Raw genomic sequence first — 60948 nt, 5'->3', positions numbered from 1 at the left:
GGAGCGTTGTGGGATTAGTCGGGTGTAGACCCGAATATCCACAGTGATGACCAAAAAAAAAAAAAAAACTCCTCGGTCTACCAATAGTTCTCCACGTTCCTGATCAACAATAGCAGCATATACCTCTGGAACTTGAATCTATGAAACTTCCTCCAAAGAAATTTCAATTTCAATTGGAATGTGCCCTCTCAAAATAACAAGCTCACCGGCGGAAAAAGCAACCTTCAATTGCCAAAAATGGTTGACAGCCCAAATACAATCGAGCTGATGTGGTCCAATTTGGATCATCGAATTTGAAATTTCCAAAAACAAAATAATAATAATAATAAAATAATATTTGCACTTAGGGCCCCCAATCTGGACATGTACCGCTCTGGCCAATTGCATACCTTGCCAAGCCCCTGATACCTAAATTTCTACTTGAACCACTTATTTCCTAGAAAGTCCCTATCATATTACCCTTGCACTCGGGCATTGAAAAACCTCTCCAGCAAGGTACACAGCAAATTGCACAAGTAGTATACAGTTCATTCTGCACCAGGCTGTCCCCAAGTAGGATCAGAACAAACACATGTTAAAGTATTGCTACCACTAAAAAGTAAACGATGTTGTTGATTCCCCAACTTGTTTGGCCCAACAGACACAGAAAACACGTTAACCAAGACGTGAGGGGAAAGGGGAATTAATTGGGCAGCAGAAGAGTTGAATGCTTGAGCTAAAGACGATGACAAAAATGCTTTAGATATGCAAGGAAAAGGAGACGTGCGTTTTAGGTTTTCCTGAAGCCACAGCCAAACAGATGAGAATCAAATCACCCTTCTCCTGCAGTTTCATGAGTAATTCCAATTTTGCTATGACAAGATATCCTCAGAATTAGATGAAGTCAGCAGACAACAATTTTCCTTCTCGAATTTCATCTTACATACAGCTTTTAGGAATTAAATTCAGGTAAACAGGGGCTTATTACAAACAGATGTTACTTCAGTAGCTATGTACAAAGATGTCTTGTGCTAGTATATGTCATCTGACAATCTAATTCAGAAAAGAAAAAAAAAAAAAAACAGTGCCTTATCTGACGCTGCTAGCACAGCTTGGCACCAAGTATGCCTCTCTGGATTCTATATTCTAATGGACAAACATGATATATCAGGAAGAAATGAATATGTTTGAATCTTCAAGTACCTACCTTGAGAAGATTTATAACCTAAGCAGACTCGGAGAGGTAGGATGAGTACAAAGAAACCAATGAAACAGATGTCAAAGAGTGATGATACCCGAGACGCATGGTCCCTCTCCAATAAATGCAAACCACGTAAAACTATATCTAAGAGAAGCTGACACCTGATTCCGGAGAAACAACGTCAATCTTTGCATACTGTACACAGATCATGATCCATCTTTTGGATCATGAAAAGCATATAGAAGTTCAGTGGTGAAGCAAAGGGGCAAGTTTCCTCCATCCAACTTCATCAATCAAAGAGAACTCCCTTCCCTGAGATAAAATCATGAAGCTTGTCATTGCATGGGGGAAACTGTGTGGAATGATCCATTTCCATGAATTTTAAACCAATTTTCTTTTTCCAATTTAACATTGATCATGTCTTTCCCTGTGCTTATGATTAAAAACTTTACTCTCAGTAGCTTCTAGTTGGAGTCATCGGGTCATAATCATAAGCATCACCAGCTTTGACAAAGCGTCCCTTCACGCGCCTTCTAACATCAGCTCTTGCCTTGCGAGAAGCATACCTTACTTTCTTCTCAAATCTATAATAGTTTTAAAATCAGGAGAGTCAAAGACCAGTGCAACAAATAGCAAATGCTAATACAAGAATTGAACTCCTATGAGCTGATAGGACCGGTATAAAAGCAAAATATGGAGCATTAGTGTCTGTGATACCACCCAAGTGAACATATTTCTAATAAATCAGGATGGGAGAACATTCTTGACTAAATGCTAAATGATCCTGAATCAAGAGACTCACAGACCAGAGCAACAAATAGAAAATGTTAATGCTAGAATGGAACTCTTACGAGGTCAAAGGAATGGCATTAAAGCAAAGTATGGAGCATTAGCGTCGTAATACCAGCCAAGTGAACAAATTTCTAATGAATCAGGACAGAAGAACATTCTTAACTAAATGCTAGATGATCCTGAAAATCAACTACTTAAGTGTATGTCTATAAGGCAGCTAAAAAAAAGCTTAATAGCGTCTACAGCTAACTCAAGCAAAAACAAATTGAAAGGGAGACAGAAAGTAAGTCTTACTTGCGTGTCTTTTTCTTTTCTTTATAACGCAATACAGCATTGCTCCGGCTACTTGCAGGATTTGAACTCTCAGGGCATGGAGGACACCACGGTGGCTCACCCATAAGAAGAAATGAAGAGGCCCCACAGTCCTGATAATCACCAGCACTACTCTCTCCAGTTAGACCAGAAAATGAGAGGCTCGAGTGAGCTTGCCGAGCAAAACATATATTAGGTTCTGTCTTACAGCTCATCATGGAATCTGCAGAAGCTGCAGTGCTGCATGCTGGCTGTATGCCATTAATACGCCCCATTGATGACCCCTGACAAACATCGTACAAAGCCAAGCACATTAAACAGAAGCAAGATGAGAAAAGATTGAACAGTTTACCAAAATGAGCCTAGAAGATGCCAAAGGAAGTTGGGAAGAAGCTTAAACAAGACTGTCATAATAGATGACACTCAATTTGCACCATTCCAATGCAGTTCTACACAAATTCTCTCTCTCTCTCTCTGGATGAGAGAAGATGTTTCCCATGTCACTAGAAAAGACTTAGAGACAGAGTTTGTCCATATGGAAACATCTTTGCTACAGACTAATAACACAAAATGTATACACGTTTAAACTGTACATACTTTCAGTACAAGCACTGTAGCAATACCAATATCAGAGCAAGAAACATATAACCAAACAAATCAGTGCAGTCATACTAACAAATTAACAATAAAAAGAATAACAACAATATTTATATAATGATAATAATAAAAGAAAGAGAAAAATGGAAAAGCTATGGATGCACATCAAATATATTAAGCAACAACAAACTGAACAAGAAGAAAAAGAAAAGGCACACAAATTCTTTGACAGATAAGCAAAAACTCAAGGACAAATTGAATATGCAAAAGAGAATGATAAAGCAATTTAAACTTATTGGATGGAAGGGGGGCTATGACAGAAAAAGTACTGTAATACTTGTTAAAATAAGTGGGTAGCCTGTATAGATTGATTGGTAAAACTGGCCAACCTCATTGACAGCACCTTTACTGGTGGCATGATAAAATAGTAGTAGCTATAACTCCATATTCTCACAGAACATATCCCCCGAAACATTTCCAATATTATCCAGGAGTTAATTCCTCAAACAAACACACTCTAAAAGAATAAAATTGCAGGAAAAATTAAAAGAGAAAAGTTCCTTATAGTCAATATCAGAACCTTAGAAAGCAATGGTAGTAATTACAATGCATGCTATGAGATACACTTGTAAATCCATGTTTTTTGTACAATTGATTAACAGTGTCAGTTTGTTAGCATCTGAAAAAACAGGTGTTTAATTGCACTCAAATATGTCAAACCAATTGACCACAATAAAAACCTGTAACTTCCAGTTTCATGCAAACTTATAGGTAAAGCCATTTCCTGACCTTAAGACTTTGCCTCCTTTTCTTTTTTTTTTTTTTTTTTTTTTTTGGGGAAGCAGTGTAGACTCACCAGAGAACCTCCCTTTTGTTAGCTCTCCAATAACCTTGAACAGCTTCTGTTTAGATAATAGGTAATTATAATATTAAGTTGCCAGAAAAAATCTGCAACTCAATCAATTCGTCTAATTTCAGATACATAAAATAATACGCATTTCCTCTTTAATAGATGACAATATGACATGTGCTGGAAGAAAGATTCGAACTAAGGCCAGGAGTCTCTAGGATACTTTTAACTACTAGGTCGTATCATCTTACCTAACCTGGTCATCTTGTTACTTGAAAAAGTTTCTTAACACGGAAAAGTTATGCTAGTTCAGCATTTCAGTTTTAATCTTCTTCTGCACAAGCTATTGAGGACTGAACATGTAATGCAAGGATCACAGAATAAGTTAAAAATAGAAGACAAAGCAGAAACATCAGAGTATGCCAGAAAAGCATGTTCAGCTCAAATGTAGTCATTATTAAGAGCAAAGAGACATCCAGGACAGAGTCATAATAGATAAAAGTAACAATTAGAAAATCAAAATTGGGGTTGCATGCAACACCAGTGAGGAAAATTTTCCCATATAACTGGAATAAAACGAAAGAAGGCTACAGAAAACCAGATTACTACAGAAAAGAAAAAGCTTATGATGATGATAGATATAACCTCCATGAGATGTGCATCCTGGCAGTTGGAATCGGCACCAGATATCTCCATCCCGAAAAGACCATCAATATCATCATTTTCGAAAAGCTTTTCCGGATTATCAAGAGCTGCTCCAAAAAGTTCATCATAATTCTCAATACTCAAGTCAACTTCATCCATATTGAAATTCTCATAGAAGCTATCATCTTCACAAACTGTTTGTCCTTTTGCTCCAAAACAGGAAAGCTACACATCACAAATGAAATTTGAGTAGCTTTTAAGGAACAGATGAGAATGAATATCATACAGCTCAAAGCAAGACATACTATCTTATACAGACGAGTTGGCTTTCCTTCTGTCTCATTTTTTTCCCACTTCTTATAGTAGGTTACGAAATTTTAGTACATGGTCACATTAATATTTGAGATCCCCCGCCGAAATGGCCAAAACACTGTACTCCTACTGCTGGAACTGGGCATTTGAAATTGTAAAACTTAATTATTGGATAAAGTGATCTAAGATCAGGATCACGTTATGCACACTATTCTGCTCCAAGAGAACAAAATAAGACAAAAGCAGACTTGTGGCCAAATCTTTTATTAAGAAGGAAAGAGGAATTGTGGCATGGGAATGGCCATCAATGTCACAAATCTCCTCAATATCATAAACAATAGTCTACTAGATGAACACAAATTTCAAAAGAATCTAGTTAACTTTTCATCAGTGAGCTTCATGTCAGTAGGATTTATAAGAAAATTTATACGAATGCAATTAATTGTGCTGTATAAAATTCTACAGTCATAAAGGCAATTGTCAGGTTTAACTAATTAAGATTAGGTGTGCTTCTCTCTCTTAGCCACCCCCCCCCTTCTCGGTTGTACAATTGAGAGCAGTATAACAAGCAAACAGGTTGTTTTTAATCTACATTACACATCACCTAATGTACAAGGTTAACAATTCCAAAAAAAAAGGTGCCAACTATTGTATCCAATTTCAGAATTAACAATTAAAACTGCGAATATGATAAAATTGTGGAGGAAACCAAAGACCAAGGGCTAATGCCAACATTCAGGGGAAGTACTTTAAGAAATTCACAAGCATAGAATCCTGAGGGTAGATTACAATTATGACATCTACAAAATAACCTAAATTATGATCTCATACAAATCTTTTTTGAGAAAATAAGTACAAAATATACGTTTCTGGGGTAATTAAATTATTTATGATTTCCTTAATAAGGATAGTAAGCAGACACCTTGAGGGCTACATATGATATCGGTCTCTAGGGACCAAGGGCATCAAACAAGCCAATTACGATGTCTTGGATTTGGAAGTTCAGATTCTTAGAATATTAACAAGTTTCAGTTGTTGAAGACAGACCAGAAGCGCATGCAACCTCCACCAACCAAAAAGAAGACACTCAGACTCCTGGAGCCAACCACTTTACACCAAAAGAACACAAGAATTATCTAACCAAACAAATTTTCGTTCCTTCCAGCAGCTACTGCCACTTACCTTGGGTGAACCAGCACATGTAGATGCAGCAGGCAATTCAATATTCTGTAGCTTTGCGTCATACGGAAGCATTGATGACCCTGTCCAAGCAGTTGATTTATCCACATTTTGAATGTTGGTAACTCCAACTGCCACAGATGCATCTTGAATGTTCTTTTTTCCTTGAGCCCCTTGGCTATCTCTTGAAACTTCATTGATGCTCATTGACCCCATAATCTGCTCACATTTGGAATCACCAACCAAAGGGAAATCTAGGAAGAATGGCCAAATTGTTGAGAGTTCTGCAGCCGAAGGGCAACCAGAATAACAACTAACAGCTTGCCTCTTATGTGTGGAACCTGTATTGGAACCACCATGACCCAACCAATCACAATTTGGACAAAGAGATATCTTCTCCTCAATACATCTAACAAATGCAGGCTGCAAGTTGCATCTTTCACAGACAAGTGTTCTGGAATGTCGGCGTGAAAGGGCATTTGCAGAATGGACATTACAGTCACAGGACAAACATAATGAAGCTGCATCAGACCGACAATACACAATAGACCTTTGCTCGCCACAAAAATCACACATATAACCCATGACTAAATCTTCCTGTAGATTATGTCTAGTATAATCTTACAATTCCAAGCCGTCAAACAATTACTTATAGCCAATAAGTACTGTTTCTTAAAGGACCAATAACTGTGTTGCAAACAGAGCTAGGCCAGAAACACAATCCTGCACTATCTTCAAGATAAGCTCAAATAATCTGCAACAAATAATACAGATGGAAATTTATTCAGCCAAAGTGGTTGCTTTGCCAATGGACTACAGGTGCATCCATTAATTGCAAAGAAATGCTCAGATACTTCATGTAAGTGACAGGGGAAGATGGGCCAATGCTTCAAGAGAATCAAGTTCTGAACCAGTAGCTAAATGAACTTTAGCAACAAAAATTAACAAATAAAAAAGTAGATCTTGACCGAAAGACAAAATTCAACATCATAGTCCTAAGTCTAAACTGCAGTAAATTTGAGAAGAAAGCAAGTCAAAAAAAAATTAAGAAGAAAGCAATAGGAAAATAAGAAAGAAAAGAATAAAAGATGCCAAAGGAATAACACTAGAACCATATCTCAAGGGGAAAAGTTGGGGGCAAGGTGCTCTAATAGATTGGGAATCAAGAATCAGAACTAAAGTAAAAATTTCAGACAACTTCCCCTAATCTGTCTCCAATCATTTGAATATGCAAAAGTAAGAACTTTTATTGGGGAAAAAATGTTAAACATAAGTTGAAAGTAGCAACCCAATCTTATCAACTAGAAATTAAATTCATAGAAAACATGAAGACAAACATCCATTTATCAATAGAAGATATAATTCAGAAAATTCAATATACAAAAATCAACAAGTACAAATTGAAAATCAGCCAAAAACAGCAACATAAAAGCAAGATAACAGATGTATGTCTGATAAAAAATTCAACTTAAGCAGCAAAAATTCAACAAGATTTGTAATTGAACAATAAAAAAAAAAGAGAAAAATACCAACTAACTCATTAGACAAAAATAAAACAACCCCACAACAGGAGAAACTAAGGAAGACAAAGAAATCCCATTTCAGGGAAACAATAAAAAAGAAAAGAACAATTCCAAGATAACTGCTTTACCTGATTTAACAGTAAAGGTAGGCAATTTACAGAGTACAAGAAAGGTAAGTATGCAACAGAAGAAGCCTTTCCCTTCCCTTTTGCAGCTTTCTTTCTTACATCAGAAGCAGTACAAGTATATCTACAACAGAACCCTATGGCTTTCCTAACATACACAAAAGATCGACCTTTCCAGAATCTGTGTGCTTATGTGTGTGTGAGTTTGGAGTTGAAAGTGTGTTTTTGCTTTGTTTCTGTGTTGGGAAGTCTTGAGAGCTCTGACAATTGGATTATAATAATAATAAAACTGATAAAAAGTGCAAGAGAGAGAATTGGAGGGTGGGGCCCTGTCCCTTTCATGAAAAGGAAAAGTTGGGCACCACCTTTTTCCTCTTAGTCTTGGGACCCACTTTGCTAAAAGGGCCTTTGATCCGAATACGATATTGTATTTTTTATGCTACATGTGTGCATAATATCTTTGAGAAAAATCTTATATTAAGGCACGTATGAACAACTAAATAAAGTAAAAAATAGGGAATTTTAAGGATTATTATATTTGTGTCTACCGTTTAATAATATCATGATTTTTAGTCATTTTTTATCGATAATTTCATATTTTTAAATAAATATTATAATCCCTTTTGAATACATCATCTTAAATTAAAATTTACCATTTGATGATAAAATAATTATTTTTAATCTTTAACTCTATAATAATTTCAATAATTTAAAATGTAGACCACTCTAATGATGTGTTATTAGTCATTTGACATAAATTGCGGGAATTATTCTTTACATAATTACATCACATAGCTTAATATATTTTTCACATATATTAAATATTTACAGTGTATATTTGTAAAAAAAAAAAAAACCTCCCAAAAACTCCGATCCTAATAGGTTAGTATTTTATATTTTTATATTAGCAAAAGCTGATATTAAATAATAATAATAAAAAAAAAAAAAGCTCCGCTAAGGTTTCTGAGAATTGCGCTTGGTGCCCTTAAACTTTGAAAAATCTCACTTGTCTTCACTACTTCAAACTTTTTGTAACATTTGAAATTCATTTCAAAATATAATATTAAAAACTCATTTTGAGAGAGAAAATACAGTTTCATTTCAAAATTTCCCTTTTCTTATTATTTCTTAATTGTCATAGCACACCAAATTTATTTCTTAATTTTTATAAATTGATCAACATAGTTCTTTAATGAAAATTTAAAAGTTGATAATAAGATTGAAAAACTCTTTAATAGTTTTTGTGTCATTAGTTCAGACAAGAATGCTAAATTATTTAAAATTATGAATGATTTTCAACACTCTTAAAAATAAATTGCAATAATTTATAACCATTATAACATCTTTTTACACCAGTTTAAAAACAATATAAACAAGTTTATATACAACTGTCAGCATGTTGTATCTTTTTAATTTTCAAACCATCAATTAGGACAAAAAAATTAAAAATTTAAAAAAATGTAAACAATTTATAAAATTTCTTAGACTAACTCAAAATATTTTATGTAAAGAAAATATCATCTTTGTAACTTGCAAGAATTTCAAATAAACTTTTGGACATTAGCTCTTGGAATTTAAAAATTAACACACTATATGTTGTCCAGTCAAAATAAACCTTCATACTTTATATTTTTATTTTTTGTTATTAATATACTTACGTTTTTGAAATAAAAAGTAAGACAATAAAAGGGCAAATTTAAAATGAGATTATATTTGCTCTCCGAAAATGAATTTTTTAATATTATATTCTAAAATGGGTTGTAAAGGGATAATTTCAAAATTCTCCCTTGAGATTTCTAATAATTTTACTTAGAACCCTTGATTTTTAAAAATTACACATATCTCTCTTGCTTATTTAAAATGACAATACTAACCTTAAAATTATAGTAAAATTCCCTTGTTTGCCATGCTTATACAAAAGAAGGATTTTATAATTTTTTTCCTTTTTCCTTCTTATCCATTTCTTTGTGTATTTCATCAAAAAAATCAGAAAAATTAGCAATGCTGTCCCTAGCCTTTTCCTAATCAAATGTCAAACTAGTACAATTTTTTTTTATAACTTTAATAGCATCCAATTTTTGGGTAGCTCTTTTTTTCCTTTGGTATCATAATCAAGAATAAATCAACAATAATCTAGAAACAAATGGCCCAAAATACTATAGTAGTTATATCACTGAACTAGTCCACAATCTTTAAAAATATCTAGACAACATTTTCTTCTCTATTTTAAAAAGAATCTAATTTCCCAATAAAGCATTATGAAAAGTTGCCTATTGTAGCGATAGATTTATTATTATAGTTGATTATCAAATAATAAATATTAAAACGAAAAACTTGGCACTCATTCCTTTTATAATTATGCCAAATTGCTTTATAATTGTTTAGAAGAATAGATCAAACTTTATAAGATAGGGGCATTTTAGGATATTCATTAAAATTTTGATCGTATTTTAAGATCTAGTTAGCAAAAGTGTCAAATTAAGGGAGGTAAGTGTAATTTTTAAAACTTTAAGGGAGCTAGGTGAAATAGTTAGAAATTTTGGGAGATGTTTCTAAAATTATCCTAGCTGTAAGTGATACAAAAAATTTAAAGGGAGGCAACTAAAATTTTTAAAATTTAAGGGTGTCAAGTGAAGCTGTAGGAAACCTTGGGAGAGGTTTCTGAAATTATTCTTTAAATATAATAGTATATGTAATGTGAGTTTATACGGGAACATATCGCAACAAATACCAGCTCCAATTGGAACTGCACAAAACACAGCCTTTACTGACCCATGGATGATGCAAAAGGTGGTACCCACTTTTGGGCATTCCTTGCGGAGTATTTGTTGTCGATAGCATGGTGGATCATCATAGGCCTAGCATCATAAATGCTGCATTGTTGGCACTTTCCTTGATATTTAATGCCAACCCAAGTACGTGGACTTCTTTTTTTTTCTTTTTCCTTTTTTGCGATAGAGTAAATTAGTATTTTTCCTTGTGAGAGTGCTTCCTGCTAGATGCAGAAATTCAGTTATAGAAATTAGATTTTTTTTTCTTTAAAAAAAAATAGCGAAGAAAGGATGAGTTTTAAAAAGTAAAAAGAATGATGGAAATGGTCGAATTTAGATTTCTCAATTGAATATTTCTACTTTAAATGTTACTGCCCATGAAAAGATATGCATATATATATATATATATATATATATATATATATATATGTATATATGTATGAATATGTATATATATTTTTGGCAAAACCTGCATGCAGGAATACTTTTTTACCCTGTTATATTGACAGAGCTTGAAATTGTTCAGAATAAAAACTACATATTATGATATTAAGTAACATATATTTGAAGCTTACTTTTAAAGTTCTAAGTGTATTTTAGAATGTTAATTCGATTAAAGTACATTTACTCTTGGGCAAGTTTATATTACAAATTCAGAGCTTTAAGTGTAGTTTAGGATGCACAAGGATATTCCCAACAAATATTTTAGTGTTTGGATAAATAATTGAACTCTTGACCTATCAAAACTCAGTTTGTTATAATATCGCGCATTCATGTATTTGATCTTTTTTAAGCCAATACTGACATGTCGTGACATATATAATTAGAATTAGTCCTTCCTATATTGACCGTGTATAATTTGAATTACAAGTTTTGCTCGTGTAACATACATCTAGATTCGCAATATATACGTTATCAGTGTAGTAAAGATTTATTCAATAAATTATGGTTGGCATTTTTTTCAATTGAGCGGCCATTCATATTAATTGTCTTCCTTATATTTAAACACTTTTTTTAATTCAGTTTCACTTTTTAAATATATTAAAACTTGAGACCTCACTTGATACATGACTATTTAACACACCGCTGACTACATTTTAGATAAATCCAGTAGTCAACTATGCTAATTAATGTTCATAATGAGCTACATATATATATATATATATATCTCTCTTAATAGTAAAATAAGCAAACCAGGCAACTTACCACATAACGATTAAATAAACTAGGAAAAGTCATGGTCATTTGGTAATGCTGAAGGGCAGGGGTTCTATCCCTGCCTTCCTCAGATATTGCCACAATATGTGGCTGGTTTTAGTTGACCATTTCCCCTTACCCCTTCCCCCTAGATTAGGTTAGATTAGGTTATAGGACATCTACAGTTGCCGATAAAAAAAAAGATTAAATAAACTAGGAAGACACAAAGGAGAATTTTGTATTTAAAGCGGTTTGTGATAGTTCCATGTCATGAGCCTAAAGTTATGCATCTTTATTTGTTTTAGTTTTGATGAATCTGTACTTCCGTTATTCAAGTGACATAAATTTATTGTGCAAAATTGTTAACATGGACACAATGACCATAGAATTTTCTTTGCTATTGCTAGAAATCAAAGACAAGAAGCTCTACGAAGTCTTTTTGAGCATAATCAATTGCTAAATTGGTCCAGCCCTTCAAGCCTTGTATGAAATTGAATAGTAATGTCAATGAATGGGGTCTAAATTGGATTCACTGTATTTAAATTCGAACCCATTAAATTTATTGTCATTTCAAGCCTTGTATGAATGCTACATCGATTGCATTTTATTGATGTTTCTATTGTCATTTCCAATGATTTTGTAAATGGTTTACTGAAAACGACAAATCTTTGAGGAAACAATTTAGCCATCCAAAAATTTTAGATGATTGTTTTAAAATACTAGCAAGGTAGATGATTATTTAGCAAGATCAAATGAATTGCCGGTTGAATAGGATGATTTATTAGACGTTTATATCAATAGGTCATGTAATTTGGTACTACAGAAATGATCCTTTTTTTTCTTTCTACCAAAATCGGCAAACTCAACATTTAACCTAATCCCACGAGAGAACCCCAAAATGCGCTAACTTTTGAAGCCTTCTATAGAACTTAAATCCTAAACTCACACAACCCAGAATAACGATGTGGGACTCGGGACGGGGAAACAGGGAGATTGCTGCTAAACCCACTAATGGAACCCACCACACTCTGATTTTCAACCCTCGCCACTGGTCAATTTTCTTTTTACCAAAATCGACAAACTCAACATTTAAGCTAACCCCACAAGAGAACCCCAAAATATGCTAACTTTTGAAGCCTCCTATAAAACTTAAATCCTAAACTCACACAATCCAGAATAACGGTGTGGGACTCGGGACGGAGAAACAGTACTACAGAAATGATCATCTAGCCAAAAGGCAATGTTTTCAAACCCGGATCGGACCGGCCGGTTTGACCGGTTCGACCGTGAACCGGCCATGTGTCCGGTCCGGTCCATAGCTTATATTGACTTGGATAAAAAACCGGTCAAACTCGTAAAAAATCGTTCAAACCTTCAAAACTGTTTTGATCGGACCGTGAACCGTGGTTTTCCAATTTTTGAGTCAAAATTGACAAAATTTTCAATTTTGACCAGACCCTAATCTTCACTTCACTTTAGACTTCCTCTTCGCCGCAGTTCGCACTTCGCTTCGCGGCTTCAGTCGTCCTGGGTTCCTCTCTGGCTCTCTCTGCAATTGCCGAAAATTGCCTTGCCTGCCGTTTCTATTTCCTTCTCCAAACTCCAATTTGATCCATAGCAATCAGCAAAAAGGAAGCATCGAGGTCCGAAGCTTGCAGTTTATATTGCAGTATCAGCAATATGCAGTATCAGCAGTATGACGATGAGGAGGACTGGGTGTTGTTTGGCTGCGGCTGAGAATCCAGTCGGTGGCCTTGACGATGTCGCCGCCGGCGGCCTTTAGAGCTTTAGGCTTCAGCAGCCAGAGAGTTGGGGAACCCCATGCTCACCAGTTGCTTCATCCTTACGTGCATCTTTTCTCCCTTCCTCTGGCGCCAACTCTCATCAAGGAATTGGAATTTGGCACTTTCCGGAAAGCTGAAATATCAATAGCCGACCCCACTTTTTAACTTTCCCATCTTGCTTCATCTTACGTTGGTCACATTCAAAAAAGTTGCCCTTCTTCTTCATGTTATTACACTAGTCACCCATAGTCACCATAAGGGTTAATTCTAATTAAACCCCCCACCCCCTCAAAAAATGTTTCTTTTTCACATGAATGTCTAATTGAATCAATTCACCTCTTGTGCTATTATAAAGTTTTCAATCAGGTACAATTGGTTGGATAGCCCAATTTCAGCTTGAGTTTGGCATGTGCATTACATATATACTAATACATTTATACTGAATTACCAATTACACTTTTACTAATTATACATTTATTCTATTTAGCCCAAGTAGGCACCGACGAGGGGGGAATGTTTGGGCAACGGGATGAGGGACTCCACCCCCCCCGGTTGCCATTCCTAGTGGTGATGGAGATGGGGTTTTTTTTATTTTTTTCTCAATACACCAAATTTTCCCTGTTGCAATTGCAGTAAATTCTAAAACAATTACAGTATTGTGGTTCAGTATTTATATCTTATTCTATGCATAGGTGTGTGTGTCTATATATATATATATATATTTATTTATTTATTTATTGAACCCCGATTGAACCGGTCCGACCAGTTGAATCTCGACCCTTTCACCTCACCGGTTCGATTGACGGTCCGGATTTGAAAACATTGCCAAAAGGACAACATTCAAATTACGTGGACAATATAGGCCTTACCAATTCATGGACAATCATACATGGACTTGTTTTGGTCAAGGCTCGTAGACAAAACGCAACTGAATCTTTTGTGTAGTGTAGCCACACTAGAAGAATGGTCAGACACCTATTAAAAATATCTAATGTTTTTAATCATAGTTGCACTCTCTCAAATTTGAAAAGTACGACTTTCCCCTTTTACATTGCCTCCTTATATTATGAGAAATTCTCATTCCCCTCACATTTATCTTCTTAAATAACCAATTTTTGAAACATCTCTCCTATATGATACAAACCTTTTAAAGCTATTAAAATACATAATTGTTTACTACTTGAATAAGAAACAAATTCAATACTTTCACAACACAAAAAATCTCATGATAAAAACATCATCTTTAATTAAAATTTTCTTTACATAATAACGGCATCATTTTAGGTGTATAATATTGCACCCACGGGCTATAGGTCCTGACTCCGCCACAGTGTATAAAACCTACTACAGTTTGTATTCACAAACCTAGTAAAGTACAACATGTATCACTCACTTGTGTTTAAAGTGAAGATTATACAATAAGAGAAATTACGTATTATTTACTATATAACTTTTTATGATGTAATATATGTAAAATAATAAAAATAAATTAAAAACACGCGTAAAAAATTCTGTGTGATATTATGTATAAGCAACATCGTGGTTAGTTAAAAAGAAGAAAACTGTACTTAAATATCTTGAATATACATGGGTTTGAGGACATGCAACCCGAACTGCAAATGAACATCTATTGCTAGAACGAAATCATATTAAATTATTTCTCTTGACCTTTATTGGAATTTTCTTGGATTTTTAGAACATCAATTTTTCTTTGTTTACTTTACGACAAGGAAAAAAAAGGGAAAAAAAAAAAGAAAAGAAGAGAAAGGACGGAAATGTTGTATAGAAATCAACATAAAATACATAATAATCGAAAAAGGTCCTGAGTGCCTGCTTTTCTAAAGTGTCTTCATTTCAACTTTTGACACACTTTTTTCTTGAGGCAAGGAACAACACCACACATAGTTAGATTAATCACTCAGCGAGAATCGAAAGAACGGTCCAAATAGATAATCTAAGGGGGACTTACAAAGCAATTAGATTCACCCAATTGATAACTGAATCGATTATCTGTAGACTTTAAATTCAGAGACTAATGCCCCATGATCTCTCGACGTGGGACGGACGACTTTTGACACACTTACTACAGACAGTCAAATACACATTAGACAGACGGGAGATACGTGGACGCATCCCTGTCCTTTCTGGATTGGATTGATGGTAAATGATGGCATGGATAGTCAATAAATTTGGAACTTTTGAGTAGTGATTTTCATTATGGTATGATGAAATGCCATCCACTAGAACAGTAGAAAACACCAACCATCATCTAATTTGATTGTACAAGTTTAACTTTCCACGTATCATATGGCTCTTAAACTTGGGTATATTCATTCTTTTGGCTATTTCAAGAAGATTGCTTCATATAAAGTGAAATATTTAAGTTCAATCAAATTAAACTTATCCTTCCGGCGTTTGAAGTTTGTATTACCGAATATAGGCGTTGAACATTTCGTGTTGATTTTCCTAATTAGATGAATGGAGTGAAGATTCTAAATCGTCCCAGAATCATTTAAAATCAACCTTAGTGAAAAGGAGAAATTTTAGAGATCCCCCATAAACAGTAATAAAAATCCAAAAGAGACAGCAAAACATTGCATGATCACTATCTATATTTGGTAAAAAGAGGAATAACATTTTGTAATTAAAGTCTTAAGGAATCCAAATTCTATTTCTCTAAAAATGAATAGTAGAAATTCAGTGTCAAGGTCAAAGAAAAACGAACAAAAAGCTAACGATTTTCCATAAATCATTATTTATTTATTTACTACTCGAGCAAAGTTTTTTTTTAATTTTTTTTTTGTGTAAGTAGAAGGTCTTGAATCCGAGATCTCTCACTTACATTCCCTCTGCTCTATCACTCAGCCCATCATTCCCTCCCTCTCAAGTGCCAATATAAGCAAAGATTTTTATGTTCGCAGGCCTAATTAATCATTTTGTTGAGAATTGGCTTTAATTTAAACTTTAATGGAACAATTCTCTAAGTATGGTCCAAACTGCATGTGGTATCTCCTTGTTCAAGGATTTTCCTATTTGACTAAAAAATGTTGCAAGGAATGCAAATAGTTAACATTCAATCAGCACAAACCCTAAAAAAGTAAATAAAAAATAAAAATATCCTAACCTACATCATAACGGATACTTAGAGAAAATATATGCCTTGCTTTGTTTCTCTTTTATTTGTGGATATTTGCCTTGCTATAGTAATGGGGTTATATCAAACTGTTTATGCATGCACATAATGATGTCATCGTGACAATGCAACCTAGTATTGAAATTGAATATGGCAACTATGCCAAATCAAACAATTTATTCCTTTCAACTCTTGCACGGTTAGGACTTAAGACTTCGAAATCTACTTGGTCAATTCTATCCATAGAATAAATGTGGAATTTAATTCCGCAACGGATCTTCTGTTCCACATTCTGTGCCACTCTCTGTCTCACGTTTTATTATATTATTATTTCTCCTTCACAAACATCATGTTTTAATTCTTTTTTATTTCCTTAAGATCCAATAACTATTAATTGAGTAATACACAAAACTTAACAAACTCAAAAAATCAAAATGCATAAAAAATGAGATTTTTGATGAATTTTCTATTATATATTAGTTTTTTGAAGCTGTTGTATTTATTTTTTACTCAATTAATTTTCTATTATGAATTTTCTGCTGTTGTTTCAATTTTAGAGACCAAAGTGTGCAATTTTGAAATTTAGAAACCCAGATGGGAGTACCAATTAACACTTTAACAATCACAACTTGCGAAATTTTTATCCTTAAAGATTCAAATATCAGTTAACACTTTACCTGTAATATGAATTTTTTGGTCACAAACTCAAACCAATTAAATAAGTAAAAAAATAGATTCTGGTAATTTTACGCAAACCCAGGCACCCAAAATTTAGTAGACAGCCCAATTTATGCTTCTCTTCCCTTTCCAACCCTACCACCCTTTGCAGCCCCCACAACGCATGTCAATTTCCTTTCTCTAAGTTCTCCTTTGTACCTCTGTTTTCCCTCTCTGCATGCCATTTGAGGGATGTTTAACATGGTCTTATTAAATGTCAATACACTACGCGTAATCCCATTATATGGTTATTATAGTCTTTTCATTCAAATACAAACCAAGCAAATAAGGTCCATTTCACTTCGCACTCTTCAATTATACCTGACTCCTCACTTTGGTTTCTAACACATTAAAGCGTAGGTATTTAGTTTTTAAAGTACAAAATATGTTCTATTTTAGTTTCTGAAGTATAGAATTTGTCCCGTTTTAAAGTATAAAATCTGTTCTACTTTAGTCGTTAAAATATCAAATCTGTCCTATTTAACTCTGAAATCCGTCTCGCTTTCATTAAAGATTTTAACTTAAGTGGGACAAGTTTTACATTTTAGGGACCAAAATGTTCCAATTTAAAGTTTAGAAACTGCAGTGAGAATCTAAGTATAGTTAAAAAGTGTGCAAAGTGGGATTAACCCAAGCAAATAATGCGATATATGTAATATCAACAGGCTAATAGCGTAACGAGAAAAAAAAAATAGAGTAAACTGCAAAAGGATAGAGGGCAAATCGGAAAGCAATTGTCAATTAAGGGTCCCATTTCATAATTAAGCTCTTTTTTCCTTTTTTAAGTCTTCATTCTATATAAATTTATTTTTTTTTTGGGAAATGAAACTTCAAATTATTTATTGTGATGCCATTTCATTTGGGACCTCTAATCTTCCTTTTCATATTTGCATGACAAGTCAACTTACGACCATTGTTTTCAAACTCAATAAATTTGGTCTTACTTATTTGGACCGGTAACTCTTGTCCTCAATTTCATTTCTTTGCATCTGCACTTGACTATGTCAAAGTGTTGCGCGTCCAAAAGTGTCCTAAAGTTCACCCACACTACACCCCATTTCGCCGTGGAATGATACCCATAATCCCATATGCACAAAAATACGTAGCAGCTTCACATTTTAGTCCTTTGATGTAAACCAATTTGCACTGTAAGTTCACATGTCTTTATGTTGTGTGCGGCTTCGTTTGGATTAACTATTTTTTAGGGTATTTTAAAAAAATTTTACTGTAACAGAGTTTTTAAAGTATATTTTGAGATATTTTTATTAAATATTTAAAATATTTAAGAGTAGTAGAGTTTTAAAATATATTTTAAATATTAAAAAATTATATTATTTTTTAAAATATTTTTAAAATATTTAAAAAATTAATTTTTGAAAAACTGAAGAATCCAAAAAGAGCTATTTTGAACTCCTTTTCTACAGCTGAATGCTACTATTATTTTTTTTTTCGGAGACGATAAAATTAATCTATCCTACACTAAGGGGAAGAAGCGGACCTAAAGAGGCCCACGAATAATTCGAAGGGGACTGAATTATCACCGAATTAGACGGATGCACAGCACCACACTCCCTGAATTTTTTTAAAAATAAATCACTTAAACGTAATATTTTTTATGTTGAACCTTTGTCTCTCACTCCACCAGCTAGCGGTGGCCACCAGCTCAAAAGCTGGTGGTTGAACACTATTATTTGGGGGCCTCCGATATAAGTAAACATGAGGAACTGTTGTTTCAGATTAGGCTTTTCTTGTACTTACCTCATTGACCACTTGAGGGACAGTGATTTGACATATGACAATACTTTGATCCCACGAAAAGTTAAAATAAAAGAATTACTACTACACTAGATAGGTCCCGTGATAAGTGCTTTGCGAATTTGCCCACTTCAATCGGCAACTTTGGATCGCTGTTGACTATAACGATGAGATGAAAAATGTGCCACGTCCTCCACAGTTTTCTTTTCTTCAAGCTTCCAAGAACTTACCAAAACTGGAAAGTAAAAAAAAAAAAAAAAAGAAAAAAGCTAGAAATGAAAGTAAAAGGAGCAGATGTTATTGTTATACAAAGAGAGTGATTAGCAGAAATATTAAAGTGAAATTACATCAGAATCACGAGAGGTTTGTTATATAATTCCACAACCTCTTCTATGAATTATGAAACTACACAAATCTTTCGTTGAGGGTTTATTGTTATGATTTGATTACTAAGAGCCATTAGATATCTCGTCATGTCTTATTTTAATAACATAACTTCATCTTTTGTTTATACAAAGCCTCACTTAGTCAGATTCACAGCTTTTCTTTTCTTTCCTTTTCTTTCTTAGAGTTGATTTTTTTTGTTCAAATGAGCACTATGACACAAATTTAGGCACTTCTAGCCCCTCTGGTAGCCACTGGCCATTTGGTCCAATGATCATCACCCTCTTTGGTGATGCTGGAAGTCAGGGGTTCTACCCCTGCCTCCCTAAAAAATTTGCCACAATTGTGGCTGATTTTGGTTGACCATCTCCCCTTATCCTTTCCCCCTAGATTAGGTTAGATTAGGTTATAGGACATTTACCGTTGCCGACAAAAAAAATAAAAGTCCCTCGGGTACTTTATAATTTAGAGAAAATTGCAGAAAACTCAAGGGCTGAGGTTTCTGATATTCGCACTCATCTCCCCTATAATTTAAGAATTAGCACTGATCTAAGTCGTCAATGGCTTATCAACGGAACCAAAATGAAAGCAACGAGGGATCATTGGTAAGCCATGCTAATGATTCACTCCTTTTATTTCGCTCTATTAAGTTGGGACCAATTTCCTTTTTGCATGCCCAGCGCCAACTGATGGAAGTTTGCTCTGGTCAGATGACTCCTCGAGCCATCCATATTTATTTGGTCAAGTTGAAAGCTTTCACAAAGCTTCCTTCCTTCCTCTCAATTCTCATGCTTGTGTGTATACAAGTATCAAGACATAAGGAAGCTAATAAGACACTATCCTGGAGCTTTCTACCTTCATTTAATCTCGTATTAGTGATCATGTGTTTTAGTGGTCTGAAAGCTTATCTAGGCAGGCAATGAGCCCAACCAGAGTTTTGTCCTCGCCCCAACTGAGGACATTAAAATACAATTATTAACTTATGAGCAAGAGATAGTTGGAAGGACATAGAACTTCGAGAATTTGATTAGAAAATATGATACTCTTTCACTTTGGTAGGTTTGAATTTTTTTTTTCACACATTTTGAAAAAAAGTTAGTTAACTTTATTGGTTCCGCCTTGTTCGGTTGCCGTTTTCCGCCAAAAAATTATGTCGTTTTCCGTGATCACATTTCCCTGTTACCTTTTTTTCTCACATACATCAAATCGCTACAGTATTTTTTCCATGAAAAATGACGAAAAATGCAATCCAAACGAGGTAATTAATCTACCTTCCTATCTTTTTAAAATATCCTTATATTAAATGAAGTATGACTAATTAGCTTTACATTAAATAAGTTAGGTTTTACTCAATAATAACTTAAATTAAATAAGAATACTTTAGAGAAATTACAAGTTAACTACATTTTTCAATTAAAAGGTAAACTATAATTCGGGACGGATGAAGAAAAAAAAAAGCCTATAAAAGTGGGAGTGTGGAACTAGGGAGTACTATATTGACCGTGCATAATAACTCTTAGACCAATAATATAAGTGCTCTTAACTCAAAACAAGGGTTAATTCCACTTTGTCTCCCCAAACTTTGGACGATTACCCACTTCAGTCCCTAAATTTCAAAATGAGACACTTAAGTTCCTAAACTTATAAATATCTCACACTTAAGGAAAATTGTTAACAAATCCTGAATGCCATTGGTGGTCGAAGTGTCCCATTTTATAAGGGTTTAGGGATTTAAGTGTCCCATTTTATAAGTTTAGGGACTTAAGTGGGAGGTATTTATAAGTTTAGGGACTTAAGTGTCCCATTTTGAAATTTAGGGACTGAAGTGGATAATCGTCCAAAGTTTGGGGGGACAAAGTGGAATTAACCCCTCAAAACAATGAGTACATAATCAGGAGCAACGAGTCTTACTTACCTTGTAATCATCCTAACACAATTTATCCTCTTCCAAAATCAATATGGAAGAAATCCATTCTTATTTAATGAGAAAATATTTGTTGCATGGCACATACACTCAATTCTAAATTTGTATTGTAGGCAAAGGAAGGGGCTCTGTTTTATTATTTCTTATGGTATATTGACACTCAGTCCCCATCATTTTTAGGCAGAAGCGTATCAGTTCTCCCAGTGGCTAGTTGGTAAAGGTTTAGATTCTTAAGGACATACTTCCACGTACAAGCATTGGCAGGGGTGTATCTACAATGGGAAAATTGGGAGTACGTGGCCCCTAGAACCTATACAATTTTGAGAAAATTTCAGTTTTGCCCCCACCAAGTATTTAGAAGTAAATATATTTAATGGCTAATTATGAAATTTGATAGAAATGGAATATTAAATAACTCAAAAGCAAAGGCCTTCTACTTGAGTTATGTAATTCCTTTGGAACTTGTAATAGTTTGTCGTTTGTTTGTTAGATGAATTGAGCGGATTAAAAAACATAGAATTGAGAAGTACATTATTTAGAAATTTGTAGAGCAAGAGTAGTTGTACTGCTTAGTTAAACAAAAAGCAGATAGTTTTTCAATAAGGGATAGAAGAATTTTTCCAATAAAACAATATGTTTATCTCTCACAAAATTATAGATTAGTAATTTAAAAGGTTTTATTTTTTTGAAGAAAAACATTTTGTTATTAGTAAAGTCAATTTTTTTTTTTGTACAAGTGTATCAGGAGTCTCTTCAATTATATCATCTTATTTTATGTTATCCATGAATTAGATGAAATTTTTTTTATGTGAATATTATTATTTATGTCCTACTTTTGGAAAGACAAGAAAGAAATGATAATTTTTTTTGGGAAAAAATGTGGTTTTCATCCCTAATATTTAACCCCTGTGTGGTTTTAGTACTTAAAGTTCTAGCAAAAAAAATGTGGTCCCTAATGTATCCAATTTAAAGCAAATCTAAGCCGTTTGAAGTTTTTTTTTTTCAAATTACTAACAGAATTTGGTCATGTCTCATCATGTATCTGTTAAATTAATTTTAAAATAGAAAAGCAAAAAAGTAGCTAACTTTGAACGGAAAAAAAAAAAAAAGAACCAATAACTTACGTACTAACCAATTAACTAAAATTTTAAACTACACAACTAAAACTAGTTGAAACACCTAATTCATTGATCCCAGAACTCATTTTAACTCTCTATCCCATTGCCTTTAAGCAAAACATTATAGGGTTAATTACATTTACCTCCCCTGAGGTTTGACCATATTACCAACCAATCCCTGTAATTTGTCCAAATAACGGTCTCACCCTTTAAATGATCAAACATTTAACAAAAACCCCCTTAATGCCGAAAATGCCCTTATTGAGGCCATGTTGCATTAAAAAAAGAACATATTTTTATTTTATTAACCTTGAAGCAATCCAAAAAAATAGAAAAAATTTTTGCTTATTATTTTATAAAAACCATATTTTTGCTTCCATAAATAGTTTTGAATCAATGATTATTTTAAATCTTAAAAATGAATATTAAAAATTAGATAAATTGAAAGAAAAATAAAAAAAGAAGAAATTATTTTAATTCCTGGAGTATGGTTCAAATTGAGGAAAACATATCTTGTGCTCTCCGCAACATGCCTTGAACCACAAATTTGAACCATACTTGAGGATTTAAAATAATTGCTTCTTTTTTATTTTTTTTTCAATTTATCTAATTTTTAATATTCATTTTTAAGATTTAAAATAATTATTGATTCAAAACTATTTATGGAAGCAAAGATATGGTTTTTATAAAATAATAAGCAAAAACTTTTTTCTATTTTTTTTGGATTGCTTCAAGGTTAATAAAATAAAAATATGTTCTTTTTTTTTAATGCAACATGGCCTCAATAAGGGCATTTTCGGCATTAAGGGGATTTTTGTTAAATGTTTGATCATTCAAGGGGTGAGACCGTTATTTGGACAAATTACAGGGATTGATTGGTAATATGGTCAAACCTCAGGGGAGGTAAATGTAATTAACCCAACATTATAATACTTATTTTCATATGGATTAACAAATTTTTTTTTTTTGTTTCTTGATTAGTTAGTTGCTAACGTACCATCATGTGAGTTATTCTTATTGTTCAAATTGACTTGCTATTTTACTTCGTTTTTAAGGAGTTTAATTCAGCAAACATGTAATTATATGTGATTGATTATGTCAATATTTGAAAAAATCCATCAGTTGTCCTAAATCTGCTTCATATTACTTTGAGGACTGAAATCGTACAAAGTACCAAAAAATTGGGGATTAGATTTATTTTTTGTCGAAAGTTTAGGGCAAAACTGCACAAGTTCCAAGCGTTGAGAACCAAAAGTGCATTTCTCCCTTTTGTTTTGTCCCCACTGAAAAATTTTCAAGGCTCTGCCACAGAGCATTGATAGTGAGAGCAAATAACTAGACGTACCTTTCTTCTTCTTCCTTTTTTTTTTTTTTTTTTTAAATTACTGTTTCTTTATTATCTTTGGTACAAAGGAACCGATTGAGGGAGAGGAACAAAGACGGTCAAGAGGTTCACAGTACTGCTAAACCTTGGATCTAACCATATTTCTTAAATTTTCAAAGTGAACCGTTGCCTTTCAGTGAACTTGATGCTTTAACCGTCCGAGCAAAGGATATACTTCAAAGACAAGGGCTGAATTTGTCATAAAGAAAATCTGCACAAATTTACCCCAAAGCAAAAAAAAAAAAAAAAAAAAAAAACTGTGCATCCTTGAACTGAAAAGTTGGAGGATTTGACAAAATTCCAAACACGAAATCCAAAATGAGACACCAGCTCTGTCCCAATGTTTTAAAAAATGTAAGCTTCCATTGAGACGATAACAAACATTTTTAGTTTTTAGTCATTTGCCTGATTGAATCAGCCCCAGCACGGCATATTTGTACAAATGCTCCAGCAATCGCCTTATAGAACATACACAAGGCATTTGCTATATTACAAGCGCTACAACTATAGCTGTTAACGAGACAAGCCGAGCTCGAGCATGTGATAATCGAGCTCAACTCGAACCTCTAATCGAGCCAGTTCGAACTTGCTTGATTAATAATTTGAGCCTCACAAACTATTCGAAATCGACTCGATATGATTGATAGAAAACTCGAGCTCGAGTTCAAAATCGAGTCGAGCTTATCGAGTTCGAACTCGAGCTTGTAGAGTATTAAATACACAATAAAAATGACGTTAATACCCCTACTATTTATAGTATTTCCGAGTTCAAACTCGAGCCTGTCGAGTATCAAATACACAATGAAATGACGCTAATACCCCTACTATTCGAGCCTATTGAGCTTAAACGAGTCGAGCTTATCTATTAAACGAGCATCAAGTTGAACTCAAGCTCAGCTCGTTTCTCTCAATAAACAAGCCGAGTTGAACCCTTATCGAGCTTGGTTGAACTCGGCTCGCGAACTACCCGGTTCGATTAACAGCGCTAGCTACAACTAGAAGATACAGATGAGAATAAACATGTCTTAAATGTTTATATCATTAAGAACAAAGAGATACATTCATGCAGTCATTCAGTTCTAGTAAATACATGAGCGACCTATAAAACATTCGATGAAAACACTTTTGGATCGCAAAACCGAGTTGAATTGTGCTATCTCAGGAAGGTGTTTGGATTGCAGATCCAAGTATGTTTGCGAGTAGAGACAAAAGCAAAAAATGCATACCTTACGAGTTGCATCCTACTCCATTCAACTGCACCCTGAATTAATCCACAAACTAACACTAAAACAGCTTTAAAAAGTTCCTATAATAGCACATAAGGTAACAAATCAGAAGGAATCACCGCTTCACCATCATAGATTGTAGTCAAACATGATGCAAATAAACAAAAATCCTAAGCTTTTCTGCAGCTTTTCGAAAGAATTAGCTGCATAAGCAAAATTACACATCTTGATCTCTCCTCCGGCTGAACTCTGGGAAGGATTGAAGCTCCCTTAACTGCCACTTTGTCCCATTGTTATCTTTGGGCAAGTCTTCGCATACTTATGGCCCTTGTCCAGTATAATCTCAAATGACCTTATAGGTGCAATATACAGTTGAGATGCTAACCCATTGGATTCCCCATCGCGGCAAAGCTAATAAATTCTTCACATTTCCCTCATCAAAGGAATTTCACTTGTTTTAGCCTTGAACAACCAGGGAAATGCACCGGCATAGCCGTATAATCCTCATGTATCCAGCTCTAAGCCTTTTGAACGCATCTCTAATTTCACCTATGATAGGGTCACCTGATGTATTATTCATCCCATTAAATGCTGTTAACTGTGAAGGTAGGATATCTGATGGGTAAATACCCCTGGAGGAAATCATAAGACAAGTCAAAAGCCTGAATTGTGAAAAGACAGACCAAACATAACCATGATACATACATTTTAAATGACACGAAACAGTAACAAATAGCAGTGAGTCAAAATAAGGACGAAGTGTATTAGAAAAAATTATCCACGAACAAACATGTAGTATATTGACCCAAATGTCAATCCTCAATCAAGAGTCATGACTTCCTAAAAGTCATATTTTTCTACACGCATATGCTTGCATTCCAAAATTTACACATCTAATAGTCATCTCTTGTGAAACAGAGAAAATTCTTCTAGATCTAAATGAAAACATGAAGCATGAACGTGGTACCCTCTATGCTGCAGGTATCCATCTCAAGTAGAACCCCTTTCTTTTTTAGCATGAAAGTGGGAGGTCTTCAACCTATGACCGCCTACTTACAATCCCTCCCCCTTTACCACCCCACCCAACCCTCCCCCCCCTCCCCCCCCACCCCCACCACATCTCAAGTAGAACCATAAATACATGTTTGGCTGCACAGGAAGAAGACAAGTTTGACAGCTCACACAAGATCAACCACATGTAAAGCATCCATGTATTACATGTCATGCAATTGCAGCATTAAAAAGTTAAAATTCAACTCAAAACATGCATTTTGTCCAAAGATGTGACATTACAAAGAAAAAGAAAGCTGCATATACCAGTTTGTCACAGTAAAAATGTACAACCAGCCAGTCTGCTGTCACTGAACTAAGCAAGACTAGCACTTCAAGTTATCATGGGGACAGAAATACTTTTGTCAGCACAAATCACATGTTCATGGACTTATCTTGGAATTGGATATGCCAAAAGACGATCATGTTTAATGAACAAAAGGTTGTTTCAACTAATACATGCACAAGTTAGTGACTAAATCGGTGGAGTAGAAAATGTCTCAAATCACTAAATTCCTTATTGTACGGATCATTTCTAATTTCCTCTGTTAGATGATTATAATGACTATTGTAAAGGTGGTGGACCATTGCAAGTTATGTGAAGCATAGTTACACATTTTTAGTCCAATAAATGACAGTCAAGCCAGTTTGTAAACCTGCCAAGGAACATCCCCATCAAAATGCAATTCATACAATGAGTCCGAGTATAAACACCTCTACAGCATTTACATATGTAATTTGTATAATGATTCCAGAAATAGATTACAACGGTACAAATAGCACATAAGGATAGAGCAGGGTGAAGGAAAAAGGATATATTCCAAAAGCTAAGCTTAAGCATCATATGAATCAATAAATGGAAGCATGAAACCCATGATATAAAGCTCAGACCATTATAATGAGGTTACTGAAGCGTACCGATTCAAACTAGACATGTTAAATATCAAGGAAACTTTCTTTCCACTCTTAAAACTGAAGAAAGAAAGATGCAAATTCAGCTGCCCAACTGCATGTCAAAAACCAACAACCAAATTTAGAGAGATGCAATTTCACAAAATTACAAGATCATCTAAAAGACTTGCATATATTATTAATCTCAGGTCAACAAGATAGCATTAATTTTCATATACAGCACCAGGCAGGAACTAAAAACCAATTCACAGAAGATAAAAAGAACACACTTCCGAGTCATTCATATTAATCCCATTCCAAGAAGCAAGAATTTGTTGATTGTCATTCATTATGATTGGAAAAGATAAAGAGTACAATAACCTACACACTCGACGCATATAAAAGTAAAAGCTGAGAATATGGAATCTTGTAACAAAATTGTGTGCTAAGAAAGTAAGAAAGACTACATGGACCTGTTCTAAGTCTTAATGGAGGCCCCATTTTGACCTATCAGAAAAGAAAGCAGAATTGCTACTTAAAACTCTTCAAGTTCACAAATGAGAAATGCAAGAAGCAACCAATGTATATAGCAGTACATAGGATAAAATCTTTGACCCATGCAGTGACCGGCAAGCTGTCACTTTCTCATCAAGAAACTCATACCAATATGTCCTTTTCTGGTAGTTTTTTTTTTTTTTTTGACAAATACCCAAAGAACCTAACAAATCAATTCCACCAATTTTTGAAGCCAAACTCAATTATGTTTAGCTTAAATGACATATTCAAAGCTCTAATACCAAGATTACCATTACACTACAAATGGATCTAGCTCAATTTCTAGGCAAATGTACGACTCCAACGTTTGTATTTTTTAACTTCTTAAAAAACATATGCTGTATTGAGATTTAAAATGGAAAAGGGCCATTTTCATTGCAAGTCCCAGGTCTTCTACAAAGAAATAATGAGTAGTTACTCAAGCTCACAAACATACATGATGCATTAAGCTCAATAGGTAGACATCATGTCTAAGATCATTAGGACTAATATCTAAAGTGTTGGCAAATAAGGGTCAGTCAAAGCTTTGCAATCATCCATCCTTGATACATAAAGGATTTGTTTTCACACTGAAAAAGTTCGGAAAATGAAGTCAAAGCTCAAACCCGGGACCTCTCACTTACACTCCCTCCCCCACAAAGTAATCAGAGCTTATATGCAAACAAACTTGTAAAAGTCAATCCTTCATTTGTCAAGATTTATATTCTTTGAGATCTGACTGCCTAAAAATATTAGTGAATAGATTCCATTGAATAAGTTGATTTCAAAGTTATATCTCACATCTTGACATGAGGATATCTCTGATCAGGCCACACAGTAATGTTGCATCGACTAACTTGCTATAATCTTTGCGGTACTTCATCAATCATTATATCTTTCCTATATGCTGAACTGCCCTTACCAAAGTTGAGAGTTCTTTCTGATTGAAACTATTTTGGACATTCCTTACAATTGAAGTCAAGCTAAAAGATGAGCAGGAAACACCATACAAGACTGAGGGCCTATTCTTAACAGCTTAAAAAAAAACTGTAAGAAACTTCACGGAAATTGAAAAGAAAAGGAACAAAATTTTGAAAACTTTAAGCTGTTGAGTACAAGCCCTAACTAAATAACTGAAGATTTTGCATTATGCAATTAGCTGACCCATCCTTGAAGCTTTTTCACACATTTTGTGTTTGGGAGAACCCTGTAAAATTTTGCCACTTTAGGATAAAACATTATCTAGTAGCTCAAAGGTACATCAAGGTAAATGAGAGGGGGGGGGGGCATTGGGTTGGGTGGTAAGGTGGGAGGGATTGTAATTAGGAAGTCCTGGGTTCAAGACCTTCCACTTACCAAAAAGAAGGTGAATGAAACCACCAAAACTGCTAAAAAAAAAAATCCTATACAAGTCATCCAGCAGAAGTAAAAGTCGATTAACATAAACATATATATCACCAAATTCCAAATCCATCCACAGGCATCAAACCTCAAAAGGAAAGACTAACGTCATCACCCACATGCTCAAAAAAAACTTTTGAAATGCCCCAAAAAAAAAAGAATTTACAGTAGTACCTAATGGACAATGAAAGGATATATCAGTCAGATTACGAAGTTCTATCTGAGCCATCTGCAGCTCCCGAACCACATCCACCAAATTACCAAGAAGTGAACGAGTTACCTACAAAACAGTTGTAAATCAGAATGCATTGTTGGAAAAATTATAGAGTTCTAGATGGAGTGAGATCCAGTCTAGAATGTATTAACTCAAACAACATCAAGAATCTCAAGGATGTTTATTAAGTGTAACAGACGTTTAAGTCCAATATGAAATACATGTGCCCTATGGTGATTTAGTGATGGCCTAGAAGTAATACAGATAGACATCACTTATTGGTTATTACTGTGATTTGTTGAAAACTAAAGACTTGAAACATGATAAGAATTTACATAGATCTGGATGAGAAGTTAACCGACATAAAAATGCTTTAAAATTGTTGGATTTGTAAACTAAAAGGTTATATTGTAGTTATGCTTAAAAGATAACCTCTAATGACATAAACTTCAGGCTTCTGGAACATGAAAAGTAAAAGGTCATTATCCTAAGTCATTTCATACAAACCTTCTCATTCACAAAATAATTACTTTTATATCTGTCTAAACACTTGAATCCCACATTATGAAGACCGTATCCCACTTCTTTGCTAACATGCACAGGTAAATGATGGACATACAAACTTTCTTGCAAGGTGCACAAAATTAATACTTACTTGTATTTCTTGTGCCAGACTTCTACAACCAAAATACTTCCGTGTGCTCTCAGCATTTAGGACAACCGAAAATGCTTTGCAAGCATCCATATTTGGGAAAATCTATTATGCAGAAAAAAGCAATATAAAGGTATAACTTGAAAGGATGTAGAGCAGACAAGTTCTACAACATTGTCTTACCTTCCTAATTTTTGCATCATCCACTTTATTGGAGATGACAATGCTTTTCACTGTACCAACAGTAAGTTTCACCCTGAAATTATGAACCATACAAGAACTCATCATACTGGAACATGAAGAGACAAAGCAGAATGTCTCATTTATTCCTTTTCCTTTGGTACTAACCAACCTCTGAATGATTAGATCAAGGTAGTTGAGAGCAATATCATGATGCCCACTCTTACTCTGCACATCATCAACAACCCACATCTGACAAACGAACAAAAAGGTTGTCTCACTACCATAGATAAGATTACATCACAAATTGATGATAATGCTGAAGAAGATTGGAGACCTGCATGTCTTGACGAATAAACCTATGATGTGATTTCTTCATCAAATGATCATTAACTAAACTAACACTGTCAACACAGCTAAGTTCTCCTTTAATCTTACAAGAACTCTGAAGTGCTTTGGTAAACTTAACTTTCTTTCTATCCAATGATTCTAAAGCCTGCTTGATTGCTGCCACTTTATCACATGTCACCTGGCATTAAACATTAAAGCTGCCCCTCAGCATACAAGAAAATATTGGAACAAGTAGTAAAAACTGAACAAGAACAAAATAACTAACTAAATCAACAAAAAAATAAATCATACTCACCCAAAAAAAGAACACTATTTGCCTCAACAAGTATATGATTGTCATCACAAATATGAAGCAAAAACCAGGAGGGCAAAAAAAAAGAAACTCAATCTTACAAACTTCGAAAAGGTCAGAAGAAATTTCTCAACACCACTTTTAATACCTAAACTTTTGGGCTTCATAATACATATCATCAGCCAAGCCACTTATGGTACCTCAACATCCAACTTTCAGATAAAGGCAACATCCAACAAACACATCAAATTAAGCATGACTACATAAGTTTTATGAAGTTTAATTGAATTAGGAGAGGTTACACATCAATAACTAAGCAACTTTCATGTAGTAAGGGAAAGAAACATTTTATAATAGCATTTCCAAACTACGTAGAGAGGGAATCACCAAAACTACATCTTGTACGATTTGTATATCATAGTTTCAAAAGGCTGATTTATGTAAATTGTATTACAAACAGATAGATAAGGATTTACAGTTCTAGATCATAAACAGTATGTCAAGATCAACTATAAACTTGCTTCAACTAACAAAAAGGGCTAAAAACAGTTTCAAATCTTTAGTTACAACCAGCAGAATAAACTTATGGATGACTTGAGGTAAATGAGAACATTTATTGAAAGATACTATCACACAATCTAAAAAATAGTTGACTATTTCAATGCTAAGAGAGAGCTACATCATATTGAAGAAGTGTCTGATTACTTGTCTAGCACTCTACCAAGATAAACAAGGGCATCACAGAAATTCTAGAACAACATGCACATGGTGGACAATATGTATTTAGAACCTATGTAGGAGTCTGGTGTGGTTAGAGGTATTGCTTCTCAGGTATAGTACTTTTTGGTGTGTTTGGTAATATCTCATGAGTACTAACTTGTTTTAGTTATCTTAGTCAAGGGAAGTGAAGCTACTTACAAATGAGGATACATGACACACTTCATACAGTGTCCAAGTCTTTAGAGGTGTTGCTGTATGTTAGTTTTAGAACATCAACAAATCTTTCACCTAGACACATGTATCTGACATCCATAACATGCAAACCTCTTTATTCAACATACCAGACACTGATCTTAGCTATTCTAAACCCCAAAGTGGAGGACCAGTTGGCTATAAGTTTGAAAGTACAACCAAAGCTTAAGGCTGTGCCCAACAAATGCGTCAGTAAAGTTATTCCAACCACATCCATATTATACTCAACAAGAGCCTAAATTTATGTTTCCTCAATGTAGCTAGAAAATCTTACAGTATTGGATCTTTATGGGTCTATCATCCCTGTCGATTTTTTTTCTCAAAATATGTAGTTGAATTGCTACCACGTGGGAAAGTCCAATACAAGACAACACACCCATGTTAATTTCTGTGGGGCTCTTGCTAGCCTTCAAATAAGAAAACCAGTCATAAATTTTTTCAGAAGGGATAGGACAAAAAGAGGAGAAGAATGGGATAGTCAGAACAAAGAATCATTCTAAGACATGGTAATAATGTCCTAAGTCCCTCAGGGATAACCAATTCACATCTCATCTGTGTACAATGGAAATTTTGCTAAAATAATCAATGAAGAACAGGCCTTTACATGGATACAAAGACATACTTCCTGAGACATTAAACTATAAATAAATGAGAAACAGGCTATCCAACCAGTTCAATTGAATCACTTATTCTGACCCAATCTACAAGTAACACATAAGGGGGAAAAATGGCTATAACTACTGTGTGAAGATGAGCATCTTAAATATAATTCAATGCCAGACAGCAATGTCCACTCTAACAAAACTTTCTTCTCAAAAACAAACTGAGGTGTATGAAAGTTACTAAGTATCAAAGCCTTTTCAAGAAGCATCCTTGAAGGAAGAACCATTCTTAAAGAACACATGCATGGAAGCATGGCTAACGTCCCATTACTTCCAAATAATCCACTCTACCAACTGACATAAACTATCATAAACCAAAGAAAGGCTGTAACCCAAGCTTAATTTAAATATTACCTCATCCCTCTGCTTCACATGAACAAAATTTTGAAGGCCAAGGATATTAGCTTGGGCACCTCTCCTTGACTGGGACAAAAAATTTAGTTTCAACATTTGAGACTCCTGATTTCCCTGGCTCAATTTTTGTAACTTTCCCTGCAGATGAGATGGATTGGCTAATACACGTCCACTGAAAACAGAAAGAAGATGAAAAGGTGAAACTTACCAATAACCTCTGCTGCTTAGCACGCATGAGCTGTAGTTTTGACCTTTCATGCAGGATTTGATGCAATAACATTCTTGTTCCACCAGCTCTACATTATACGTTCCGAATTAACACTCAAACATATTAGAGACCATGAGATCCTTGATGCAGATGGCAGAAAATCAGCACGTCCTCCTTAAAATTAAGTAGGATGGTCAAATTTACCTTTCAGTTCGCTGGTCAAGACGAACAGATGTTTTCTGAACAAAAGTTGTCAGCCAGAAGATACATTAAAGAGCATCTAAATGGTCCAAAAAGTTCAATGCTTAATCACACTGATATGTTTTTTCTTTGTTTTCCTTGCATAATTAAGCATACAAATCAGCCAACAGACCTGAGTAAAGATTCCAGTGCCAACCATCTCGTACATCTTTAACTTCTTCAATTGAAACAAAAACCCTTCCAGCAAATCAATCTATATACAATACGGATAATCATTAACAAAGCATGGACAAGGACAGGGAATCAAGAATGAAGATAGATAGATTGACAGTCAACCTGAGAAACCAAAATTATGTGTGTAAGACCATAATCAGCCAGATGCATGAAAGACTCGTATAGTAAAAAGGGGAGTTCAATTACCACTGAAAGATTAAGCTTATCCTTGGAAAGTGTGAACAATCGTTCTGCATCATGTGAAAATTTTGAATATATCTGCGATGCACAATATAAGCAATGATGTGGTGCAGGCTAGTCAAATAAGAGGGAAAATAATGCCAGAAAAGTTTACATACATCAGTCCAATGCTTTGATGCTTGAGCAGCCACAGATCTTTCTCCAAAATTTTCACTAGTACATCCAGGCATTTCCACATCTTGACACCCCACTTTCAGAAGTTTTGGACTCCTCAGCTCTGGAGCCACTTCATTTCTATGTTCTCTATCCTCAAAGTCAATTACTCTATTCCTTCTTTTAAGAGAAGATTTCATTTGATTGGATGTGGGAAACAAAACATCTTCCACAGGATGCTCGCATGTATTATCCCTCCCCACTATCTCGAACGCCTTCCTTGCAGGACTCGGCGTCAATGAGTCCAACAAATTCTGACACATAATATTTTGAGCTTTAGAATGACGAGAACTGCAATTGCTACTTAAAACAGTCTTAGTGAGTTCACTGAGGAGCAGTGAATACATCTCAAGAAAAATTTATTTTCGTGACACAACAATAAAGCTGTACAAACTTGAAATGCACTGATTGAGACATGAAACCTCCAAAATCTTGCACATTTAAACGGGCATAATGAAGTAATACAAGTCAAGAAGAAAGTTTGAATAGGAGAAGGAAGAAGGATAACAAGAAAAACACTTACCTTTGGAAATGTTAACTCCTTCAAATTCCTCCGAACAGATGACGCCGAAGAGACATTAGAAACATCTTCTGGTTCACCCCCATGTAGCTCACTTGAAGACCTGGAGAGACCAATGCCAGATTGGAGATTTCCATCCAGTTCCCTATTATGAAGAAACTGGGATCTTTCGGTCAGTCCAGTACCTCCATTCCCATCATCATCATTACCATTTTTGGCAACTGTTGAGTTAACATCAATTAGATTGGAAATGCTGACTTCAGAAGCAGGTGAGCTAGGATGTACTTCCCTCCCAATCGAGAAATAACCTGATCTGCCAAGAGGTTCAGTAAAAAGATTTTCATCAAGAGCACTTCTTTGTAGAGATAAGTTTCGACCTGGGGAAAAGTTTTTAAGTTTGACAAACCGATCATGGAGCACTAAATCTTTAGATAGCTTCAAAAGTTCTGGCGATGCTGTCAACTTCTTTTGTAGCCCTTTATCTGGACAAGGAACAGATATTTGAGGTGTACCAGTTAAATTCTTCTCTCGAATGTAATCAAGAGTGGTCTCAGCTGAAGAAGAATCAATTCCAGCGGTTACAAGTACATCATCATTTGGATCTTTTGACCTGAATAAATCATGCTCCCTCTCCTTTCCAGGACAAATTAGCAGAGAGGGTGAAATAGCAACTACATTAACTTCTTCAGTTTGAGGCATATATCCTCCACCTGAATCCTCGATATGATTATTTTTTATGTTGAAATTACTTACTTGTGCTCCTTCCCCAAGAGAATCACTTAAGAGTTGGCTCTCAGTGTCTGTGGAAGATGCAAACAATTCCTTCATCTGAAAATTATTCATCTCTTTCTCTGAAAGGATGTTGAAAGGATAAGAATCTGTAATATTATGTGGCTTAATATTTCGTTTTTCAGCTCCAAGAAAAGAGAAGGGAGAAGCTTCAAGTAATCTTAGCTTGGAAATGCTTTTCTGGATGGATGATGTACTATCTTGCTTTATGATTTCAGTACCTCGAAAAGAACTTCTTTCTTCTTGAGGAGTCAGTGCTGACATACTTTTGAGTGGTGAAGCACAACTTGTAAGTGCTTCTCTTCGTTTGGCAGGTGAAGATATGAAATCAGCCAAAGGAGATTCATTTTGAATATGCCCATCTGCTTGATCAAGTTTATCATCCATTACTGGTCGAAAAGTTCTCTCTTTAATTAACTTGTTTGGGGAAAAATTTGTTTTATCAATCAAAATATCCGAAGCTGGTGTTGCATGAGCAACAGGAGAGACTGGTAACCTACTATTTGCTTCACCTGCTCCTTTAGAAACCACCTTTCCATTCTTAGTTACATCCACAAAGATATCCCCATTCTCTCTTTCTGGGAAAAACTTACTTCCATGGTTACCACGTGACCTTGAAACAACATCAATGCCAGAGTCAGAAATCATATTCAAATTCTTGCTTCCTTCTGCCAAAAGAGCATCCAATCCAGGTGAAAGTCTCCCATAATCGTAGCTAGCAGGGCTCCCGCCAACAAGACTCATATCACTTGAACTGCTACTACCACCACCTTCATTCACAATAGGCGAGGAAGACAGGGAAATTAACTTTTTGGGCACTGTAATTTCCATTGAACTTCCTATGTTAGTCTGCGTTGGTGTCTTCTCCTCAAAGGATAAGTGAGATTCTGTGGGTGTCTTTAAGTCAATTCCTGAATCTGACCTAGCCAAGCTCCGGAAATGCATGGAGAATGCAGTTGAATCCATGGTAACATCATGATTGAGATCTGAAGCTCCAGAATCTGATAAACGGTCAGGCCTTATAAAACTGGCGGAAACAGGACCAAAAAAATTATCTTCTGCACAAACATTCAAAAATCTGTAAATAGGTCAACTTAGTAGAAAGTGAAACAAACTTTGCAAAGAGAAAGACAGCATAAATCACATAGCTAGAAATCTAGAAATAAGGACACTCCTGGGAGGTTTACATATTTAAAACATGCTGAAACACATCCAACATTCATGACCATTCAAAAATAAAAGCACTTTTCTGTAAACCGAAGACATGCTATGGATAAAAAAGTAAGGGGCACAAAGTCTTCAATACCACTGTAAAATTGAACCTAAGGTGTACCTAGGACTAAATGCAAGGACATATCTAGTCAAAACCCACTTCAAAGCATTTCCAAAGGTACAGACTATTCAACTGTTTCAAGACTTTTAGCTGTCTCAGATGACTAAGCATTAGTTTCCTTTTCCAATATATGATCACAAGTCTGTCTCATCATGTTGTGGGTTAGGAAAGCTAACAACTTTGGTTTGTTTGGATTGCTTCATATTTTCCCAATTTTATTTGCTTACATCATCTTTACAATTTCCAATACACCTTTTTATCTTCCCAATATCTTTTTATCTCACATACATCACATCACAAAAAGTGCTACAGTAAAAATATCTCAAATAATCCCAAATAACTTACAATCCAAACAGACCCGTAACATTAAAATTCAATTTGGATTTGTATTCTTATTTTGTTTCTGTAAAAGTCATGTAGCATGTCTTCTTCCCCAACTATTAACAGCTCCTTAAAATGTTGTGACATATAGTCCTCTCAAACTAATACGAATTGTTTAGGTGTGAAAATGCATGTATACAAACATATATATGTCCCTGAATGCTCCTACTTGGACACCCTCTGATTAATGCATAACATGTACTACCTTGTTCACATCTCCATGAAGTGTTTTATCCATGACCATAGTCCACATGTATACTTCTTATAATAGGAATAAAACATAAAGTAGAACAATCTCATAATACTTCAAAAATTATGAACACGCTGCCATTCCCTCAAGAAACAAAATGAAGGAAATGATGCTTGTAGGAAGCTAATGTCCAAGCATGGAAGAATCCAGAGGAATGATTATTAGCATCACAACCAAAGATTTCTTGGTCAAGATACCTCCAATATTCCAAATCGACATTGCTTGTGGTAATTGCGAGTACAAGCTTCCTCTTGATGGTAGCTAGGCTGTTCTTAAGTAAATTATCTATCTTTTAATTCTATATAACACAATCACAGAACCAAGTCAGTTGTTTCATCATTAGAGGATTATCAGCAAATAGGAGTAAATTGGTGAAACATGATGTTCAAACTGCGGCAGCAAAGAAATACAAAAGAAAATTTTAATTTATCATCAATATGGTAGTGCTGACAGAACTGCAAAAATTCTTAATCTTCAGATTCACTTCATGAATATTTGGAACTGGAATTCACTCATTTAAGTGTATCCATGTACATAGAAAAATTCAGGTTCCCTTTAATAACCACTCAGAGTCTACAAAGGAACTAGTGATCCATTTTAAGCAATACGTGAAACAGACCATTTCTTTATTTTTCATTTAAAAAAACAAATACCTGCTTGTTATACTTTACAGATTGATAACAAAATAACACTAAACCCATTTGGTAGACTTCTCTTTTAGCATTTAGCTACAAGAAGCGACAATAGTTGCTCAAACTACGGTTTTGCCCACCTACAGCCAAGCCATGTCAATTAATTCCATCAACCAAGCAATCCAAATTAAGGGTGTCAAGAAGGGAACCAAAAACATGGAGAACTGTTTTTAATGAAGCAACCAACGTTTCAGACCCTTCAACATTTAGTTTGAAAATAGAAGAGCTACTAAGCCGCAATATCCAACTAAATTGATGCAGTAATGGACTAAAGGAATTGCTGTCTTGTTTCTTAGACATACTTTCTAATTGCATTAACAAGCTTTGGAAGAGGAAAGAAGTGCATGGGAGGGAGTGGCTGCCGTCTGCTGGAGTGGATAAGAGGCAGGTGGTGGGAAGAAGCAAGGTGCCAAAAGTTGAGGGCAGCAGAATTTCCTGATTACACAAAAAGAGAGAGAACCGCAAGGTTTTTATTATGTCTTAGGTTTTTCTAATGGTTTAGGAACATAGTAAGAATTGAACCATAAACCTCGTTCCACTCTTCCAGAGCCATAGAGTTTTTCATTTTTAACTAAGTTAAACAAGTTTTTCTTGCTCAAAGAATCGGGCACAAATACGAAATGCAAAAACACAAAATAAACGAATTACCAAAATGCAGTTCATTGGTAGTTTTAAGAAAATCCAGAAACATAAACTGCAACTCAAGCATAATGAAATGGACCTCAGCTTTTCAACTCCATATACAGGTCTTATTCAGTTTGCACCTAATTGAAAATTTGCACTATCTAAACTGAACTTCCCAAACATAATAATAGTAAAAAACAAATAGAAAAACTTAATCACAAATAAAACTAAAAAGAAAAATAAAAAAATCTAGAAACTCCACATTCATTCAGAAATACACATAATTTACAACTATAGTAAAAGGTGTAAAAAAAAAAAAGGGAAAAAGAAGGAACTTGCCGTCATTGGAGGTGGCAGAACCAAAACCACTTTCTGAAGAAGGCGATTCAACCGGCCTCAAAAACGACCTACGCATATCAACACGCTCCTCGTCATCACTCTGCCGGTCTCCATCTTCTCTATCTTCTTCACCGCCGCCTTTTGATTCCACCAGTTGACGGAACCCTAGGAGCTCAATTATCTCTTCACTATCATTATTATTACCAACCTTGCTAGCCGATTCTTCCAGTGCCTCCGGCGTCTCATTTTCGTCGTCATCGCGGTCAAAGAATCGCACTGAGGTATTTTCCGCAAAGCTCACCCTTCTCAGTCGTTTCTTCTGCAGAGCCACGGTGGTTCCTCCTTCTGAGTTCCCCGTGACTTCACCATCGCCGGCGGCGGCGGCAGTGGGTTCGCCGGACTTTGCCGACATGGCCTGAAATTGAAGTTCAATTCGTAGAGCTTCTTTTTGAACTGTTCAGATTTCAATTTCTAAGGTTTGGAATGAAACTGGAGAGAGAGGGAAATGAATGACTGGTTTTGTGCGGGAAAGCCTTTTTGAGCTTTTCACATTTTCAATTAAATGTCTAAATTCCAATTTGACCCCTATAGTTTGATGATATTATTGTCGTTGTGTCGACTTTCAAAGGCAATTAAACTGTGGTAGAAAATTTTCAATTAGACCGAAAATTTTCAATAAGGAGTGGCTAGAGGTGAACATGTATTTTACTTTCTCACCATGAAAAGATCTAATCAACAATGAGTGAATCTTTCAAATGTTTACCTAGATATATAACTAAAAAATTTTTTGTATGTATGGGAACACAAAAAATCAACATTGAGAGAGTATCGATGTGAAATTGAGTTGAACATTGTTCTTGAATTCCCTTTCATGTAAGATGTGAAAATAATCTAGTTTACAACTTATTAATTCGTTATCATCTCCTATCATGTCATATTTGACATTTGATGTAAACACATGGCAAAGTGCACTATTCTCTATTACTATTTTTTTCACTTTTATTTTGTACGCTATACCATTTTTCATGTTAAATAACCCATTAAACTCTTAAAAGTATTCAATTGGGCCATTTTATTTATTTTCTTGGTTAAAAGTGATGGAATTTAATGCACATGAGTGGCACATTATATTTATAGGGGTATTTTTGTAACATTGCCTTTAAAAAATTGTAAAATGGGTAAAATGAAATTTTAGAAAAGTTTAGAGGCTATTGATGCACTTCTTCGAATTTTTTTTTAAAATTAAAGAAGATTTAAAACATAAAGAAATTTCTTAACAAGAAGTTATAACATAAGGAATCATAGTATTCCTAAATCATTGGAAAAAATATAAAAGTATTTTAGCAAAAAAAAATGACTTGAATAATAAAAAATTCAAAAAAAAATAGAAGAAAAATTACGATCCTTTAGATACCATTTGGATTGAAGAAAAGGGGATGGAAAGGAAAGGGACAAAACGAGCTCTAGTAGAGAGAAAAGAACATGAGAGTAGAGGAAAATAGATTCCATCAATTTTGATTAGATTAAATGCGAAAGAAAAAGGAAAGAAAACATTGAAAATGTTATTCAAATGATGGAATCCACTTTTCTCCGTCTATTTTTTTCCCCACCACCCTTCCCTTCTAACTTTTCCCTCTATTGAAAATGTTATTTTTTCCCTTGTCTCTCCCTTCTGGTTTCCCCCCCTCTCATCCACCCCACCTCCCTTCTCTATTTCAAAATTGGTTGTGCAACCAATTTTGAGAGGAAGAGAAGGCGAGGGTATAAAAAAACGGGGGAAACCAAAGGGGAGAAAGGTGGCAGGGAAGGGTAAAGAGGTGGGAAGGGAATGGTGAAGTGCTAGAAGAGGCGAGAAGGAAGACGGAGAAGAAGTGAGAGAAAAGGAAAGACAGAGGAGGGACAAGAAAGGGTGGAGAAAGAGGAGAATGGGGGAGGTGGCGGGGGAAAAGCAGAACAAGGAAGGTGAGATGGTGAGAGAAGAAGAAGGTGGAAGAAGGGAGAAGCAACAAATCAAAGAACAGAGGAATAGTTTTTTTTTCTTTATTGGCAAATCTCATACACGAGGGAGGGATGCTAGTTTTTTATTTTATTAAATATTAAAATATAACCAAGAACCAATTAAGAGGGGGACATAAGCCATATCTCTAATAAAATAGAAAATCAATAGTAAAAAAGGAGTATTGCTCTCTTACATGAATAGTTCTAAGATAGGGAAAGCTAAAACTATCTAAAGAAATTGGAGCATAAATATGATGTGGAAGTTGATCTAAAAAGTGAAATTAAAATACCCCAAAATTATCATAAAATACACCAAAATTATAAATTTTGAAAAACACACCAAGATATAATTGTATAATAAAATTTGTAAAATATAATATTACAATAAAGTTTTTGATAAACACCTAATTTATACGAACCCTCTATTATTTCTCAAAATATTTAGGACTATAGTGATATCTTGTGTTATAGCCTTTTTTTTTGTTTTTTTTTTTCACAAAAGCACGCTAATGGTCACTAAAATTTTCTGAAATTTTATTTAGCCCACTATACTATTTTCTCTTAATAATGATGAAAATATCCTCGTGAATGTGGTGCACTTATTACATGCTTAAATTCCATCATTTTTAACCAAGAAAATATATAGAATGACCTAATAGATGATAATTTCTTGGAATAATAATATTTTAAAAAAATCAGCCAAATACTGCATTTGAGAAGACTTTTCGAAACTAGGCCCAACACATTTCTCAGCTAGGCCATTCCAAGAATGCGATTGGGGTCAAATTATGAAAAGGAAAAAATAGAGATGACCCAGTCAGTCGCATACTGAAAATGTAGCTTGGGCCAGTTTTTTTTTTTTTTTTTTTAAATTCAAGTTGTAGCTGCATCTGAGAGAAGCACTGGGTGATCATTAGAAAAAGGGACCTAACATATTGGTAGGTTATATCTTGTGTGCCTACGTGGATAATACTCACTTTATCATAGAAAATAGACTATATAGTCATGAAGAGAATAAAGTTCAAATAAGAAAAATATAACCTATATATTTACAACACAGATTAGAACCATAATTTCATCACACTTATCTAGAAAAAACCTTAAAACTTGTTAGCTTCCAACTCATTTGAAAATCATAAAACAAAGTTACCAAGTGTGTAAACTAATATACAAGTTAACTGCATATAATAAATATGTTATTTTAATACTATAAGTTAACAAAATCTCTACGTCACAATGAATCAAGTTTTACACTTTGGAAGTTTTTTGAATCTTAGAAAATGAATTTCTTGTGATCTTTATTAACATGCATGTATTACATTTTCCTTCATTTTTGTCACATTTATAGATGATTTCTCTGTATGTTGCATTCAAAAGATGAAGTCATGCATAAATTTAAAACATATAGAAATGAAATTGAACTTCATTTTGAAACATTTGTGAAGTGCTTAAGGGCTGATAAACATGGAGAATACTATGATATCAACTATTTTGAGTCAACAGGAATTAAACATGAAGTTAGTGCTCTTTATACACCACAACAAAATGATATAACCAAAAGGAAAAAAAATCCAAATTCTAGCGTTAGTAAAGGTTTTTGAAGCGAAACTTTATTAACAACTTGTCACATTCTAAATGGAGTTCCAAAAGGAATTCTTTCACTTCTTACGAACTTTGGAAAAAAAGATAGCCTAATCTCAACTACTTGAGAGTTTGGGGTTGTAGGATTATTGTGAAACTCCCAAAACCTAAGAAAAGGAAATTGGGAGAAAGAGGTGTTGAGTGCATATTCTTAAGATATGAACATAATAGCGAAGCTTTTATGTTCATGGTAATTGATCCTAATGATTCAATTTTAGTTAACACCATAATTGAATCTAGGGATGCTATTTTTGAAGAAAATAGATTCACCTCTATTTCTAAAATAAATGATGATATTCCAAAGTCAAGTGAATTAACAAAAGATTATGGAAATGAATCTATTGAATTTAGAAGAAGCAAAAGACCTAAAAATTTGAAAGACTTTGGCTCAGATTTTTATATGTATCTAGTCGAAAGAACTAGATATACATTGAGTAATTAAATCCCTTATTGTTTCAATACTGAACCTTTGAAAAAGCAATGAAATCACAATATGCTCCCTTTTGGAAGGAAACAATAAATGATGAAATGGACTCAATTATGGGTAACAAAACTTGAAAATTGGTAGACTTACCGCTCGGTTCAAAACCAGTAGATTGTAAGTGGATTTTCAATAAGAAAATGAAGGTTGATAGAACTGTTGATAAGTTCAAAGTCAAGTTAATTGCAAAAGGATTTACACAAAAGCATGTTGTGGACTATTTTGATACACATTCTCCAATAGCAAGAATTGCTACAATTCAGGTATTGCTTGCTCTAGTTTCAATTTAAAATTTTGTCATACACCAAATGGATGTTAAAACAACTATTCTGAATGGTGATTTGGATGAAGAAGAGTACATTCAACAACTCGAAAGGTTTGTAGTTCCTGGACAAGAGCACAAAGTGTGTAAACTTGTTAAATTCTTATATGGATTAAAACAAGCACCCAAATAATGGCATCAGAAATTTGACCATGTTATACTTGCTACTGGATTCAAAGTTAATGAATCTAATAAGTGCATTTATGGCAAGGTTAATAAAGGTAAAGGTGTCATAATTTGCTTATATGTGGATGATATATTAATATTTGGGGCAGACTTAGAGCAAGTCAAAGTCATCAAAACTTTGTTTTCTAGCAAGTTTGATATGAAAGACATAGGTGAGGCAGGTATCATCCTTGGCATACGAATCTCAAGAGACAAAAACAATGTAATGTTGTTTCAATCACATTATTGTCGCGCCCCATTTTTCACGATGAAAATCGTATTTACAATAGATGTGATTTTTATTTAAAAATAAGTGAAAATGGCCTAAAATTGGACTTTAAAAAATGTGACAGTTTGGGCCCAAAATTTAGTCTAAAAAGGGCTTTTTAAAGAAAAATAAGAGTTGCCACTTGGTATTGAGTTTAGGTATACCAAATCACCCAAAACTTTTTAACAAAGTTTAAATAAAAATAAAAATAAAAATAAACCTTTTTGACAACTTCAGATATTTGAAAATAAGAGAAAATAAGTTCGGAAGTCACGTTTTAAGAAAGGAAAGGCAAAGATTCGATTCACTCAAACCTAAGGCACCCTTTCAACCTAGTTTAAACTAGTTGTAAGGTTTAATAAAAAATTTTCCTAATCTATGTGAGGATTTGCAAATTTTTTTATATTTTTATCAAAAATACCCTTTTATTCGGAAATTATTCATTTATTATAGCCCTACTACCCATTCATTCCACAATAAGTGCAAATGAACCTAGAAATTAGGGTTTCACTTTTTGTTTTCAAGTTGGAGCAAATTAGGGTTTTCACGTGTATCCGTAGTGTAATTATCCTGTACGGTGCGAGAATCAAATTTGGTGCTTAAGAGTGACTTTTAGGTGAGAAATAATATGTGATTAGAAACAATGATAAAAAGTTAGTGAATAGGAAGTAAAAAACCCTAGTACATGTGACTTAAGGAAAAACGGCGCGAAGTGACGGGTACCGCGCACTACCGATTGAACGCACCACTTGACCACCACTTTCTTACCACATGAACTCATTAATACTTGAGCAAAATATCTCTTTATTTCCAGTTAGTTTTGACCGAAATTTAGGGTTAAAAATGCAAGGAAAAGAAACAAAAAAATGAGTGGTGGTGGTGAAGCCACTTGTTGGTCACCTAAGGGCCATTGACCAAGATACTTATCTTACCTTCTTATCACTTGGAGCCATCTTTCTTCTTCATTTTTTCTGCTGCTTGGCCGAGAGAGAGAGAGGAAAAAATACCAAGGGAAAGTTGCTCCATTTCTTCTTGAATCTAGCCACCAAGTGAGAAAGAAAGAAAACTAAACCGATTAAAGCTATCATTGAGTGTTTATTTAGTGAGAGGTTGGTGAAATTTTGAAGGGGAAGCTAGGGTTGCTCTTGGTAAACACTTAAGCAAGGTAAGGATGATGATTTCCTCATTCCTTACTCTTGATCTTGTTTAAATTAGTTTAGCATCTCAAATTTGTGGTGAATGATGGTTGTTATCATGTTTTGGGTGTTTTTCCTTTTAGTTACATGAATTAGGGTTTGATGGATTGCTGCCTATACTTGATGTATGGTTAATATATGTTGTATCCAAGATTATATAGGGGGTTTTGGTAGCAAGTGAAGCAAGAAATGAAGAAAGTTATCATTGAAACCAAAAAATTCCAGATTTCTGGCAAAATGACTTCAATTCTTGCCGGTTTTAGTGCTCCATGTTAGAGGCCGAATTAGGCTTGGTACAAAACATAAAAATTGTAGAGAATGATATTTTATAATTTTCTACAAAATTTCATCTCAATCGGAGTAACGTAACCTGTAAAAAGACCAAAATACCCTCGCTGACTTAGGATGTTTCCAGTGAACCGTTTTAGACAGATTCATCCAATTAACCGTATTTATTCGCTATGATCTGTGCTAATTTAGCCATTTGCCAAAACATGAAAGTTTTAGTACTCTGTCTTAGCTTTTCAACGCCACCAAGATTACCTTAAACGAACTTTGGTAGCCTGAGATATGATCATTTCAATGTAGTACAGTTAATTAGCCAATTAGTTGGAATTCGGTTCTGTAAATTGGGAATTTGACTAGGTTACACTGGAAATTTGACTAAGTGATCTTCATGAAAGTTGTACGCCTTCGTCTTAGCTTCAAAACGGTATAAGTTGTACTTCAATCCAATAAGCGTAGCCTGGGATGTGTTCTTTTCGCAAAAACCCGTCAAATCTGTCTTTTGTTAAGTTCATTTCCGCACTTGTTATTAGTTTAATTTTTATCCTTGTATTGTCTTGAGCCTATGGAACGGCTATTGAAATGAATTTGTGTTGTGTGTAACTTTGGATTGTTTGAGGAAATAATGAAGCCATAAATGGCTGGAAATAGGAAAATACAAAGGGCATGCTGCCCAAATTTTCGCTCAAGAGCTAGAGAAATACACTTGCGACTTGGGTAAAGTTGATATATGCATACCACTTGAACCATCTAGGACATTTGATACATTGTTATCGAGGGTTATACGTTAGAACCTAGCCGAACTTGTACCCTTAGGAAAAGCGGTACTAACCACTATAAATCCGTTTTCCTTGCACTTTCGACTTAAAAGTTATTTCAAAACAAACATGTTACCAAAATTTTCAGTTTGAAAAGCAAGCAACTGTTTCGCGACTATTCACCAAGTGAATTTCAATTTCTTGACTCTTATTGAACGAAACGTTTATGTTTTGAACCTTAGTCGATTTTCCAAGTTCTTAAATCAAGTTTTATCGCAGATTTGGACTGCAAACCCGGAGTACCCCCCCGACGTGAACACTAGAGGCACTACTTTTGGTGAGTGCTTCCAAATATCCAATTGCACTTAATACATGTGTTTCCTATTTGACCCATATGATTACATGATGAATGAATGATAGGGTAAGGGTATACTTTATCGCACTTGCCCTAATACGACTTGTTCTTATTTATTGATTACACTTGATTCGCTATATATGTACATGAGTTATATCTTGCCTGAAATTTCAGAAACCCTGTAGCTAGTTAATCGAGTCGAGCCAGCAAGAGCCTGATCGATTAGATAATGAACCCTGGGTAACTAGTAATGTCGAGTGGAGTATATCTTCTCGGCAAAACGGTATAATCGAGTATTACCACCCGTGTTTTATATGGCGTGCGGGTCCGGAAAAGGGGGCTGAGTGGTGGACGGAGACTGGTATGAAGTGGGATTTTCTTTCTGGACTAGTTATTACTTGAAAGTTGACGGAGTGTCAACTACCAATCAATCAAGCTGGGATGGAGCCGAGACATGAGTCACTGTATCCTTACATGTGAACATGATCAATATATTTCTTGACTACTTGAAGTATTATCTCCTTGATTGGACTTGTTTGCTTGCTATTTCATTATCACACTGTTATTACTTTTTTTGATGGCCAATTTGATATTTAGAACTTCACTGAGTTTTGGCTCACCCCGTTAGTTTTGTTTTCCTTACAGGGGTACGAGCGAGACGTGAGACGTGTAAAGACTAGTGTAGTTTAGTTGTTTTAACTTTTGACTTTTGACTTTTGACTTGTACTCGCACAATTCCTCGAATAGAATGTTTTGTATCTTGATTGTATACATTTTGAACCAATTTGGGTATATTGAGACTTTGTATCTTGAATTTACATCAATGTAAATTATAAGCTTGAATTGTGATGTTATTTATGGTCCATGGATGTATGCACGTGATACGAGTGAGTGAGTCCTGGCGAGAGTTGGGCAGGCGGTCCGCCAAACCCTTTGGTACATCTTAGGAGGAGGTGGGGTCGTCACAAGTGATATCAGAGCCTTGGTTGTGAATTGATCTGGATAGATTGAGTGCTTGATACGATAGGCTAGGGTTTTATTCTTGAGATTATCCTTTAGCCTTGTTTTCTACGTGTTGTGTACTTACTTTTGCAATGTTACTTGCAAACATAAGTGATGGCAAGTACTGATGCCTCTGGGAGTGTTGGGCCGTTTCAGCCCATGCCTACTGACATACCTACTGACGCCCCTATTGACGAGCCACATCTGGAGGGGGCCTGTTTGTTGCGTGATCACGTACCAGGAGAGCCCCGATGGGCCGTGCAGTGGTGGTCCCCAGCGCGCAAGATCCGAAGCTGCGACTGCTGGAAGACCTACTCCTACCCTGATCGGGTAGTGCTCGCAGTGGACGATGAGCGGCGACAATTGGGTAGCGCCAATCATAGGTGCCATTCAGAGATTGAACGTCTCTGGGCTACTCTCCGAGACCAGGGAGCTAGGATCCGAGGGCTGGAGGCCTCGGTGTTGGAGGAGCAGCAGCGGACGGATGCCTTCCACGAGCAGGCTCAGGCGACGACTAGACACCTTATGTGAGTGGTTGCAGATATTAGAGACTGGACCGGCCACATCCTAACTAAATGCGAGACACTAGTGGATGATGTGCTTCAGGACTTGGCCGGAGAGGGTCAAGCGGCTGTTGTTCCTGGCGCTCCTGGTACTCCTGGGGAGGACCCAGAGGAGGACCCGGAGGGGGAGTAGAGTATATCCTCGGAGTCGGTTGGGTTGGCGTCTAGCCGGACGACTTGTTAGGAGTGAGGACTGAGGAAATTTTTGTGGGATAGTTAGGAACATAGTAGGACGACACGTTTTCTTTTATTTTTGACTTTGACGTGTCACGGTGGTTGTAAATAGGGTTTTTTTTGTTCTATGTTCCTTGGCTAGTATAGCCTTTGACTTGCCTAAGTTGGCATGTATATGTGATTTGTTTGCTATGTATATAAAGTACCTGTTTATTATGTGTTCTATTGCCTCTATTTATCCTTTTGCAACGAGTTATACGAGCCATACCTTACTTTGTTTATATATTTATAGTTGCTTAAATTCGAAACATGGAGGGTATAAGAAATCAAATCAGGGGAACTAACCGAGGACGCGGTCCTAGTCGGGGCCGTGGGGGTAGACAAGCACAGGAACCGGTGCCAGAATCGAGAGAGGAGAGAGAGGCAACGATTGAACCACAACCTGAACCCCAGGCTGCAGGGGGAGATCAAGTGGCAACTGCCATCCAGCAAATGACCAATATTTTGGCCCGCTTAGTGGAACAACAGGGTCAAACTCCTGTAAATCAATCTAGGGATCCCAATAATGGGCAAGATAGGGCCTTAGAGAGATTCCAGAAGTTCTCTCCATCCAAGTTCTTAGGAGGACCAGACCCGGAGGGGGCCGATAAATGGCTAGAGGCTATGATCAACATCTTTGCCGCCTTAAACTATACAGAGGAGAGGCAAGTACAATTCGTTGTTTTCCAATTCGAGGGGTCAGCTAGAGTTTGGTGGAATGTAGTGAGGGCCAAATGGGAGAGAGAAGGAACTGCATGAATTTGGTTAAATTTTGTACGGGAGTTTAACGAGAAATACCTTCTGCCTATCGTCCAGAAAAAGAGAGAGGACGAGTTTATCAAACTCCGACAGAAAACTTCTAGTGTAGCTGAGTATGAGACTCAGTTTACGAAACTGTCAAAATTTGCTCCTGAACTGATCGCTACAGAGCAAAGAAGAGTACAGAGATTCGTGCAAGGGCTTAATGTGGAGTTACAAGAGGCCTTGGCGGCAACCCAAATTAATACGTTTACGGAGGTGTTGGAGAAGGCCCAAAGGATAGAAACTGTCAGGGCACATATGAGAAATTTCCACGTTAAGCGGAAAGGGGTACCTAGTGGAGGCCAAGGATCAGTGCGGAGTAATCGGAGCATGCCACCTGCCAAGTCCGGTCGTGGGGCTGGAGGTGGACGATTTTTGAATGCATCTATGGGAGATGCTCAGAGAGGAGGTGCCCAGAGGGGAGACCAAAATGGTAGGGGGCAAGGTAGAGGAATTTCACAGGGAGGCCAGACCTCCACTCCCCGAGTAACATGTGAATATTGTGAAAAATCGAACCATACAGAGGATGAATGCTGGAGAAAGGCTCGGAAGTGCCTAAGATGTGGAAGTGTGGAACACCAGATAGTCAACTGTCCGTTGATTAGTGATACTCAGTCGACTGCCTGGTTAAACCCAAAGCCGACCAATGTTGGAGGGACCAGGTCGATGGTACCGGCCAGAGTATATTCGCTGGACCAACAACTCGTACCTGAACCAATGGAGATAGTAGAAAGTACGATCCCTGTTTTTCACCGATTAGCAAAAATTTTGATAGATCCCGGTGCTACTCATTCTTTCGTTAACCCTACATTTATGCTTGCAATTGACATGAAAGTTGAAAGGCTACCTTGTGACTTAGAAGTAAGAACACCTACGAGTAACCAAATTTTAGTTGCGAATGAGGTGTATAGAAATTATGATATTTGGGTTGGCGAACGGAAATTGGTAGTTGACCTCATTAGACTAGCCAAGCCATTAAGGGGTACGATGTCATTTTAGGTATGGATTGGCTAGTCCATTACCATGCTCGGGTAGATTGTAGGGTGAAGGTAGTAGAGTTTTGCATATCAGGTGAGACAACTTTGAAGTTAGACGTGAGAGGTATGTTAGCCTCGTCTGCGCTCATTTCGGGAATAAGGGTTAGGAAATTACTTAGTCGTGGGGCACGCGGTTATCTAGCATTTCTAGTTAACACTCCGGGAGAAAAAATGAAGTTAGAAGACATGCCGGTGATCAGTGAATACCCAGATGTATTTTCGGAGGAGTTGGGGTCACTGCCACCCGAAAGGGAGATTGAGTTTAAGGTTGATCTAGTACCCGGAACTATTCCAATCTCTAAAACCCCTTATCGAATGGCACCTATTGAGTTTAAGGAGTTAAAGGTGCAATTGCAGGATTTGCTAGAACGGGGATTCATACATGAGAGCGAGTCGCCGTGGGGAGCTCCAGTGCTATTTGTTAAAAAGAAGGACGGGAGTTTAAAGTTGTGCATTGACTATCGAGGATTGAATGCAGTAACTGTTAAGAATAAATATCCTTTACCCCACATTGATGAATTGTTTGACCAGTTACAAGGGGTTGTGATGTTTTCAAAATTGAATCTTCGACAGGGGTACTATCAATTGAGAATCAGAAAGGAGGATGTCCCAAAAATGGCGTTTAACACTCGGTATGTGCATTTTGAGTTTGCGGTAATGCCTTTTGGTTTAACCAATGCTCCAGCGGCATTCATAGATTTAATGCATCGAGTATTTAAACCTTACTTGGATAGGTTTGTAGTGGTGTTCATTGATGATATCCTAGTATATTCAAAGTCAAGGGAGGAGCATGAACAACACTTGCGAATAGTGCTGCAGACCCTAAGAGAGCACCAATTGTTCGCTAAGTTCAGCAAGTGTGAATTTTGGTTGGTAAAAGTGGCGTTCCTAGATCATATAATCTCAAAAGATGGGCTTTCTGTAGACCCGACGAAAGTGAAAGTTGTAGTCAAATGGAAGCGGCCAGAGAATCTCACTGAGGTGCGAAGTTTTCTAGATTTAGCAGGGTACTACCGCCGATTTATAAAGAATTTCTCGAGAATTGCGGGACCCTTGACTAACTTGACCAAGAAATAAGGAAAGTACATTTGGGATGTTAAGTGTGATAAAAGTTTCCAAGAGCTTAAAAAGCAATTAACTATGGCTCCAGTTTTAGCTTTGTCCAATGGGAACGATAGTTACATGGTTTATACCGCTGCTTCAAAAGAGGGGCTAGGGTGTGTGTTGATGCAAAATAGGAATGTGATTGCCTATGCCTGTCGAAAGTTAAAACCTCATGAGCAGAACTATCCAACCCATGATTTGGAGCTTGCAGCTGTTGTGCTTGCTTTGAAAAAATGGCGACATTATCTCTATGGTGTAACTTTCAAGGTCTATACGGATCATAAAAGTCTTAAGTATCTGTTTTCACAGAAAGAGCTAAATCTAAGACAACGTCGATGGGTGGAATTCTTAGAAGATTATGATTGTACAATTAACTACCATCTTAGAAAGACCAACGTTGTAGCAGATGCTTTAAGTCGAAAGGCTCAACTAGCGAGTTTCATGGTGGGAGAATGGAGCTTGTTAGAAGATGTATGTGAATGGAAACCTCGTCTGGAACCGAAGAAGGTGATTTTTGAAAATATTGAGATGAAGTCGGCACTGTTGGATTGGATCAAAGAGGGCCAAGTGAAAGACCCAATGGTGTAAAAGTGGGTGGAAAAAGTGAAGAAAGGGGAATCGCCTAACTTTAATCTAGATCCTGATGGAATTTTAAAGTTCCGAAATCGTGTCGTTGTACCTAGGGAGGAGGAGTTAAAGAGGGACATTTTGGAGGAATCACACCGCTTTAGGTATACGGTGCACCCAGAGAATAATAAGATGTACTAAGATCTTAAAAGTCTGTATTGGTGGGAGAATATGAAGGCGGAGATTGCCCAGTTTGTACAAAAGTGTTTCACCTGCCAACAGGTGAAAGTTAAGCATAAAAAACCGTCAGGTCTGTTATAGCCTTTAGAGATCCCTGAATGGAAATGGGAGCACATAACGATGGATTTTGTATCAGGGTTGCCACGAACACAAAAGGGGCATGATGCGATTTGGGTAATAGTGGATCGATTAACTAAGACTGCACATTTTCTGCCAGTAAACATGAAATATTCTTTGGAGAAACTTGCCAAACTTTATATGGATGAAGTGGTGAGACTACATGGGGTACCAGTAAGGATTGTATCCGATAGAGATCCTAAATTTGTATCCCGATTCTGGCAGAAATTACAGGAGGCTCTAGGAACTAAGTTGAATTATAGTACAACATATCACCCGCAAACTGATGGACAATCTGAGAGAACCATTCAAACTCTTGAGGATATGCTGAGAGCCTGTATTGTGGATTTTGGAGGAAGTTGGAGTCAATACTTGACCTTGGTTGAATTTGCATACAACAACAGTTATCATTTCTCTATTCAAATGGCCTCATATGAAGCCTTGTATGGACGACGATGCCGATCTCCAATCCATTGGAATGAAGTAGGAGAGAGAAAGATTATAGATCCGGCTACAATACCATAGGTTGAGGAAACCTACGAGAGGGTAAAGGTGATTCGCCAGAGACTTCAAACAGCCCAAAGTCGACAGAAAAGTTATGCCGATCATCGGAGGAAGGATTTGGAGTTTGAGATAGGGGATAAGATGTTTCTTCGGATTACCCCGTTAAAAGGAAAGATTAGAGCAGAAAAAGGGAAAAAGTTGCAACCACGATACATGGGACCTTTCGATGTACTCCAACGAATAGGAAAGGTGGCTTACCGACTTGAATTACCAGCTAGTTTGTCTAGGATCCATGACGTTTTCCATGTTTCTCTACTTAAGAAATACCATCCGGATCCGACTCACATTTTGTCACCCGAAGATGTTGAACTCGACGAGTCCTTAACCTATGAAGAACGACCCATTCAAATCTTGGATCGGAAGGTGAAGGACCTGAGAAACAAGCAGATTTCTTTAGTAAAGGTTCTATGGAAGTATCACGAAGTGGAAGAAACAACTTGGGAACTAGAAAAAGACATGCAAAAGAAATATCCCGACCTATTTACGACGAAAGATATGAATTTCGAGGTCGAAATTCCTTTAAGGGGGAGAGAGTGTGAGGACTTGCAAATTCCTTATATTTTTCCTCAAAAATACCCTTTTACTTGGAAATTATTCATTTATTATAGCCCTACTATCCATTCATTTCACAATAAGTGCAAATAAATCTAGAAAATAGGGTTTCACTTTTTGTTTTCAAGTTGGAGCAAGTTAGGATTTTCACGTGTATCCGTAGTGTAATTACCGGTACGGTGCGAGAATCAAATTTGGTACTTAAGAGTGACTTTTAGGTGAGAAATAACATGTGATTAGAAGGAATGATAAAAAGTTAGTGAATAGGAAGTAAAAAACCCTAGTACGTGTGACTTAAGGAAAAACGGCGCTAACCGACGGGTACCGCGCACTACTGATTGAACGCACCATTTGACCACCACTTTTTTACCACATGAGCTCATTAATACTTGAGCAAAATATCTCCTTATTTCCAGCTAGCTTTGACCGAAATTTAGGACTAAAAATGCAAGGAAAAGAAACAAAAAAAAATGAGTGGTGGTGGTGAAGCCACTTGTTGGCCACCTAAGGGCCATTGACCAAGATACTTATCTTACCTTCTTATCACTTGGAGCCATCTTTCTTCTTCATTTTTTCTGCTGCTTGGCCGAGAGAGAGAGAGGAAAAAACACCAAGGGAAAGTTGCTCCATTTCTTCTTGAATCTAGCCACCAAATGAGAAAGAAAGAAAACTAAACCGATTAAAGCTATCCTTGAGTGTTTATTTAGTGAGAGGTTGGTGAAATTTTAAAGGAGAAGCTAGGGTTGTTCTTGGTAAACACTTAAGTAAGGTAAGGATGATGATTTCCCCATTCCTTACTCTTGATCTTGTTTAAATTAGCTTAGCATCTCAAATTTGTGGTGAATGATGGTTGTTATCATGTTTTGGGTGTTTTTCCTTTTAGTGACATGAATTAGGGTTTGATGGATTGCTGCCTATACTTGATGTATGGTTAATATATGTTGTATCCAAGATTATATAGGGGGTTTTAGTAGCAAGTGAAGCAAGAAATGAAGAAAGTTATCATTGAAACCAAAAAATTCCAGATTTCTGGCAAAATGACTTCAATTCTGTCCAGTTTTAGTGCTCCATGTTAGAGGCCGAATTAGGGTTGGCACAAAACATAAAATTTGTAAAGAATGATATTTTATAATTTTCTACAAAATTTCAGCTCAATCGGAGCCACGTAGCCTATAAAAAGACCAAAATACCCTCGCTGACTTAGGATGTTTCCAGTGAACCGTTTTAGACAGATTCATCCAATTAACCGTGTTTATTTGCTATGATCCGTGCTAATTTAGTTATTTGCCAAAATATGAAAGTTTTAGTACTCTGTCTTAGCTTTTCAACGCCACCAAGAATACCTTAAACGGACTTTGGTAGCCTGAGATATGATCGTTTCAAGGTAGTACGGTTAATTAGCCGATTAGTTGGAATTTGGTTATGTAAATTGGGAATTTGACAGGGTTACACTAGAAATTTGACTAAATGATCTTCATGAAAGTTATAGGCCTTCGTCTTAGATTCAAAACGGTATAAGTTGTACTTCAATCCGATAAGCGTAGCCTCGGATGTGTTCTTTTCGCAAAACCCGTCAAATCTATCTTTTGTTAAGTTCATTTCCGCACTTGTTATTAGTTTAATTTTTATCCTTGTATTGTCTTGAGCCTATGGAACGGCTATTGAAATGAATTTGTGTTGTGTGTAACTTTGGGTTGTTTGAGGAAATAATAAAGCCATAAATGACTGGAAATAGGAAAATACAAAGGGCATGCTGCCCAAATTTTCGCTCAAGGGCTAGAGAAATACACTTGCGACTTGGGTAAAGTTGATATATGCATACCACTTGAACCATCTAGGACATTTGATACCTTGTTATCGAGGGTTATACGTTAGAATCTAGCCGAACTTGTACCCTTAGGAAAAGCGGTACTAACCACTATAAATCCGTTTTCCTTGCACTTTCGACTTAAAAGTTATTTCCAAGAAAACATGTTACCAAAATTTTCAGTTTGAAAAGCAAGCAACTGTTTCGCGACTATTCACCAAGTGAATTTCAATTTCTTGACTCTTATTGAACGAAACGCTTAAGTTTCGAATCTTAATCGATTTTCAAAGTTCTTAAATCAAGTTTTATCGCAGATTTGGACTGCAAACCCGGAGTACCCCCCGGACGTGAACACTAGAGGCACTACTTTTGGTGAGTGCTTCCAAATATCCAATTGCACTTAATACATGTGTTTCCTACTTGACCCATATGATTACATGATGAATGAATGATAGGGCCAGGGTGTACTTTACCGCACGTGTCCTAATATGACTTGTTCTTGTTTATTGATTACACTTGATTCACTATACATGTACATGAGTTATATCTTGCCTGGAATTCCAGAAACTCTGTGACTAGTTAATCGAGTTGAGCCGGCAAGGACCTGGTCGATTAGATAACCAACCCTGGGTAACTAGTAATGTCGAGTGGAGTGTATCTCCTCGGCAAAACGGTATACACTTGATTCGCTATACATGTACATGAGTTATATCTTGCATGGAATTCCAGAAACCCTGTGGCTAGTTAATCGAGTTGAGCCGGCAAGGACCTGGTCGATTAGATAACGAACCTTGGGTAACTAGTAATATCGAGTGGAGTGTATCTCTTCGGCAAAACGGTATACTCGAGTATTACCACCCGTGTTTTATATGGCGTGCGGGCCCGGAAAAGGGGGTTGAGTGGTGGACGGAGACTGGTGTGAAGTGGGGTTTTCTTTCTGAACTAGTTATTACTTGAAAGTTGACGGAGTGTCAACTACGAATCGATCAAGTTGGGATGGAGCCGAGACATGAGCCACTGTATCCTTACATGTGAACATAATCCATATATTTCTTGATTACTTGAAGTATTATCTCCTTGATTGGACTTGTTTGCTTGCTATTTCATTATCACACTGTTATTACTTTGTTTGATGGCCAATTTAATATTTGGAATTTCACTGAATTTTGGCTTACCCCGTTAGTTTTGTTTTCCTCACAGGGGTACGAGCGAGGCATGAGACGTGTAAAGACTAGCGTAGTTTAGTTGTTTTAACTTTTGACTTTTGACTTGTAATCGCGCTATTCCTCGAATAGAATGTTTTGTATCTGGATTGTATACATTTTGAGCCAATTTGGGTATACTGAGGTTTTGTATCTTGAATTTACATCAATGTAAATTATAAGCTTGAATTGTGATGTTATTTATGGTCAATGGATGTATGCACGTGATACGAGTGAGTGACTCCTGACGAGAGTTGGGCAGGCAGTCCGCCAAACCCTTTGGTACGCCTTAGGGGGAGGTGGGGTCGTCACAATCTAACCTTTAAATTTATTACGTTTTGATGTTTCCTACATAGATGTAAATCTAAATTTATAGAAATATCAAAAGGGACAAAATATCCATTTAAGGGTTTAATTGATATCGCTCTCATTAATTGCGAATGCCAAAATAATCCCTTGAAGAGGGTCACGAGTATGCAAAAACGAAGTTAAAAAAAAAGACAATTAAATTATATATAAATATAGGTGATCAAGAAAAATGGGATGCACCATAATGGATACGGGAGGCAAAAATTCATGACATAATTTTTTTATATAGGGATTAACAGAGTATTTAAACTAAAGAGTTATAATCGCTCATTGCCCATGTTCAAGGAGTAATTCTCCTAATCTAGACAAGCAGATGAACTAACTTATTTTACAATTTCTTAAATGAGATGCAACCCTAAATGATATGATTAACACATATAGAGGGTAAGAGATAATATAATAGAAAATATCATGCAATTGAGAAAATGTTCTAAAATAAAAAATATGCATGGGAATGTATGAATGTCACAACAAAAATGAATCTAACGCATGAATAATCTAAGAGTTTAGTGTTGGACTAGCCTATTTCTAAAGTTCTTACTAGCATTGGACTAGTAGATAAGCGGAAGGAGAAGCCACAACTAGCGACGGACTAATGTGGTAACGTCATGTATTTATAATACATAATAAAATAGATAAGACATAAATTAAAACAAATAAACACGTAAGAGCACGTAGCACGTAACACATAAGCATAATATTTAGATGCAAAAATCTTAAGGAAAACAGATAAAGTATATAAACACATAATCCACATAAACACACAAAACCTACCTATTATAGGTAGGAGTCTAACTACAAAATTAAATGGGAAAATATAATAAAATACCTATCTATTCCATCTATTACAATAGGGAACCTAATTACAATCTAAAATGGGGAAATATGATAAAATAAACCTATCTATCATATCTATTACACTGGTCTATCAAATTACAACTCTTCAAAAAAAAAAAAAATTACCTATCTATTACATCTTGAGGTATTTAAATACCTCCCAAATAATTGTAAAATAAACTAAACAAACATAAGAAAATTTGGATGAACATTTGAATTAAATAAATAACAAACATGTAAAAATATATAAACACATAGGAGCACATAAGAGCATGTAATTGAAATTTAAATGATAATAGGGGTATCTCCCTTTTGAAGTGGTGACTAAATGGAGTCAAATTGCCCTATTTATACTCCAAAATGAACAAAAGGATCATGACACCAATTTAATTGAAAATAATAATAATAAAAGTACTAAATTCACATTAATATGTCAAATATAAAAAAACTTAAGAACATCTAAAAATTACAAGTTGAATACACCCAAGAATAACATAATTAGCTATTGAAGAAAAGAAACAATCATAATAGAGAGAGTCAAAAAGTCACTAGGGACTAAATTACAAAAATTAGAAAATTCTTGGGGATAAAAATATAATTTTGCAAAAGTTTAGCGATCAAAATTAAATCAAAGATAAAGTTTAGGGACCAAATGCAATTAAATTAAGGACCTAAGTGAAAGAAATTTAAAATTTTCTAGGCCACAATAAAACTACTCCAAAGATTAGGGGCTAAACTAATTCATTTTTGCTTGGACTGGATCGCTCTGGCCCAAAGAAAAACGCAGGCTATTTTCATTAAAAACAGATGCAAGCCCAAGTGTAAAATAATCCCAGAGCCCAGACGAAAGCCTGAAACAAAAAACTCTAACCCAAATGAAAATCAAGAAACAAGCCCACCAAAAAATAAAAAACCAGCCCAACATTTCTTTTATTTTCTTTCTTTTATTTTCTTTTTCTTCTTCTTCCCCTTCTTTTCTTCTTTCTCTCCAGTGAGGCTGAAGCTTCCTTCCGGCAACCATGGCAGCCGCTGGTTCCGCCGGTCGTCGACGACCTCTCCGATCATGAAAAATAACCAAAATATACACTCCAACTCGATTTTTCACGTAGAATTCGTTTTTGAACTTAGTTTTTACAAAAGAATAAACTGAAAGTGGCGAAATGGCCAAAAAATAGTCCAATTTTTTGTTTTTTTAAATCACTATAATCGCCACTAAAATTCATAAAATTTATACCAATACACTCCTTATGGATTCTATAGTGCAACTATGACCTTAGTTTGGCAAAAAAAAAAAAAAACAACAACAAAATGATACACTAAATTAAAACAGCCCAAAAATGAAGAAAAATATTTCAATGCTTTTAAAGCTCAAAAACTCCAAAATTTTGGATAACCAAACATTTTCAGACCTTGTGCTAGCTATAATCATCTGTTTTGACGAAAAATAAGCACAAAAGATTCACTAATTTGATTCATTTTTCGTTTTGGCATTTTTACAAACACTTAATATGCATTCACAGAACCATTTCTCTTTTCTTAATTTTATCCATGAATATACCCAAAAACTTCAACAACACCAGCAGCAGCAACAAAAAAAAAAAAAACAAAAGCAAGAGAGACTAAATAACAATACATGGATTTAATATGATAAAAAAAACTGAAAAATAGCTCAAGGAAAGTGGTAGTACCTCTTATGACCTCGATTAAAAATTCTTGATGAAATTCCAGCTCCCTCATGTCCAATTGCTTGCTTTCTCTTGTGTTTGATTTGTAGGAGAATATGTATAGGGGAAGGGGAGAGATAAAGCCGAGAGTGAGAGAGGGAAGTTTTGGGGGAGTGAGAGTGTTTGGAATTTTTTGCGAGGGAAGAGTGCTGAGAGTGGGATAGAGATTGAGGGAAAACTGGAGCTTGTTTTTGTCTTCTCTTCTTGAGGGGAAGAAGAAAAGAGCCGAGAGTCAGTTGGGGAGTATTGTTTTTTGGGTGTTCGTGTAGTGGGAGTGTGCAAGTGAGCCTAGAGAGTGTGAGAGAGTTTTTAGGGAGTTGTTGTTCTGGTCCCAAAAAGAAAAGAGAGGGCCGAGAGAGTCCAAAAAAGATGAGTGGAGTTTTGTTAGTCAAATGATGGGTTTTTCACCAAATGAAAAGAAAGATCCATGGAACATGGAGTGCAAAAATAGATCAATAGTGTATTTGGTGAAAGAAAAATGATTAGGAGGAGATTTTTATCTTCTCTTTTTTTGTTTCTTTTTTTTTTCTTTTCCTAAAATAAACTTGCAAAATGAGAAAAATACACATTAAAGAAAATAAATAACTCATTAAATAGAAAAAATTCAAGAAAACATTAAAAATTGAAAAAAATCTGGTGTCTACAATTATGTTGAAAAGATTCTTAACAAGTTCAATAAAGTGACTAAGTACCAACTTCAACACCATTGGATCCCAAAAAAAGCTATGTGAAAAATGAAGGGAATCTAGTTTCTCAATTACAGCATGCCAAAGTTATATGATACTTAATGTATGCAATGACATGTACTAAATTGGATATTACATATGCCATTGGTATATTGAGTAGACATAAAAACGATCCTAGTAGGTTATATTGGTAAGGTGTAATCAGAATTTTGAAGTATTTGAAAGCCACTATAGACTACGGTATATGTCATTTTGGCTATCTTTCTGTTTTAGAGGGTTTTTCAGATGCTAGTTGGATCACTAATAGAGATGATCACTCATCGGCAAGTGGTAGGATCTTTATATTAGATGGTGATGCGATTTCTTAGGGGTCTAAGAACTAAACTTGTATCACCGATTCTATAATGACAACTGAATTTGTCACACTTGCTTCAACTTGTAAAGAAGTTGAGTGGCTACGAAATTTCCTTTATGATATACCATTGTGGCCAAAACCGTTATCACCTATCTCAATACATTGTAATAGTGTAGTTACACTTGCTAAGGCATATAGGCAAATATCTAATGGCAAATCAAAGCATATTGGTTTGAGACATAGTTATGTGAAAGATTTGATCATAAATAAAGTCAAATCAGTTGCCTTTGTGAGATCTAGTGAAAACTTGAGTGATCATTTAATGAAAGGATTATCAAGTGACTTGGTGTTAAAGACATCAAGGGGGATGGGTTTAAAGTCCGAATTTAATGGCCATTAATGGTAGAACCTCAATTCAACGCTAAATACAACATCTAGTTTTGAATTCAATGAGTGAAACTACATCATCTAATAGTTGGTGCACTTTATCATTTTTCATCCCAAGGTAAAATAGTGCATTATTTCCTCACCTGATCACAGTTTGGTCGAGTTATTAACTCTTAATGAATCTTGAAAATGACATTAATAGCAGGAGCACTAAGATTTTGCCTATATGAATATAAATTTGGCAAACTACAAAGTTAAGAACTTTACTTTGAAACATTCATGAAAGAATAGTGATACAAGGCTATAAAATGTATCATTAAAGAACATATGGTTGTGTATTGATCTATGTGTGATGTGTTCATGAGGGTAATCTAATGTACAAGTGGTTCAAACTTGGTCTACCATTTTGTATTGATTAGTTTCAAAGAACCTTTACTAAGATAGTGGTTCAATTGAATGATACCATTATTTATGAATATGATTGTCAGACTATTCTCTGACCTTTGAAAGTCTATTCTCTAAATTTTGAAAATGGAGGGAGATTGCTGCAGAAGATCATTTTTTCCACTACTAGAATTCTCTGCAAATGTACACCATAGTTCAAGTAAGTTTGTCTAATTTTGTGCAAGAATTAAGGTAAACACCCTTCAAATAATCCTAAAGGATATTTGTCCAAAGTCTTTACACACAAAATTCTAAACAAATGAAACCTAAAGAAAGGTGATCTTGAATCACAATTTTAAGTATTTTTTGCATCAAATGAAACCTAAATTTTTGCATCATTATTTTTGCTTTATTTGCTTTGTAAATTTTAGCCATTTTCTCTTGTATTATCCCCAATATGTGTAATGTGTGCATATCTTATCATGTATATATAAAAGTGCAAAAGTTCCAATAGATAATAAAATTTGATCTAGTTGCAATGCA

General features: G+C 35.4%; 2 protein-coding genes and 1 long non-coding RNA gene across 8 annotated transcripts; all 3 read right to left on the bottom strand.

Annotated features, from left to right (window-relative positions):
- Window positions 1-897: 897 nt before the first annotated feature.
- Window positions 898-7802, bottom strand: LOC113690776 (zinc finger protein CONSTANS-LIKE 9). Its single transcript, XM_027208833.2, has 6 exons — window positions 7519-7802; window positions 5871-6621; window positions 4377-4601; window positions 2267-2568; window positions 1633-1764; window positions 898-1492 (listed from the first exon to the last, which is right to left on the bottom strand). The coding sequence occupies exons 2-5, from the start codon at window positions 6450-6452 to the stop codon at window positions 1635-1637; spliced, it is 1239 nt and encodes a 412-aa protein (XP_027064634.1). The 5' UTR covers window positions 6453-6621; window positions 7519-7802; the 3' UTR covers window positions 898-1492; window positions 1633-1634.
- Window positions 7803-24890: 17088 nt separating this feature from the next.
- LOC113691130 (uncharacterized) lies at window positions 24891-38934 on the bottom strand. Of its 6 annotated transcripts, none has more exons than XM_027209342.2 (16): window positions 38426-38934; window positions 34424-35864; window positions 34021-34330; window positions 33443-33751; window positions 33291-33362; window positions 33043-33123; window positions 32874-32908; window positions 32670-32757; window positions 32462-32599; window positions 30168-30359; window positions 30003-30082; window positions 29834-29906; window positions 29654-29755; window positions 28959-29064; window positions 26877-26964; window positions 24891-25540 (listed from the first exon to the last, which is right to left on the bottom strand). In XM_027209342.2, exons 1-16 carry the CDS (start codon window positions 38835-38837, stop codon window positions 25366-25368), a joined length of 3702 nt encoding a protein of 1233 aa, XP_027065143.1. In that variant the 5' UTR covers window positions 38838-38934; the 3' UTR covers window positions 24891-25365. The 6 variants fall into 6 exon arrangements, with proteins under 6 accessions (XP_027065143.1, XP_027065144.1, XP_027065142.1 ...); XM_027209343.2 differs by having other exon boundaries at window positions 34021-34650; window positions 34771-35864; XM_027209341.2 differs by having other exon boundaries at window positions 34021-35864.
- A 17814-nt stretch (window positions 38935-56748) lies between these two features.
- Window positions 56749-59017, bottom strand: LOC140007640 (uncharacterized). Its single transcript, XR_011814982.1, has 2 exons — window positions 58558-59017; window positions 56749-58434 (listed from the first exon to the last, which is right to left on the bottom strand). It is a non-coding gene; the product is annotated as an uncharacterized lncRNA (long non-coding RNA).
- Between the last annotated feature and the right edge of the window lie 1931 nt (window positions 59018-60948).

This window comes from Coffea arabica, chromosome 5c (assembly GCF_036785885.1).
Source record: "Coffea arabica cultivar ET-39 chromosome 5c, Coffea Arabica ET-39 HiFi, whole genome shotgun sequence".
Lineage (NCBI taxonomy): Eukaryota > Viridiplantae > Streptophyta > Magnoliopsida > Gentianales > Rubiaceae > Coffea > Coffea arabica.
The sequence above is the reverse complement of the archived record's forward strand: the minus strand, read 5'-3'. Positions and strand labels throughout refer to the sequence as shown.

Bases quoted from the DNA above. Each gene is read 5' to 3' on its own strand.
- LOC113690776 (XM_027208833.2), bottom strand. From the start codon at position 6,452: ATGGGTTATATGTGTGATTTTTGTGGCGAGCAAAGGTCTATTGTGTAT. The intron at 4,602-5,870 runs GTAAGTGGCAGT...TGTGATGTGTAG, and splicing joins CATGTGCTGGTTCACCCAAG to CTTTCCTGTTTTGGAGCAAA. The intron at 1,765-2,266 runs GTAAGACTTACT...AAACTATTATAG, and splicing joins GAAAAGAAAAAGACACGCAA to ATTTGAGAAGAAAGTAAGGT.
- LOC113691130 (XM_027209341.2), bottom strand. From the start codon at position 38,837: ATGTCGGCAAAGTCCGGCGAACCCACTGCCGCCGCCGCCGGCGATGGT. The intron at 33,363-33,442 runs GTATGTAAACTT...TGTGCATCGCAG, and splicing joins CATCAAAGCATTGGACTGAT to ATATATTCAAAATTTTCACA. The intron at 29,065-29,653 runs GTAAGTATTAAT...ACTGTTTTGTAG, and splicing joins GTCTGGCACAAGAAATACAA to GTAACTCGTTCACTTCTTGG.